Source organism: Crocuta crocuta, unplaced genomic scaffold, assembly GCF_008692635.1.
Source record: "Crocuta crocuta isolate KB4526 unplaced genomic scaffold, BGI_CrCroc_1.0 scaffold31, whole genome shotgun sequence".
Lineage (NCBI taxonomy): Eukaryota > Metazoa > Chordata > Mammalia > Carnivora > Hyaenidae > Crocuta > Crocuta crocuta.
In genome coordinates, this window is record NW_027528362.1 from 11,189,240 (window position 1) to 11,261,328 (window position 72,089).

Sequence of the window (72,089 nt, forward strand, 5' to 3'; positions counted from 1 at the left end):
GCCATTTAAATATTTATTTGTTTTTATTATATTGCTTTTATTTTTTATTTTAATTTTTTTTTTTTTTGAAAGAGAGAGAGAGCATGAGCAGGGTAGAGGCAGAGAGAGAGAATCCCAAGCAGGCCCGGCATGGTCAGCACAGAGCCGAGCCTGACATGGGGTTTGATCTCACAACTGTGGGATCATGACCTGAGCGGAAATCAAGAGTCCGAGGCTTAACTGACTGAGGCACGCAGGCGCCCTCCCAGACATTTTAAGTCGGGCCGAGCTCGCGGTCTGTTTATGTTGGTCGGCGCTGACTTTGGATGTTACTAAGTACCGTTGCCTTTCTCGTGCGCATGCCCAGCTAGTGGTAGCCATTCCCTTCTCCATTGTTCTTCGATATTCCATTGCTTTAAAACACGGTAACTTATTTATGCATTCTGCTGAGAATGATCCTTTGCATTCCACCGTCCCCTACAGTTTTTTGTTTGTTTGTTTTGTCTGCCTGATTACTATGTTCTAGAAACTTGACTTCTGTAACCTTCCAAGGATCCAGTTTTCACGGAGTTTCCCTGTTCCAGCAGTTTCCGTATGCCTGTGGTCCTGCAGTTCTCTCTGGAGCTCATTGGCTTCGCGTACTATGTGGCTAAAAGCAGTTCACCTTTTACCCAGATCCATGGGCTCACAGGCTGCGGTTTCACCGAATGCTTTTCCACTGCCCAGCACGCGTTTCCTGTCATCCACCTGCAGAAGGTGTTTCCTGACTCCCCCCCCCCCACTGCAAGCCANAAAGCCCCCAAATCTCAGTTTAACAGAACAACGGTTGTGTCTTGCTGCCTCACAGTGTTGGCTCGGCAGCGTGATGCCTGCCTCTGAGCTCAGTGGTGTGTCCCCAGAGAATAGGAATGACATGGGTCGTAATGACCCTGACATTCTCTGCTGCAAAGTCCGGGAAATTCCCTGTGGTGCCTTCCGGTTGAATGCCTCTGCCCTTCAACTTTGGAAATGATCATGCTTCGTCTGATAATTTATTGCCCTCTTTTTTTGGGAAGTTGCTGTAAACGGTAGATTGTACCTCCTGAAAAGACAGTCTATGTCACTCATCTTCTGCTCTCATTATTTTTTTCCTTTTTTGTTTCTTGAATGTGTATATGCTTCCCTATTATTCTTTCTTGTCGTTCTTGCTTTTATTTTTTGTTCCTTGAGTTGTACCCCTGGACTTTTTGTCTTTTGTCCTGGATTTCCCCCTTCGTATTAGAGGGGTTCTCAAAATAGCTGCTCTCTCTACTGTTCACGTCAAAGAAAATGGTGACAAAAAGGCTGAATGGAAACTGTGTTTGTTGGTGGGCTTGTTAACTAGACAGACTTCACCCTCTGGTGATTGGAAAAGTACCAGGAGCCTTAAATATGAAAACGGATCGTCTTTATGCTGGGATTCTAAAATCATCTCCTTTTCCCTTATTCTTCCCTCAAAATGTCTTCAGAGAATAACCGTAGCATTTGTTTCATTTATGCTTTTGGTGTTATCCTAACGCACGTGTTCTGTGTGTTGTTTTCAGAGAGAGCCTGTAGACGCCTCCCCCTGATCTGCCTCTTCTCACCCTAAAACCTCTCGTGGGCTCTGTCCAGAAGGTTGGCTGCCGGCTCCAATCCGGAGACCACTCCATAGCCGACTTCATCGTCCAGATCTCCTCTGGCCACGCTCTGCCTTTGGTTACTGTCTCGAATGAATTGTCCTCCAATGGCTTATACCCGTATCTCTTCTGCTTAATGTGCCTGTGGATTTCCTCCCCTTTATTTTCACTTACATCAGATCTGGGAAAAGAGAATGTTCTTAACCTGTCACTTGAACAGACGTTCCGAGTTGTTACACTGAAATTGATCCAACAGAAGGTGCATCTTTTCCTGGAGGCCAAATGGGTGGTGAGATGGAGTAAAGAGTCAGATGGTTGTAGAACATGAGGCAGAATATTGATCTCACTGGGCTATTCAAGAAAAGTCAGGTGTGCAGACAGTTTCCTCCTATTTTTTGGTGTTTTGAGGGCTCCTTACACAGTCTACTTGAACCGAATGCCAGGAACCTACCATATTTTCGTAGAGCTCAGGTATTAGTGTCTTTTTTTTAAAATTTTATTTTTAATGTTTTATTTATTTCTGAGAGAGAGACAGACAGACAGCGTGAGCAGGAGAGGGTCAAAGGAAGAGGGAGACACAGAATCTGAAGCAGGCTCCAGGCTCTGAGCTAGCTGTCAGCACAGAGCCTGATGTGGGGCTCGAACTCACAAACTGTGAGATCGTGACCTGAGCTGAAGTTGGACGCTCAACCGACTGAGCCCCCCAGGTGCCCTTTAGTGTCCTTTTAAGTGTGTGGTTGGCATTGCATTTTATCTGGAGGCTAGTGATAACTGTTCTGTGTGTGTGTGTGTGTGTGTGTGTGTGTGTTCTCAGAGCACTATGAGCCATTAACTTTTGTTATATTGATTGTATGGAAAAATTCTCAACTACTCTCAAATCTCAATACTTAAAATATGATCCACAGTTTGAACCGATGGTGGTTTAATATGAATTGTTGCCGAGTAGCTAATAGATAGAGGTGTTTGCTTAACAAGAGAGCAAATCTTTTGTGTGCATTCTGTACTGAAGAAGATGTTTTGTGATGAGCCCTCTGGCTAGCACTTATTAGATGCCAGAGAGTTGACTAAGGGTTCCCATGTGAGGTCTTGTTTAATCCTCTCAATTATTCTTATAAGGTAAAATGTATGATTCACTCCGATATAGAGATGGCGAGGTTGAGTAGTAGGGGATTTATTTGCCTGGGATTCCAGGGATGGTAAATATTAAACACAGGATTTAAGAAGAGGGAATCTGAGTCAATGTCGACACATGGGAATGCCATGAGCGCGTTTCTCCAGCATCAGTTGCTGGGAACCGTCAGCCTTTCTGCCACGCCCCTTCCATTAAGGGCCACGTTCATGGTCTTAGGCTATGTTTATGCCCCACTTATACCACCAGTTCTGTGGTTTACTTAACACTTGTATTTTGATGCGTTCACTTTTCCATTTGACTTAAATCCATTTATTTTACAAAGAAACCTTATATCGCCAACCCAGAAGGAAAACGGCCATTGTTTGCTGTGTTGTTACCAGGGTGACAGTGGTGTGATTGAAGGAAAGGCACAGATAATCAAAGGACTAGAATTTTATTCGGCCAACGATGGAAAATTAGAGTATGACGTGAAACAGAAGACAATTGAGCATATTCACAAATGGAGATTCGGGCTTCGCCAGGTCTCACAACTTCCCAGTGCTTGTCAGAATTCTCTTACGTGTCAGAAGCTTAGTTTTTCCATTCTGAAGTGTTGGGGTTTTGTTTTTTTTTAAATGCCATCCTGGTTAGAACAAAGGACACCCTTGACTGCTCTGGAGATGCCAATTGCATAAATCTCTGCATGTCGACTACAGGTCACTGATGCACGAAACACCCAATGTGTTCTCAAGTTGCGCTGCGGAGGAATGGCTCTCCGGCAAACCTCAGTTAATGGATTGATCTCGTGGCAGACCTCAGCCTTCTCTAGAAAAGGAGACTAAGATTCTAACGCACCCTAACATCCAACTTAGACTTATTCCTTGACATTATCTAATGATTTTAAAGAGAAGTAAAATTGGAAAAAAACGTTTTCACTTTGTGACGACGTGATATTGAGTGACCCATGTAGGTATCACCTAAATCAGCAGGGACACGCCCTGTCTTTCCTGTCTTGGACTTTGGGAAACTCCACTCAGCTCTTACTGGTCCTAAACTGACCAAACTGTTAGCCAGTACTGTGAGATGCTCTAGCACACTATCCGGTTAACCAGTTGATTTCTCAGCATTTTCATTTCCTAGAAATTTTACGTAAAGTAAATTTGACTTTTTTGGTCATGTACGTTCTATGAGTCTTAACACATATGTATGTTTGTGTAACTACCGCAATCAGGATATGGAACAATTCCATCACCACCGCCCCCAAAGCTCACTCATGCTGCTTCTTTGCAGAGAGATTTTCTCCCCACCCAAGTGACTGGCAACCACGAATCTGTTCTTTCCCTAGAGTTTTCCCTCTACCAGAATGTTGTGTAAATAAAATCATATCAGATGTGACCTCTTGAGATGGATTTCTTTCCCTAAGGTATGCTTTTGAGATTCATCTACCTTTTTGAAGGTATCAGTGGTCCATTCTTTCTCATTCTGGGACTGCACAGATGGACCACAGTCTGTCCATTTATGCACTGATTAGACACCATTCAGGCTGTTTTGTCTTTTGACCACTATGAATAGAAATGCTATAAACATTCTTGTACAGGTTTTGTGTGAACGTAATTTTATTCCTAGGAGTGGTATTGTTGGTCATAGGATGGGTGTATATTTGGTTTTAGAAGAAATTGCTGAAGTGTTTTCCAGAGAGGCCATGTCTTTCTGCATCCCTGGAGAGTGTGAGAATTCCAGGTGCTTCACATCCTCACCAGCGTCTGGTATTGTCAGTTAGTCATTCACTAGGGCATTCATTCGTCGAAAGTTGTAGCAATTCTAACGGGTGTGTCATGGTATCTTGTTATGATTTTAATCAGCATTTACCTAGAGCTAGATATGTTAAACATCTGCACACAGCTTGTATATGCGTTAGTAAAGCACCTATTCAAAATTTTGCTGTTTCTTTGATTGGATTGTTTGCTTTCTTACTGTGAAGTTTAGAGAGTTCTTTAAATATTTGGAATACAAGGCTTTTGTCACATACATAATTTGCAAATATTTTATCTTATCTGTTTGTCTTTTCATTTTTTTTTTAAGTTCATTTATTTATTTTGAGAGACAGAGAGAACGCACATGAGTGGGGGAGAGGGGCAGGGGGAGAGAGAGAGAGAGGGAGAGTCTTAAGCAGGCTCCATGCCCAGTGAGGACCCTGATGCGGGGCTCAATACCACGATTCTGGGATCATGACTTGAGCCAAAATCAAAAGTCGGACGCTCAACTGACTGAGCCACTCAGGCACCCATCCTTTTCGTTTCTTTAACTCTGTGTCTCTCAGAGCAAACTTTTAAAATTTTGATGAAGTCGAATTTATTTTCCTTCCACCAGTTTTGCTTTTGGTGGTGTATTTAAGCATCCCTTGCCCTAACACAAAGTCACAAATCTTTCTGTTTTCTTCCCAAAAGTGAGTTTTATTTTTTCTCTTAATTATACCATCCATTGAATGATTTTTTAATAATGTGTGAGGTCTAATTTGTGGTTGGTTTTTGTTCGTTTGCATATAGATCCCCGACGGGTGAAGAGATCATCTTTCCTCCATTGCTTGTGCCCACAGAACTGCTTGCTCTGTGTTCTGTTTCATGGATATACGTGTGTATATCCACTTTGCTGCCACTGTACTGTCTTCATTACAGAAGCCTCAGAGTACAAGCTAAAATTGGGTAATTTTACCTATTCCAGCTACTTTGCCTTTTATGATACACTGTAGAATCAGCTTGTCTGTATCTACAACCTGACCCAAGAACTCAGATCTTTGTCCTTTCTTTGATCCACAGTGACCTTTCCCTCAATACCAACTCCCTCATTATCCCAAGACGCTAACTGGGGAGTCCACTCCAATTTTTGCCCTGCTTGGGGCAGAGCTATATCTTATATTGAAAAGTTGTCTAATGTTTTTCTAAAAAATATCCCAATGACGATTATCTAGCCAGTTAGTTCTCTTTGAGAAGGAAGACATTCTCCAAGAGCTACTCAGTATTTGACACCCAGGTATTTGAGCATAGCTCTTGATTCTTAAATTGGCTTCTTTTTAAAAAAGGTTTGAAACTATTCATACAAGTCGAGTCCTAAATTTACTGTGGATGTAGTTATCCCAGATATGAATATTAATTTTGGCAATTGTTAGAGAATAATTGCTTAATTAATCAATTTATTAAGTGAGAAATATCAGTATTGTGGGGTTTGTTTTTGTTATTTTGAGGGGTTTTGTTTTGGTGTTTTGTTTGTTTTTGTTATTTTGAGTTTTGTTTTTTTTAATATATATTTTTAATATTTTATTTATTTCTAAGAGAGAGAGAGAGAGACAGTATGATCAAGGGAGGGGTCAGAGAGGGAGATACAGAATCTGAAGCAGGCTCCAGGCTCTGAGCTAGTTGTCAGCACAGAGCCTGACGTGGGGCTCGAACCCACGAACTGTGAGATCATGCCCTGAGCTGAAGTCGGATGCTTAACTGACTGAGCCACCCAGGCGCCCCTGTTTTTTTATTATTTAAAAGTACCTATTAAAGACACACATTTCATGGGTGGATAGATATTTTGACCACGAATTCCATGTTTGTGGGTGTAGGAAATAGTAAGTCAACAACCAATCCAACGTTCCTTAAAGACATGAAATATGTTTCTCAAATTTAGGTTCAATTTTCTGGTTGATACTTTTATGAGGAATAGTTGTCAATGAATTAAGTCCCACTGTGTTTCAGTTTATGGACTTTGGGTATTCGCACATGCATTAAGGGAAAAAAGTAGCGATCGATAACCAAAGTTTGTAAATACACCACATTTGCGCACTCTAAAGTTGGTTTAGGACGAGCCAGAGCTCCACTTTCAGCTAACCACGTTGACGCACTGAAGGCCCTATGGTGTTATGCTCAAGTATTTCTGAGATGCTCCACCTTCTAGAACATCCACATAACATCATCCTACTATTCAAGCTGGGTTAAGTGCTGGGTTTGCTTCCGAGGAAGAAGAACCAGCACAGGAATCACTTAAGAAGCACACGGACTGTATGACATGGATTTCCTCTGAAACCCAAGGGGTGCAAGCCTGGCACCCCAGGGTGGAGTTGCTGGGACGAAGAACAAGTCTCCTTTTACATTGCTTGACTGCGTTGCTTCTACAGTAATTGGTGGGAAGGCAATTTCACTTTCTGTGAGTACAGGGGCTACATAATATGAGTCAGAAACTGGGTATAAAATGCATCCAGTTTTATGTCCTCAAATCACATCCTCCTTTAGAATTTTCTCCCTTAAAATCTTTACCATCTAGGGGAGGCTGGGTGGCTCAGTTAGTTAAGTGTCTGACTTCGGCCTCGGTCATGATCTCAGAATTCCCATGTTCAAGCCACAACAGGCTCTGTGTGGACAGCCTCGGATTCTGTCTGTCTGTCTGTCTGTCTCTCTCTCTCTGCCCTTCCCCTGCTCATGCTCTGTTTCTCTCTCTCTCAAAAATAAATAAACTCTAAAAAAACTTTAAAAAGTTAAAAAAAACCCTATGCCATCTAATTTACAAAGTGTATTTTAAGGGTATCTTAAGTGGACTATTCACTGACTAGAGAACTAGCTTATATTTTAAGAATTTGGAAGATTTTACATCCATTCAGATTTGTAAACCAGTTAAATCGGGTTTTCTCAACTGTGGGACTATTGACATTCTGGATGGTTGGGAGCTGTCCTGCGCACAATAGGATCTCTAGCATCACCCTGGTCTCCTCTCACTAGATGCCAGAGACACCCCACTCCCCACCCCCCATCAGTCATGACCATTCAGAAATGTCCCCAGACCTTGCTAGTTGCCCTTGAGGGATGGTAGCAGAGGTGTCCTCAGCTGAGACTGGGTTAGATAAGAGCAGCACTGTGTCGTAACTTACGTTTCTACAGACTTTGTGACTTCGGTTTGGAAACAAGGTTTGTTAAACCAAAGATGAAAAAAACCATGTGTCAGAAAGATCATGTTAAAATCAGCACATTTATATTAAGTGCTGTGTGGAAATATCCCAATGCTATATCATTTTCCAAGTGTTCCAATCTCTCTTTGCAACATAAATTACATACAACTCATATGTTACCCATACGTGCCAAATTTATTTCTGTGATTTATTTTTGCCATAAAATGTATATTTTTCTGCACAGACGAGTGTATTTTTCTGGCTGGATATTTCTATTTTATGCTGATCTCAAAGGGGTATAATAGGGCAGCTGTTTGTCGAATCATATGAAAACATTCAAGTCATTTTATTTGAGAATCTCACATCTTCATATTCGGTGGTGCAATTTTATGCAATTCACTTATGAAATGATTCTATTCTGATTATTTGGAACTCATTTACACCCCCTTCAGTACCCAGCAGGAAGCCTTTAATCATTAGGATGTGCTATCATTCTGTTTTACTTGGTTCGTCTTCCTACAAGAGACCAGCGACTACTGATCTAACTCTATCTTCCTCTCTATCACGCTGTAGGTGAAGTTCCACTGATTTTTGGTAGACTTTAAATGGAGAATGGAATTGTTTGCTTAGGATAGTAACAGAAAATCTTTTATTCACATTAGCACGAGTTAAGTTTTAAGGGCGTGATCCATGAACAAACCAACAGCAACAAAATAAAAAACGTAGAGAATCATAAATATAGAGAACGGGTGGAGGGTGGGTGCAATGGGTGACGGGGATGGAGAGGTACAATGTTCCGGTTATAAAATAAGTAAGCCATGGAGACAGAAGTACAGCGTAAGGGACACAGTCAGTTATGCTGCAGTAACGCAGTGTGATGAGAGATTGTGGTTACACATCACAGGGAGCATTGCGTAATGTATAGAATTGTAGAACAGCACTTGTGCACCTGAAAGTAATACAATATCGTATGTCAACTATACCTCAATAACAAAAAGGAGTTAACAAACGAAAAGGTAAGAAACAAGATTCAAGGGTGTGATCGAAATATAATGTCATCTTTTGTTCTATGATTGTTTTTGTTTATTTATTTATTTGAGAGAAAGAGAAAGTGTGTGCAAGTGGGGGATGGGCAGAGAGAGAGACAGAGAGAGAGAGAGAGAGAGAGAGAATCCCCAGGAGGCTCCACACTGTCAGCACAGAGCCTGATGTTGGGCTCCATCTCATGAACTGAGAGATCGGGACCTGAGCCAAAATCAAGTCAGATGCTTAACCGACTGAGCCACCAAGGTGCCCCTCTGTGGTCATTTTTTTTATTGGAAAGCAAAGCCTTGTAAATTACATATCTTAACATTCTCACTCTTTTTTTTTTTTAATTTTTAAACATTTATTTATTTTTGAGAAAGAGAGAGACAGAGCATGAGCTAGGGAGGGGCAGAGAGAGAGGGGGACACAGAATCTGAAACAGGCTCCAGGCTCTGAGCTGTCAGCACAGAGCCCAATTGCGGTGCTTGAACCCACGGATCGCAAGATCATGACCTGAGCCAAAGTCGGACGCTTAACCTACTGAGCCACCCCAGCACCCCAACATTCTCACTCTTAAAAATGCCATGTAATTTAAGTAGTATCATATAAATTATATATCTTAACAGTTTTCCCTCTTAGAAAGCCTCAGGTAACTCAGCAGTAAGAAGAAATATTTTCATAATTTCAAAAATGTTCACCATGACAGTGCAATTTAAATGATATTTAGGAATATAAAATTTTAAACACTTTTTTTCTTTAAATTGTTTATGAAAATGGTAAGGGAGAACTCTGCTAAAACATACTATTTAGTGAATTGAAATCCCAGCTAATGATGGTCCTTTCTTCCTTTGGAAATCCTTCTTAAGTGAACTGTAAGTAGCATGTTGACGGTACACTAGCTTTCGTCATCGGAGCATGATCCATCTTTCCTTATCTGGGTGAAGGTGACTTTTACTGCTGTATTTAGACACAGGGACTTGCCAGTGACTGCAAGAAATTATACTTAAAATTATACTTAAAAAGATTTTTTTAAACAAAAACAAATACAAAGCACATGCTCAAATAAAGAATGTGATTGTAAACGCCTCCTTAGCTTAAAAGTCTACCATCAATTTCATTGCTACGTTTTGGTTACAAAGCCCAAGAGAGGAGGCTCTTAGTGGTTGCGAATGAGACACATCCTCAAGAGGCTCCTTGACCTCACAGCCAGTGACCCCGAGAAGGTCAGAACCTCAGGTCAGTGATGAGGAGAAGGGTTGGGGAAGCACTACCCCCAGGGAAGCAGCCTGGGAGTGGGAGGCTTGTGTGTGTGGCGGGGGGCGGGGAAGGCGCCCACTTTCAAATCCTACAATTGTTGGTGGAACGTACGAAGAGATTAGCAGACTTGAACAAGTCTGGGCTAGTCCCCGGGGATGAAATCAAACACATTTACATTATCTGTGATGTAACTGATTACATTAAGGTCTTCCGGTACTGCGAAAAGCACCTGCAAGTAGATTATTCTGTCATTTGCCTTTCTGCACTTGCTGGCCGTGGAGGGGAGAACGTTTACTGCCCTGACCTTGCCCTCTCATATCTGCCTGCCACAAAACTCAGAAATTCCCAGGAAACAGGGAATCTGTCTTGGCAGTCTGCTGGGCACTGGGCACTGCCTCCCGCCTCCTGAGCTCACAGCCAGGTGTACCTGCTCTACACAGCTCCCCTACCCCACCCCCCGCCCCAGACGAATTCAGGAAAATGCTCTGGGGAGATGGTTCTGCAATCAGTGTAGCAAATGGAAGTCACATTTTGACTGTGTTTGGCAGCAGGTTGAGGAGGGAGGTCTGGGATGTGGGTTGGTGAACAGGGGCGGGCATCCCTCCTGCACCCTTAACACCTGCAGACATTACCAATCAATCACCGCTCTAGCCTCAATGAGGGCAGGGTTCCTTGATCACACAGCCCCCAGGGCAGCCAATTCTTTGAGAATTTATCAAGTTGGGACTAGAGGTGAAGCTCTACATCCTCCTGACTTTAATTCTCTCTAGGCCTCTGACTTGACCATGCCTCTAGGTCTTGACTTTTTTGTCCATGAAATAAAAGGAGGCTCATTTTTCAAATCCATCATCATTAGGCTGGCTGGAAAAGGGAAGGTGAAATATATAAAACTGAGGCTTCTTCCAGCTCATAATATAGTCATAAAAACATGCAATATTAGATTGCTTCAGAGGATCCGAGTATTTTAATTGCTTACTGTGACTTTTGTATGGGAAGATCACATTAATCCAGAGTGTTATCGCTCTTGAAACACATTTATAACACTTCTACTTATAAAGCAAAGCTAGATTATTACCCAGAAATTATTTCTTGGTGCTGATCAGGAATTCTGTGAGTTAAGACCAACTAATAATACAGCAATGTCTTTTTTTTCCAGCCATCCTTTCCAAAAATTTTCAAGCCTTGGTAATTAACTCCAGCTTCCGATTACACTGATTTTAGCACTCAGTGTTCACATGAGAGCAATCCGAACAAAATCGACTTAACATATGGAGCTGCAGCTGTTACAGGGAATTGAGCCGAGGAAGACTCTGATGTTGGTCCCCAGGTCCAGGTATGGCCCCCCAGATCCAGGGTTGCAATCCACTTCCCCGTTAGCAATTTGATTATGTAAGCTGCATGCCCTTTAGAAATGGCTAGGCATCTGCAGGGAGGGGCAGAGATGTACTTAGGAGACATGAGGTCATGATGCCCAAAACGACAGCCTGTGGAGACAGCTGTTTTGGTGCAGGGCACTTGTGTAACCTTGTGTGACCTTGGGAAGCTTTGAGACGTCTATGTGCCTTGTTTCCTTCCATACGGGCAGAAAGGAGACTTTCTACCAGCCAGTGTGCTTGTATGGCTAACTGGGGTAGCATACACATGGTTCTCTGAACACTACTTGTCAGCTAACGATGGCCCAACAAATTTTAACTATTAATATGTGAAATCATGAAAACTGTTTCCTCCTTAGAGTTTCCACTTTTTATTTAACTTGAAGATTATCTTACAGAGCGATGAGCTACAAACCAACATATTTGTAGCCGTACATGAATGGATGACAAGAATATTGCGAATTAAATACAAGAATAAATAGTACCTCAAGAATGCCTATGCACATTACCTGACACACCATTTGAGGCATTTAAAAGTATTAAGATACTTAAGTATCCAAGCTGTTCACGATGATGAGAAAGGATGTGGTACACAAGCATAACTATCTGGTTAGCGACATTGATGTAACGTCGGAGTGGATGATGCAGTATGTAGCATGGTGGCCGAAGTCATTCAGCAGACTGATCTTGCTAGAATTTAGCTTCCAGGATTTCCTGGAATGTATGGGGCGAGAGTGATTATTGGAGTACCCAATATCCCATCCAGTTGGTAGATATTCTTTATGTCAGTTTGAGCGCCAGTGATGTCTGAATGCTGGAAGGTGCTACAGCAGCAACCCAATGTATAAGTGCACAGAAATGGCACCAGAATTGGGTGTCTGTACCCAGTTAGCACCTCTCTAAGGATGCTCTCTGTCTGGGTTACCAGAAAAGCTGCCTCTAGTGAAGCTTGATTGCTTCCCCCAGATCTTTCCTTTTTTTTTTTATTTTTTTAAATGTTTATTTATTTTTGAGAGACAAAGACAGGGAGTGTCTGAATGAGGGAGGAGCAGAGAGAGACAGAGACACAGAATCGGAAGCAGGCTCCAGGCCCTGAGCTGTCAGTATAGAGCCCAACGTGGGGCTCGAACTCATGAACCATGAGATCATGCCCTGAGCCGGAAGTTGGCCGCTTAACTGACTGAGCCACCCAGGCACCCCAGAACTTTTGTTTTAAGCACGAACAACTTTGGTGGGCAGATAAGTACTACAAAGCTTTTCTTGGGCAATCGGAATAATGAAAGTGAACTTGAGCAACATAAATTAAATCTAAATTTCTCCATCAGTGTAATTCATTACCGTATGTCCACAAACCAGGATATTAGATTGCAGTTGTTTTCTTCTTCTTTTTAACTTGGATATTAAGACTAAACTAGATCATGCAATAAACTCGTATTTTACCACTGAAAAATTTGGCTTTTTAGAAAAGGTGATTCAATTCAAATTACTTTATATAGGACATTGGCTTTGTTTAAATTAATCTTTTTATGTGTTTTTAACATAATGTAGAGCCGTACATAATAAACCTAATGTGTCAGGATATCATAATCCATCATTGAAAATGAATATAAATATAACATACACTCTTTTAAAAACAGGATAAATAATTCTTTACAGGGTACATCTAAGTGGAAAACAATTTTTGCTGCATTTTGTATTTATGTAAGAGTAACTTCATATAGACTATTAAAATTATTGGAGAATGTTATTTGCAAAAACGAATTAATTTCCTTTGAGCAGAGTGGCATACATATATCATTGAAAGATGTCTGGTTGACAAGATGCTGTGATATCCTGTGTGATGGAAGAATTTACTTATTAAGGTTTAGTTGTTTATTTTGAAAGAGAGAGAGCACAAGTGGGGGAGGGCAAAGAGAGGGAGAGAAAGAATCCCAAGCAGGTTCCACACAGTCAGGTCGGAGCCCATTGCAGGGCTTAAGCCCACAAACTACAAGATCATGACCTTAGGTGAAATCAAAAGTTGGATGCTTAACCACTGAGCCACCCAGGGTGCCCCAAGATAATTTACTTATTAAATGTACACACTATATCTCTCATACACACACATGTGCACACGTGCACACACACACACTCATTCACTGACACACACACACAGACATGCACACATCATGTTACATCCAACCCAATAAAGGATATTGAATAGATGGAGCTAAGTTTTGGAAAATTAGAATAGTCAGTGAACTGAAAAATTAGAATAGATCATTGTTAGCTGGGCTACATGTTTGCACTTGCACATTAGTGAAAAGAAAAATGAGTCAAAATGACTCTTAGAACATCCCGGCAGTGATTGGAAGCTTGGTATTCTGAAAGAGATGAGACACTAATTAAAGAGCCAAAGTGGTAAAATTGCTATTCAAATCGCAAAAATGAAAAAGGAACTCCTTACTAAATGTAAAATAAGGGTAAAATATAGCCCTTCGTATCTCGGTGACTTTTGTCAGGTCTTGAACCACTTTATTCATCTCTAAAGTAGGATAACCCAGCTTTATTCCGAGACAGGCTTCTCTCTCAGGGAAGCTCCTTGACCATGACAGACAGAGAAAACCTCTTCTTTCCATGCCCCCTGTCTGAAGAGTTCTGTGAATGCACTTAAAAATTATTAAAGGATCTTATACCTGATCTATAACCCATCCAACACACACACACACACACACACACACACACACAAACACACTTATGGGATTTTAGGTGTTTTGAAGGAAAGAAAATTTTCTCAGTGTATTTTCTGCATTAAGCAAGTTAACTTCGTATGTCTTTGATATTATTTGGAATTAAATGAAAAGTATTCATTTCTTAGAGATGTTAAATAACATCCTTAATGTCAATGTAGTGAATGATGCTTGACATAATTTGGTGTTCAGTAAAGTGTGATGTTCCAATTTTAGTTTACAAATGGCAACCAAATCCCAGCTCAATAAGATTTCATGGTAGGCTAAGTGCAGCAAGTGAAATTAAAATAGAGGCATTATGGGCATAAAATGTGAACTTCATGAATGTGCAAGAGAAGTGAAACAAAGTCTCAGATCTCGCAGGAGATTCTGGGTATGTTAAGATTTGGGATCACTCTTGGTGCAGAGTAAGTGTAAATTCATATTCTGAACATTATCACCACCCTCATCATCTCTGCCCTTGTCTGGACTATAACAACTCTCAATTTACCAATAAATACCAATGATGAAGTAAAAATCTTTCATCACCACTGGGACCTGAGGCTCAGTGTCAACTCAATGACAGACTATGGGAAGAACCCATTCTAAGGATCAGGTGGGTGTGGAGGGTTGAGGAGAACCTAGCCAGCTCATGGAAGGAAGTTCTTGGTTTCTCTTCTGAAAGCACACAACACCAGAGAAAAGGAAAGACAGTGTTTTCTGTCAATTGCGGCATCTTGCCTGTGATTCTGAGACCTGGCGAGGAAATAATTAAGTGCTTCCCAGGATCAGCAATGGTATGAATGACACTGTCAATGTTAAGAAACAAATGTACATGACATAGAGCCAAGCTGGCAGTGGTGTGGTGCATTCTGGGGAATACCAAACCCCAAAGGAAACAATGCCCAGAATAAGTAAACGGGCAGGAACCTGGTAACAGAGGCAGCTATAAATTTCAGGTTCCTTGTGCTCAGATCTCTTCCCTGCATGGAAGAGGGTGCTGGGGGCTGCGTTGGCTGTGTGGGTGAGGGAGCTAGAACACACAGACAGAGGAAATCAGCCTACTGCATGTTGGACTTGGGAATTGGAGTGGGGTGCTTGCATACCCATCTGCTTTTCTTTTTTTTTTTTAATTTTTTAATGTTTTATTTATTTCTGAGAGAGAGACAGCATGAGCAGGGGAGGGTCAGAGAGAGAGGGAGACACAGAATCTGAAACAAGCTCCAGGCTCTGAGCTGTCAGCACAGAGCCCAATGTGGGGCTTGAACTCACGAACTGCGAGATCATGACCTAAGCCAAAGTCGGACGCTTAACCGACTGAACCACCCCAGCGCCCCCCATCTGCTTTTCAACAGTAAATTTGAGAAGGTTCATCCATGAGTGGTCAAAAAATCAGGACCCAAAACTCACTTTTCATCTCAGTAAGTGTCAAATATTAGTCCTCGTTCAAAGCCAAGTATAGAAATCAAGACACACACACACACACACACAGAAAATAGAATCTATAAAGAAGTAAAGCAAACTATGAAAGAACAGACAAAATAGAATCATAAGTTTGCAATGAACATATAAATATTTTGACCTTTACTCCAGGATGACACTCAGATCCATCCAAGCAATAGGAAGACAACACCAATGACTGAATGGCAACAGTGCAGAAGATGGTAGCACTCTGGACCCACACACCCTCTCCCAAAGGGATTGCTGCTTATCACCACTGAGGGTTTTCAAATAACACAAAATCTCCAAATTTTTATGGGAGCTGACTCAATGTTTTTAATATTGTGTGTGCCAAACAACACATGTCTGTAAGCCACACGTGGCCCAGATACATCCCTATTCGTGCCCCAGAGAAGATTACATTAAATATATGTATCTAAAAATGTTAGAAACACAAGGTTTTCATTCACAGAAAGGTAGTATCTTACCTTCGGACTTTGACAGAACAAGGAGGCAAAACACAAACAAACAAACGAAAGCTGAAGCATGTATACACATGTATACGATTAGGCTGTCATCAGCTAGGCTCATCTGAGAAACGTAAGCTCAGTCCAACATTAGGACATCATAAGTGACATAAAATAAGCCTTTGACAGCAAAAGGGCAGGTAGGAAAATTCAGTATCCCTTCCAGTTACAACATAGTATTCTGTGAGGCTTAACGCATAAGGACTCGTTACTGTAAAGGCTATTTTTAGGTCAGTTAACACCATCCCCCCATCTCGCCCCAACACCTAGATGCCTAACCACCAGATGAAACATTACAAAAGTCTTTTCTATAGAAACTTGGCCCCAAATCCTCACATCATAGCCTTCCAATTTACTCTCCTGCCTCCTTCATAATTACCTAAGATAAGGCTGCTAATTGATAAGACTTGCCCATACAAAGAGAGCTTCTGAGTAGCTTTTACTGTTTCCATCTCAAATATAAGTAAACCACTGGATTACTTAATGAAATCCTGTGAACAAAGGCTCCAAGATTAACTAGAACAGCTGGTCACAGAAGCAATTGATACTCCGGGAAGTAGATGAGAGCCAAAGAGAAAAAAGAAATGTCCACAGAGAGATTCAAGAAGGCAAGTTTCAAAAAGAAGGTTCATCCCATAAAATAAGAAAAAAATGCTGTAAGAAATTGGAAGCCAAACAACACTAGGAAATTAAACTATGATTGAAGAGACTTTAAAATTTTCAGTAACAGTAGTAAGAGTTTGAAATAAAGGAACTATCCTAGAAAGTGGAATAAAAATTAAAAACATGGAAAATATGAGTGAAAGGATAATATGAAAAATCATTCCCAGAAATTGCAATCAATTTGCACTCAATTCCAAGAGTTCCTCTCAAGAAAAGAACAGAAAAAATAGATGGGGAGGTGACAATAATTCTAACACAAACAATTTCCAAGAGCCAGTGATCAAGGAGTCAGAGGTAAAAGATGACCAAAAAATGCTCAATAAAATGAATAAGAAAATAATCACATTAAGTATATCATCACAAGGGGGTGTCTGATTGGCTCAGTCAGTTAAGCTGCCGACTTTGACTCAGGTCATGATGTCACAGCCCATGAACTTGAGCCCTGTGTAGGGTTCTGTGCTGACAGCTCAGAGCCTGGAGCCTGCTTCTGATTCTGTGTCTCCTTCTCTCTCTGCACCTCCCTGCTCTCTCTGTCTCTCAAATAAATAAACATTTTAAAAAAGCATATCATCACAGTAATTGAAAACAACAAGTCTGAAGAGAAGTTTCTAAAATTGTTAGAATAAAAATCACCACAAGGAGATGGGAAACAAAAAACTATCAAATTTTCCCGCTACTAACAATAACACTTCAAAGTAAAAGGGTTAATGTCTTCATAACTGTATATAAGAAAGAATTTTAACTTAGAATTTTGTTTCAGCAAGACTTTCAGTGAAATACATTTTTAGAACAAAGACATTTTCCAATTACAAGGGCTCAAAATTTATTCCTACTCATCTTTACTTTCAAATGTGCTTTTTGGAAATAAGGGGTAGTTCCTCAAATAGCATCAGTAATTGGATACAGGTAGTAGTAATCCCTCTTAGAGTAAGGATGAAGGAACATAAAACAATAGAAGACAGATAGCAGACATAGAGAATATAGAAAGCCAAGGAAAGAAGAGGACTTCAAGAGATGATACAAGGATGAAAAAGTAACTAATCACGAATGATGTAATTACAGTAAGTAGAGGCAGTTCTAGAAAAACAAACAAATGCATACACAGCAACAGAAGATAAAAACTATCTCTCTAGTTAATAGATGATAGATTGATGACTCGATAGAGACATGGATGACTAGATACATGATGGATGGATGGATGGATGGATGGATGGATGGATGGCAGGGTGGATGGACAGATGGATGATGGATGAATAGATAAAGACAAATACAGTGATATAACTCAGAATAAGAGAAGCTAGGGGCACCTGGGTGGCTTAGTTGGTTAAGCGACCGACTTTCGCTTAGGTCATGATCTCGCGGTTCATGGGTTCGGGCCCCGCGTCGGGCTCTGTGCTGACTGCCAGCTCGGAGCCTGGAGCCTATTTCAGAGTCTGTGACTCCCTCTCTCTCTGACCCTCCCCTGCTCATGCTGTCTCTCTCTCTCTCTCTCCTAGAAATAAATAAAAATATATATATATAAAAAGAGAAGCTATTGATTTATAGCAGCACTATTTCCAATAGCCAAGATATGGAAACAGCCCAAATGTCCATGGACTGATGAATGGATAAAGAGGAAGCAGTATACATGCACAAGAGGATATTACTCAGCCATAAAAAGAATGAAATCTTGTCATTTGCAATGATGTGGATGGAGCTAGAGAGCATCCACATTATATGTTTATTATATGCTAAGCAAAATAAGGCAGCCAGAGAAAGACAAATACCGAATATTTCACTCATGTGTGGAATTGAAGACACAAAACAAACAACAGGGGGGAAGAGAGAGAGAGAGAGAAACCGAGAAATAGACTCTTGACGATAGAGAACACATCGATGATTATCAGAGGAGAGGTGGGGTGGGGGAGAGTGGGTGGGTGAAACAGAGGATGGAGATTAAGGAGCGCGCTTGTCATCATGAGCACCTGGTGATTTATGGAAGTGCTGAATCATTATATTGTAAGCCTGAAACTACTATAACACTGTATGTTAACTAACTGGGATAAAACTTCAAAAAAAAAGAGAAGCTATTGAAAAAGAACGAGCATATCAATTGTTTATCCATAGGAATAAGACTGTATACCTGTGAAAACTTCAGTTTTGAATCAGGAAAGAAACTGTTATAAACCTAGAAGAGCAATAAAATCATAAAAGAAGTGTAGCTTCATGGAGGGGCATAGAAAGAAATAAATGTATATTAATTTCATTATCTTTCTACCAGGAAAATCAATCAATACTGTCTGATATTGAAACACAGCTTAATTTTTTTAAATGTTTATTTATTTTTGAGAGAGAGAAAGAGAGAGTATGAATGGGAGAGGGACAAAGGGGTGGGGGAGACACAGAATCGGAAGCAGGATCCAGGATCTGAGCTGTCAGCACAGAGCCGGACACAGGGCTCGAACCCAAGAACTACGAGATCATGACCTGAGCTGAAGTTGGATGCTTATCCAACTGAGCCACCCAGGTGCCCCTGAAACACAGCTTTAAAAAAACAAGAGTAGTGGGGTGCCTGGGAGACCAGTCACTTGAATGTCTGACTTCAAATCAGGTCATGATCTCACTGTTTGTGAGTTCGAGTCCCACATCAGGCTCTCTGCGGTCAGCACAGAGCCCACTTCAGATCCTCTGTCCCCCTCTCTCTGTCCTTCCCCAACTTGCTCACTCTTTCTCTTTCTCTCTCAAAAATAAATAAGAAACATTTAAAACAAAAGCCAAGCACAAGGACTCCAAATATTTAAAAAAAATTTTTTTTGCTTATCCTTAATAGTATAAAATCTACATCTCTTGCACTAAAGGAACGTTTATCTGAAGTTCACAGCTGTCTTTAGTTTAACTTTTCTTCCTTCTGTTAAATTCAACTTATATTAAGTTGTATACCATTAATTTAAAAGCAGCATGTTTATTAGTGAATTTACTAGTAAAAATTTCTGGCTTAATAATTGTTACATTTGTTTTACTTTTTTTTTTAATTTCTGAGAGAGAGAGAGAGAGAGAGACAGCATGAGCAGGGGAGGGTCAGAGAGAAAGGGAGACACAGAGCTCGAAGCAGGCTCCAGGCTCTGAGCTGTCAGCACAGAACCCAACACAGGGCTCAAACCCACGAACCGTGTGATCATGACCTGAGCCAAAGTTGGACGCTTAACCAACTGAGCCACCCAGGTGCCCCAATAATTGTTACATTTGTAATAACACAGCCGAGGGACTATGTGGGAACATCATTTCCAAGTACACAAGGTGATCTACTCATTGAACCCTGTCATTTCACACAGCATATTACTAAAGAAAGTTCAGGCCCGAGTCTTCAGTCACAGAGAATCAAACTACATACCATCAGTGGTAATGTGTTTTGAGTGAAGACAAAATGATTTGTCTTTGGAGGTCTTATATTCTTTGGATGTTACTTTACTCACCTTCCAAAATGATAAAAACTTTGGTCCTTCACATTCTTGTTCGATTTCTATGACATCACCATATTCTTTCCTTAATAGACCAGTTCATTGATGTAACAATGCAAAAAACCTAGTGATTGATTTTAAGGTATTCATAAAGCTTCAGTCATATCCTGAAGGGCCCTGGTTTAAAATGCTGGTTCCTGTGAATCTGGTCAGTTGTCAGTTCAGTAGATCAACGGCAGATCTGACTCTAAAAATATTGTATAGTTAGACTGCTTGCACTTTGACCAAGTTCACCCTACTGTAAACCAGTTAATGCCTTGGGTTCTCGGCCAAACAGAAGTTTAGATCAATTTGGCTTTACATTCAGGGTATGTCGAGACTACATTTATTAATACATCTTTTATGGCGAAGAGTTATAATACTTTTAGAAATTGTCTGTATAAATTTAAATAGATGAGGAGTTGGGTTTTCAGAAATCAAAAATGTTCAGGATGAAATTTGTCTAATTGGTAGACCTTTGTTTATACTTACAAAATATTAGAGATATAAACTGACATCCATTGGAGCCGAGATAAAATTATAGCCATGCATACATTGACACCATTTTAATAAAGTTATTTTTATAGTTTCTTATGACTCCCTCCGACTAGAAAGATACACACACACACACACACACACACATTTGGGTGTTTAGGTGTTTTCTGAAGCTAAGTCATACACATGATTCTATAATTTTAGATAAATGCAGCACCAACAAAAATCCCAAAGTCCTAAAGACAAGGAAGGATTCCATAACTCCTGTCTAATTCTAGACTTCTAGGATTTCATATTGGCCAATAGAATTATCACCAGTTGTAACCTTTACTATCAAATGTAAGACCGAAAAATCTGACTACATAAAACTTTACAACTTGTGTACAGAAAGTGACATCAGAAACAAAGTAAAAGGGGGAGTGGGGTGCCTGGGTGACTCTGTGCTGACAGCTCAGAGCCTGGAGCCGGCTTTGGATTCTGTGTCTCCCTCTCTCTGACCCTCCTCCGCTCACACTCTGTGTGTGTCTCTCCCTCTCAAAAATAAATAAACATTAAAAAAAATTTTTTTAGGGGCACCTGGGTGGCTCAGTGGGTTGAGTGTCCGACTTCGGCTCAGGTCAGAATCTCGTGGTTCATGGGTTCAAGCCCCGCGTCGGGGTCTGTGCTGACAGCTCAGAGCCTGGAGCCTGCTTCAGATTCTGTGTCTCCCTCTCTCTCTACTTATGCTCTTTCTCTCCCTGTCTCAAAAATAAATAAATGTTAAAAAAATTAAAAAAAAAATTTTTTTAAATGAAACAAAGTAAAAGGATAGGGTCTCCATTTATGACCATATGGCCAACCATCAAAGCTAAACCACTACAGAAAAGATGCCGGGTCATACATTCAGACTTTTTATGCATGGCTTCGCCCCAAGTAAATACAAACAATTCTTGGTTTTCAAAATTTCCAAAGCCAGTTTTCCAGAAAGGTAAACCAGTACCATGTCCCTCCTGTTGCTATGGGGCCTGGATTCACACCACCTGTGTGCGTTTCATTTTCGTTTTCTTTCTTTTTCTTTCGTGGTAATATAACTTGAGCTAACTTTATGGAGGTTGATTTGGCAAAAGCAATAAAAATCAAACTATATATGTGTGTTCTCAGCCAAAAATTTCACTTCTAGATTTATCTACTCATACAGGTGCACATAAAAAGACCTACAAGGATGCTTTTGAAGGTAAAACACACAAAAAGAAAACAAATATATGTCCATCGATAAGAGTATGGAACCCTATAAATTAAAGAATTGCCACTTTATACAATAAAAATACTGGGCAGCTAATAAATAGAAGAATGAGTCTGGGGCACTGTCATGAAATATGGCCACTGAGAATTAAATAAATTTAGTGTGAGCTCATTGATGAGTGTGTACATGTTCCCATACAAACAAATAAATATATAACATGCATGCGATTGTTAAAAGTGGTTACTTCTTAGACAAAGGAGATGCCGGGCGCCTGGGTGGCTCTGTCGGTTAAGCCTCTCTGACTTCGGCTCAGGACATGATCTCACGGCTCATGAGCTCAAGGCTCGAGTGGAGCCCTCTCATCTTCTGTCTCTCTCTCTCCCGCCCTGTCCCCTCCCCACCTCTCAAAAATAAATAAACATTAAAGAAGTAGATGCCATTTTGTAATATAATTGCAATGATCATTTTAACAAGTTTAAGAAAATGGAAAATTTTGATTTGGTTTTTTATGTGAACTCAAATTAATCAAGATCAGGGTCAAAAAGCCTGTGCCCCTTGTCCTTCCTTCTGTTTTCTGTTATCTGAGACAGTGACAGAGCCCTGAACAGTAAACCCCATTCAAAGGAAAGATTCTGGGGGAAACGTGTCTGGAGCTTTAAAAAGTGGAAGTTTGGAGTAATATAGTATATATATAGTAGAATGTTGAGCACAGAAATCAACAAAATTCAAACCTTTTTTTTTAAAGTAGGTTTTATGTCCAATGTGGAGCCCAGCGCAGAGCTCAGTGCGGAGCCCGAGCTCACAACCCTGAGATCAAGACCTGAGTGGAGATCAAGTGTGAGACTGAGCCACCCAGGTACCCCCTCAAAGCTTTTTATAAATGTACTGCTATGCTATGGCCTTCAATGCATACACTCACGTCAGCAAGAGATATATGTAGATTTCATTTATTTTCAGGTCATGATGCCGTGTGCATATCTAATGTCTTATCAAGCATCAAGGCAATGGGGAAGACTTTCTACTCCTCAGTCTCCCTGAATCATGCCAACCATACATCTTCTTGCCCCCCATGGGCCCTGCGGGCATGATATAGGGGTGCGGGGTCCTACACACTCACCCTTCAAGGTACGCAGACTTGGTTTCCATCTGAGTCTTACTACCTTCAAGGGTAAGGAGGCATCGAAGCAGCCAAGCCATGGGCCAGGAGACTCTGCTCTCATAACCCATCCCCTCCCCTCGCTCCCAGGTGTTCTGGGACTCCCCGCACCCCACTTTCTGTCTTTCAAGGCTGCCCTCCTGCCCAGACCGCTCCGGAGAAGCCAGGGAATATCTCCAGTAGGTTTAGTTCTCTCAATAGATGAGAAGAGACAGATTGCCTTTGCCCTCATCACAGCCAAAAACCCCGGAGGAGGGATGCATAAGAGAATTACAAAGTCCGGCTACTTGCTCAAAACGAGGAGAAAGATGAAAATTACAGGAAGGACCAAAACAATCCGCTATTTCAATAACTTATTTTGGCCACATAAAGAAAGCAGATTTAAGCAAGTCAAATCTGTACCACAGTGAAAATGCTAACGGCAAGAAAGAATCAGAGAAAACAAAGATTGGCTGTCTCATTTAAAATCAGATTTTAAATAAAGCCATAGCTTCAAGTAAAAAGAGACGGACAAACAAGGCTCTGAAGCCAAGAAAAGGAACTAAGAGAATTGAAAGCCTGCGGTCCAGCAAGGCCTCCTACCCTGAATACAAACATGCTCAGCATGTGGTCCCTGCCCTGGGGGTCACAGAGGAGCAGGGAAGAGCCCAGGGCAGGGGAGGGGGTAGCGAGAGACGTCCTAGCTCCCAGAGTGAGCCCCCTGCCCGCATAGGTCAAGTTCATCACGCCGCCACAGCGCTTTCTTGAGTTCTGCTACAGAGTAGACAGATGTTCCCAGTCACCACCCTCTAAGTCAAGATAATTTTATTATTTTTAAAAACGTTTATTTATTTTTGAGAGAGAGAAAGAGACAGAGTGCCAGCGGAGGAGGGGCAGAGAGAGGGAGACACAGAATCCGAAGCAGCTCCGGGCTCTGAGCCGTCAGCACAGAGCCCGACGGGGGGCTCAGACATAGAATCCTGGAGATGATGGCCTGAGCCAACGTCGGACGCCCAGCCGGCTGAGCCGCCATGCACGGCCAAGTTAATTTTCCAGAGTAATCGCGTTTATCTTTGCATTCCCCCCACACTGTACAGTGTCAGTGGGAAGATACATGATGACTTGCGTATCACCCGTGTCACCACTCGGGTAGGAAAGTCTAAGTGAACAAATATAATTCACACGTGCATTACAGGAGAGGACGAGGGACAACGTCTCTGGTTTCACTGGGGGAGAAACTGAAAATTGGGGCGGGGGGACTGAGAGGCGCAAACGAGACACAGAGAGGTTTTGGTTTTGGATTTGTCCTTCTGTCCCGACGGAGAATTAGGAGCACCTGGGAGGCTGATGGAACGACGTCATGAAAGAGGAACAAGCAGAAGGGGGGCCACAGTCAGGTAAGCCTCGGACTTCGGCTCAGGTCATGATCTCACGGTTCGTGGGTTCGAGCCCCGCGTCGGGCTCTGTGCTGACAGCTCGGAGCCTGGAGCCTGTTTCAGATTCTGTGTCTCCCTCTCTGTCTGCCCCTCCCTTGCTCATGCTCTGTCTCTTTCTCTCTCTCTCTCTCTCTCAGAAATAAACATTAAAAAAAAAAGAAAAAATAGAAAAAGAAGGTGCAGGGACCGATGCCTGCCTGCTGGTGGGGAGGTGACCTCCCAGCCCGTTCATCCTGGGAACAGGGGACAGGCGGCCGAGAGCACCTGCACGGGGCACTGAGAGGCAGGGGCGTGGCGGCTCCCCGTTACGGGGGAGCAGCAGCACCACGTGAGTACAGAGACACCCTGCCAGAAGGTCCTCAGGGACCAACGCCTCCCATTTCCTGGGGTCCTTGGCCCTAAACACTCCTCTCTCGGTCCACTGGCTCCTCTTCTGTAGGAAAGACGCGGTGGAGCGGGCCCCACTTTAAACCATCCTCCGAATGGTAAGCACTCTGGCTCCTGTTAAACTCCAGGCTAATAATCTGAAAACTGAATGAAATGATGATTGTCTAGGAAAAATGAAATATTTCACGTTGACCTCAGAAAATGTACGAAATCTAAAGAGAAGCGACCAAAGCAAAAATTTAGAAAATTAGCAAATAGCTTCCTCTTACAAATAAAGTGATATATTATAAAAGCAACGGCTTGATCCAGGCTGAGACATCTAACTGATAAAATTCTACATTATTCTTGATAAAATGACTTCTGTAAGCTAAGTCAGGTTATAATGCTTTTCTCTACAAATTCATCCAACGGGTCCCTTCTGCCTTATAGATAATCTACAAACTCATTTTATTAGCACACACACACACAAACCCCTTAATGAACCGGCCCTTGCCTGCCTCTTCATTTCCTAGTTTGTACATTTTATTATGCTGCCAGCATGCCGAGTAATTTGTGTGTCTCTAACCTTGACATTGTCTGTCCATTACATTGTAAGTAATTTCTTCTCTAGAATGTCCTTCACTTTCTCATTGTGCTAAATGCTAATTCATTCTTCAAGAGGCAGGTCTGGTGTCCATGTGCACATGAACTCAAATCCAGCCTGTTAATATTTTGTATTCACCTCTATTTTAAATTGTATGCTGTCTTTAGCGATAATTATCACCACTCAGTAGATTGAGCTCTTTGAAGTAATGGTTTTGTTTTAATTATCCCTGTGTGCCCAGAGCAAAGCATAAACCGGGAGCTTCATCGCTATGTGTGAAACAGTAAGTTCGTCGTCATTCTTCGGCTCCTCCACTCTTGGAGTCACCCTTTTTTCCTAGGTGTCCAGGGCTTTCATATGGAACTTAGTGAGAAAACATCCCATGTAAGTCTGCCTTGGCTAATTTATTTGGCTCTTAGAGATCATACATTAATATAATAATAATCAAAATCCTAATGATTAAAATTACACTGTAGCGTGTCTCTGGAATGACATTTTGTGGCTGATAGACTCAAGCCCATAACTCAGGCCATCGACTTAAATCTGTCAGGCCAGCCTTGACCGTGGGGAAAGTCTGCGAGTGATGGAAAAGGCAAAGAGAAAGGGGTGGCTTGGGGCAGGAGGAAGGGCTTATCTGTTTCCGATGTTTATTTTTATTGCTTTATATTTCTGTTTTTTAGTTTAAAGACAGAGAGAGAGAGAAAAGAGAGAGAGCATGAGCAGAGCCGGAGTGGGGAGGGCTGAGAGAGAGAGAGGGAAAGAGAGAGAACATCTCAAACAGGCTCCATGCTCAGTGTGGAGCTGGACATGGGGCTCAATCCCATGACCATGACCTCGATCATGACCTGAGACTAAACCAAGAGTTGAAAGCTCAACCAACTGAACCACCCTCTTTATATTTCTGATGCAAGTATTGCCTTTGTATTCTCTGTTCACATCAGTAAATCCCAGTTTGAAGAGCGTGTTTTTCAGGTGGGAAGACAGCTCCGTGAAGGAGATATTTCCCTCTTAACACCCCCCAACCCCACCTCCATGGTTAGTGAGGGTTACGGCTGCATGCGATTGCTTTATATCAATTGCCTTCTAAGCCTGACGCACTTCCTGTGGTCATATGTATTTTGTCCCCGGGTAAGTAAAGTAACTACACCATCTTGAAGTTAAGTGTTCTGCTATAATCAGTGCCGTTGCCTCGCTCTGAGAGCCTCGCACGGCTCCCGTACATAATCTCCCAGGATAAACGGCTTTCTTGAAATAGTTTGCCCTAGCAAAGACAGAGTCAACATACTCTTTAATCAGAAGATGTTGCAGCCTCATATTTATTAGTCGTTTGTTTTTGCCCCCTTAAACAACCAGGCAAGTGAATCAATTCGACGAGATAAATCAGTTAACCTGACTGTCCTTGATCCACTGGAATTACCACGGGATGGCTTTGGAGTATTTGGTTTTAAGAGAAAGGAATGAAATAAGTTCCATCAACAATTAGGTGTCTTCTCTTTATATGAAATGTAAAAAGACTGTCAGCGTTCTAATGTATGCTTTAAGCCAGTGGACCCAAGGATCTCCTACTCATGCACTAACTTATAATACAACTTTTTAAAAACATTTATTAATTTTCGAGAGACAGAGACAGAGCTGGGGGGTGGGGTGGGGAGGACAGAGAAAGGCAAACACAGAATCTGAAGAGGGTTCCAGGCTCTGAGCTGTCAGCACAGAGCCCAATGTGGAGCTCGAACCCACAACCATGAGATGATGACCTGATCCGAAATCGGACGCTTAACCAACTGAGCCCCCCAGGCACCCCTATAATACAACTTTAAAAAAAAAAACAATGCTATGGCAGTGAATGAAGGTGCAATGACCCATATCTATTCAAGAGTAAGTCTGTCTGAGAGTATAAAATTTGTGGCCCATATTTTATAATTTCATTTATAAAATGTTCTGAATAGGCAAAACTAGAGAGACAGGAAGGATATTAGTGTTTGTCCGGGGCCAAGAGGAGAAGAAAGTCGGGGGTTACTGCTAATTGAAAGGGTGTTTCTTTCTGGGGTGTGAGACTGTTCTGGGATTAGACAGTGGTAATGATTGATTGTGCCGCTCTGAATATACTAAAATCACTGCACTGTACTCATTGAAAGGGTAAATTCTATGACACGTGAATTACATCTCGATAAAAAAATGGCATGAACAGATTATGTCCATGTTGTATTTCAGTTTGCCTCAGTATTGAAAACACAGTAATTCTTTCCTTCAACTATGCTCATTGTCTTAAGGCCAGAAACATTGTTTTATGACTATATTATTCTTATATTAATTATAACGTATTCAGATAGTGTTATAACTTTTAACTACCTTCACCTATTTTTGCCCACCCCTCACCCCCCGGCCCTCCACCTCTGACAACAATCAGTTTATTCTCTGTATCTATGACTTTGGGTTTTTTAGATTCCACCAATAGGTAAAATTATATAGTATCTGTCTTTCTCCAACTTAATTCACTTAGCATAAAGCCTCCTTGGTTTTCATGGCTGAATAACATTCCATGGTATATATGCCACAATTTCTCTACAGACAAGTAAGTTATTGACATAACTTGGCTATTCTCAATAATGCTGCAATGAACATGGAGGTAGAGATATCTCTTTGAGAGAGTGATCTTGTTTCCTTCAGCTATGAACTCAGAAGTGGGATTGTTGGATTATAGTTCTATTTTTTAATTTTTTGAAGAACTTCTGTACTGTTTTCCATAGAGGCTGCACCAGTTTGCATTCCCACCAGCACTACACAAGGATTGGCTTTTGGGGGCACGTGGGGGGCTCAGTTGGTTAAGCCTCCGACTCTTAAGTTCAGCTCATATCATGATCTCCCAGTTCATGAGATCGATCAAGCTTGGCATGGGGTTCTGAGCTGACAGCACGGAGCCTGCTTGGGATTCTCTCTCTCCCTCTCTCTCTGCCCCTCCCCTTCTCGAACTTGCTCTCTCCTTCTCTCAAAGTATAAACTTAAAAAAAAAAAACAAGACCGAAAAAGTATAAGAACAAAACAAGGGTTGCCTTTCTTCCACATCTTTGTCAACCTCTGTTACTTCTTGTCTTTTTAATGATGGTCATTCTAACAGGTATGAGGGGATCTTATTGTGGGTTTTTTTAAGTTTATTCTGAGAGAGAGAGCACACACAAGTGGGAGAGGGGAAGAGAGGGAGAGAGGGAGAATCCCAAGCAGACTCTGCAGTGTCAGCACAGAGCCTGATGCGGGGCTCGATCTCACGAACCGCGAGATTGTGACCTGAGCTGAAATCAGAAGCACACACTCAGCCGACTGAGCCACCCAAGCGCCCCTCTCATTGTGGTTCTCATTTGCATTTCCCTCATTGTTAGTTATGTCGAGCACCTTTTCACGTATCTGCTGGCCCCTTTTCATATCTTCTTTACAAATTATGCATTCTGTCCATTGTTTAATCGAATTATTTGGGTTCTTGTCATTGGGTTGTATACGTTCTTTGTATATTCCAGATGTTAACTCCTTATCAGATACATTATTTGCAAATACTTTCTACCTTTCTGTAGGTTGCCTTTCTATTTTATTAATGGTTTCCTTTGCTGCGTGACTAACGCTTTAATTCCTAGTTTTCCGTAAGGAAATTTGTCCTTGAGTGCATTTGCTAAGATTCTAACCCACAGCTTGCCTGTTCTTCCTGGAGCTAGACCTCTGGTCCTGGCTGGGTGTAGAGCAGAGGCACCGGAGTCTGATAAGACAGCCTGCCTGCGACCCCTTCCACCACTATGCCACCTCACCTCTGAAATCCCTGCAAAGCACCTCTGATTCACTTCCAGAAGGGCTGGTCTCTGAATCTTTTTGCCCACAAGGAACACCACAATGATGCGCCCTTTGGGGCACCCGTTAGGAAACATTGCTGTCCCAACCCGTGCTCTGTATCGTCGTCTTTCTGTGGATGCCTTTGTTCTATTATGAGAAGCTGACTCGTGTTCAGCCTCAATAAGTAAATAGCAGGACATGATGATTGTGCCTCTGTTGAATATTTTTTCTTTGAAATCAGAGAAAACTGTAAGAAAAGAGGAAGAGTAAATCCATACAAGAATGAAAAGAATATTCAAATATTGGCCAAGAGCATCATTTGATATGAACACACAAATAAGTCTAATCTATCCTCGATTAAAGAGGGAGGGTGTATGTTGTAGGATTTTTACTCATCTCAGAAGCTACATCTGGGCCTTTTCTTTAAGAGTTTAGCTAAAATTAATTTCTTCTCCATGCAGAATTTGAATACATTATAAAAATAAAAGAGCAATCGTCTTTCATACAATAAATCGTATTTACATTTCTTTTCTTATCTTTTCTGTTTTTATTTTTTCATCCGAGGAGAAAATAGATGCTATAGATGCTGGGTCCAGGTTTACAAAAAGTTACCAGCTAAAGCCAGGACAGATTATGATAAAATCTGGGTTTTTTTCTCCCTGCAGCTTATAAAGAAGGCTGAACTAAAATATAGTTCACATAAGACGGGGGGTGCAGCCGATCCAGCAAAGGTTTATCAGTCTGTGTATAAAAAGAGGCTGATTATTTTGCTGTAGCTGGACTTTGATGTGTGAATGGTTTACATACACTTTAAAATCTTTGTTTAAATTTAAACGAACAGGAAAACATAAGTATTTTATCTAGCAGTAGGAACGTGCTAGCTTTTAAAGTTTCTTTTTTATCTTTTCCCCTTTATCTTTAAAAAAATATTCTGTAATTAGTATTTCAAATGGCTGGCTTGTGAAAAGTGTTAAATATGAGAATTTAGCCATGTTGGGTGCAAAGCTTTGTAAACGCCTTGAAATCAAGATATTTATCGATACTAGTAACGACAGATTTATTGAATCTTTTATCTTGCCTTGTTAATCTCCAAGGAGACCCAAGATAAAGACTTCATTTTTGGTCTTTCCCACCTGTGTCTGTGAGTACATAGCTGGGGACTCGTACATCACTGGACAGAGGCTACAAGATGTTCACCACACCGTTTAATAAACTGGTTCAAAAATAGTTTGTAAATATGGAAAAAATCCCTACTACAGAATACTTTGAAGACAATGTCTAAGTGATAATTCAACAGAAGAATGTTGATTTGAAAAATGCTAAAAATAAGTGACTGGGATCATTCATTTGGGCTTGGAAGTCTTTTCATTGCATAAAAATAATCACTGTTTCCAGTCTATGTGCAGTGTAAGAAGGCTTGATTTATACCAGAGTCACCTGCTCGTTACGTGAGCAGATGTAAGGCTCACATCATTTACCTGGTGGTAAATCATGCAAAACCAACACAATACAAAGAGGGTCCGGGGAGATTTGTTGGTTGGTTGGTTTGCATATTTATTTTTGTTAAGGCTGAGAGAAATCATTCCAGAGCTGAGGTGGAGACTGAGGGGAGTCTCTTTTCTGGGAGGCAGCCCGGCTTCGGCGGTGAATGGAGCAGTGTGGGGACACATACGCTTTGAAGCAGTGCATGTTGGCCCAGACACTCTTCCAAGACAATGTAAGATTTTGCGGAAAAGACTTTGTCTCATTCGCCACTGCATTCTCAGTGCCTAGAATAGTGTCAGGAAGATCGTGGATGCTCAGAAAATATTTTTGAAATTCATAATTATCTATTTTGAGCAAGTTAAATTTTTTAAAAAATTGAAACTACTTTTGTTTTTATGGTATTTAAAAACATTGGAACAGAATTTCATGGACAAGCACTATCACATTCCCTCTTCTAGAAATGTTGACCAAAGCTTGACTTTCCTCTGAGCTCTTGACTCTTATTTATTTAATAGCTCTTGATGTGGTTTAAAGATCACTGGGGCTCACATAAAACATCAACTGCCTGTGTTTACCCTCATTTGTCTTGAGTTTGGAGCTAATGTTACTAAAAATTGTGTTGTTTTGAGATTTTTTTTCAACTTATTCTTTTTTAAAGATGCTTTTCTTCTCTCTCTCTTTCACTGTAAAAGTAAATAAACTTAAAATAAAATAATTCTATAGAAAGAGAGACAGAGATAAGTATAAATGCTTCAGCTTATTACCCTTGATCTTAGCCCAAAGGCCAAGAAGCGATAAAATGCTTCAGTTTATTACCAATCCAGAAATTCTATAACTAGTACACAAATTCAAGAATTGCTATGCAAAAATTGCTATTTGCATAGCAGCCATGAAGTAATTAGCTTAATTAAGATAAAAAGTACAAACTAAAATCAATTATCAATAAAAAGATACAAAATAGAGATACATGCTCACACGGCATTGGAACACAGACACGCTGGAGCGTTTGGGGGTTTCTTACAAAACTAGTCATACTCTTACCATCATCCAACAATCGTGCTCTTTGGTATTTAATCCAAAGGAGTTGAAAACTTCTATCCACAAAGTACCTACACCCAGAAGTTTACAGTAGCTTTATTCATAATCACCAAAACTTGGAAGCAAGCGAGATGTCCATCAGTAAGTGAATGGACTTAGAAACTGTGGTACATCCAGACAATGGGATATTATTCAGCACTTGAGAGAAATAAAGTATCAAGCCATGAAAAGACACAGAGGAATCCTAAATGTGTATTACTAAGTGAAAGAAGCCAAGTCTGAAAAGACTACATAATATATGATTCCAACTATAGGGCACTTTTGGAAAAGGCAAAACCATGGACCCAGTAAGAAGATGAATGGTTGCTAGAGGTTAACAGGGAGGGAAGGACGAATAGAAGGAGCGCAGAGGACTTTTAGAGCAGTGAAACTACCGGTACGATACTATGATGGTGGATCCATGGCATTAGATGGGGAAGGCTGTGCCGATGTGGGGGCAGAGATCTGTGGAAACCTCTGTACCTTCCACTCAGCTTTGCTGTGAATCTAAAAGTGCTCTGAAAAAAATGAGGTCCACTAAAAAAAAAGTCTATGACCACAAAGCAAGCAATTGCTCGAAACCAAGGAAGAAGCAAATGCCATAGAGACTTGTCTGAAGAACACAAGGAAACCACACATAGGGCGGTGTGGCCAAATCTGGAGTCGACTCTTTAGTAAAGGACACACAAAGCAGAACGGAACAAAAAGAATCTTCAAAGAACATTATTGAGACATCTGACAGATTTGGAATGTACATGGTAGATTAAAGTGTTGTATGAAGATCAAATCTTCCTCATTTGATAACTGTAGTGTGGTTACACAAAAGGAGGGAACACCCTGTTGTTAGGAAACGCGCTTTGAAGCAGTGAAGGATCTAGGAGCACCGTGTTTCCACTCCAGCCTTGAGGAGGTCTGGAAAACAAGTGCAATTTGGGGCGATTGTTAAAAAAAAATTGGCGGACCTGGCTGGAGATGATTTGTAAGTTCTTCATGCGGTCTCCAACGCTTCTAAAAGTCTAAGCCTATTTCAAAATAAAACCAAAATAAAAATTAGGAAAAAGAAAACCCTGGTCTTCACCGCCCATGGTATGGAAAGCACAGGACAGAGCCCTCGCTGGTAGAGCTGAGCTCACGGTTTGCTGGTCAATGTGTGAGTTTTCCCAGCATCACACATCCTCGTGCTCAGAACGAGGCACTGGGAAGCCAGCTCCTGCCATAGGAGTTGTGTTTCGTGTGCTACGGGGATACTGTTCTGCTGACACACATGGAGCCTACACACAGCCTTTCTCTAGCCCTCGTGTGTCACGTGAAATGGATCTGAAAGTCTTTAGTGTTTAGGGAAGGGAGATAGAATAGAGCCCAGCATACGAGGTGTGTGTGAGCGAGTGCTATTTTCTGTATCTTGGCTTATCTGTGCTGGTTAGCTATCACCTTAACCTAGTAAACAACCGGTGATTACCTGATGGCAGCTAACCAGAGAGGAGGACAGAATAACCCGAGAAACTTCATCTTTCTGGGACTCCTGGATGAATTAGCTGCCGCAGATACGTCACAGTGATCTCTCAGAGTCATACATTTTCCTGGAGTCCCCAGCCCCTATGACATTTCTAGCCCAGGTCAGTGTACTTGAAACTGGATGTTGTAGGGTTTGGGCAGAGGCCCTAAGCTCTAAACATGATACAAGAGTAACAGTTGCCGAGAACATCCATATGCGAACAGGAACCCTTAGAGCTTGGGAGGTGTTTCTGGCAGCCCATCCTCCACCTTGTAGATAAAACGGAGATGAAACTGAAGACACCAGAAAGTGAGAAAAATGTTGCGTTCCTGTGTAAGGGGCGGGGCTTACCTCCCCCAACGCCAAATGAGAGGGGCTCCAAGAGCATCTCTGGGGGCTTGGCTGGTGTCCCTGGAGTTGTGAGAGACACGACCCCTGGTATTTGGTTCACACCTAAAAGATCTAAAGGCAAGGGGCTAGAGGCGGAACTGCCGACTGAATGTTTGAGAAACAAAGTCAGGTGGCTGTGCGGACACCAGCTAATACTTCCCCGGTGCGAGGAAATGTCTGAGCTTCAGGGGCAGCCATGAACCTTGCCCGGGGTTGTTGGCTTGCAGTTAACCCAGAGGGATCCCGCTCAGGAGAGGATGCCTGGGGGTGGGAAAAGACCCACAGGAGAGATAGGCTTCAGAAATCCAAGGTGAAGTTACATCTTAAGCCATCGGTGAGAGAGCCTTGTGTCAAACAAATCACATCTGGAAGTCCCCAGCTGGAGATACTCACTAAAGCTCAGAAAGCAAGCTTTGCACACATCCACCACGCCTGCAGGACACCAGCGCCGGGTCAGCCAGGGAGTGTACAATAGCGTCATCCCCTAATCTGCTCCACACCGTGGGCCTCATCCTGGAAAGTCAAGTGTGGGAACCAGGAGATGAAGGAAGAGAGGCTGAAGAAAAAACCCAAGCAGATGCCTTTTGCGCTTTGTGGACTTCCTAGCCCGACGCAGGCAAGGCTGGGGACAGGGAAACATTCAAATGGGATTGCAGCTTGGGATTCTGGTCACACTCTGGCAAGGACAAATCTGAGGCCAACATGAGATGGCGTCTGTGATTCAGAGACTGGGTAAGTCCCCCGAGTTCCCTCTGAGAGGCAGGCACCATGGGAGTGCTGACTGGATGGGCAGTGCTCTGTCTCCACACTTGGAAATCCAGCGTGCTCAGTAAAGTGGGTAAATGCTTAATGTCTTCCCTTGGAGATCCTACAGAAATTTCAATATCAGGGTCCCCAGGCCTGACTTCTTCATTACCCAAATCTTATGTCATCTTTAATGCACACGGTGGTGAACAGACTGGTATCCCCAGCCAGAGGCTGGTGTGTCACCTCCAGCCTGGCAGATCTGGAGAGATCTATCTTGTTTTCTTGCACGTAGCTTGCAGAGCTACGGTCGTTCTACTAAAGAATCAGTTCATGCCAATTCTTGTTCTCAAGTCACCTGTTTTAGTTTAGAAGCAGGTGCCCTTCGTGTGACCTTCCTATCCACCTGTGTCATGTAGATCTTCTCCCGCCCCCTCCCAGAGATACTGATCACTCTAGGACCCCTGCACCTCCCAGGGTCCCCAATACATCGTGTCTCATGACCACTCCGAGACATCACCCATCTTGTTGGCTCCCTCCCTTTCTTTCATTGTATCTTATCCTACACAACTCAATCTAAGCATCACGGGAATCTTTTCCTGATGCTACTTTGTGATTTCTGGACTCCATCTGCCCCTGCCTCCCCCCCACCCCCAGTTATGACTTTCAGTTTGCTTCATTACAGCCCATGTCACACCCTGCCAGGATCAGGGATTTAATTCTTTCCTCACTGCACCTCACGCTCCTATACATCTTGTTTGAGATTGCATTTCCTCACCCAGCAAGATGCTTGACACCAATTATACGTCGGCTAGGTGTTGAATAACTGAATGAAGGAAAGATGGACGGATGGTTTTGTCAACACAGTGTATTATCGTTACTGTTATGATGATGATGATTTATAGCAATAACTTGTGTCAACGATCCTTTCAGTTTGCAGTGTTTTGATATGCATTATCCTATCCTGTTTTTTCTTTCACTGTATGTAAGAAGAAACCAAAAGTAAGAGAGATCGATGAACTTACACAGTTTAAGAAGTATAGTAAAACCTTGGATTGTGAGTAACTTGTTCTGTGAGTGTTCTTTTTTTTTTTTNAGTGTTCTGAAAGATGAACAAACACTTTTAATAAATTTTAACTTGGTAAACAAATGATGCCTTGCAAGATGAGTAATATGTGATGCTGAATGTCCCGTAATCACAACTGGGCCCATGGTTCCTCTCTCTCTCTCTCTCTCTCTCTCTCCAGGATTGTGGGTGATCGTCTCCCATCTTTGGATGCTTGGTCTCAGGCCATGGTGTTTAGCAGAAATCAGTGATTTTCCAGGACATTAGAAGGTGCCAACAGTTGACACTAGTGTACTTTTTGTCACTTCAAAGCACCTATGGACCATCCTTTGCTTTCACATACAAGAGTGAACTTAGGAACACTTTGCTTCGCTCTAGGTCAGGTTGCCTGCAGATAGAGATCCTTTCCTCTGCCGCCTTATTGCCAGTTATGTTAAATACAGTGCATGAGAAGAGTTTATTAATATGGTACCATAGTCAACATCCATGTGAGCATATACAATGGCCCCCATGCAGAAAAAGGTTGAAAAGAAAGGAGGTAAGAAGAAGGAGATGATAATGGTGGAAGTTAAGAAGGAATTCACCAAGAAGTATTAACGAGGTATGCAAGTGGCCGAAATTCCAAGATCTTATAAGAAGTCTACGTCGACCATTTGCACACAACTAAAGAAGAAAGAAGAAATAAGGGGACAAGATGCAGCAAGAGGAGTCACAAAAATATCAACGCAATGGCCACATGTTCTGGAAAACATAGAAAAGTTGCCACTAAGGTTTTCAAAGGTAAGTGCAGGTTAATTTGTTTATTTTTCTTTACATTTTGTTCTTTCCTTATTATTTTGTATTATATTACAGTATTGTAATCATTTTTATATGAATATTTTTGGGCTTGTGGAACGAAATCATCTGAGTTTCCATTATTTCTCTTTGGGAAATTCACTTTGATATACAAGTGCTTTGGTTGACAAACATGTTCCCAGAAGGAATTCTGCTCACAAACCAAGGTTTTACTTTCTTTTTTCCTTTGAAACAATCACAGCTTTACAGAAAAGTTGGATTACTGTGCAAAAAATATTTTTTCCAGAACCACTTGAGAGTAAGGAGCCAAACACTCATTCCATCCAGCCTGAATACTGTAGCGTTCAAGCAAAGAAAGACAAAGCAAAACCCAGCATCAAGATCAAGAAACGGACACCACCTTAAAATCTTCAGGTATATGTCATCTAGGCACTGCCAGTCATATCCACAGTGTCTTTTATATCAAAGGATCAGAAGCAAGCATTGTCACGAGAAGCTGTCACATCTTCTTCAGCCTGGAATGAGTCCTCAGCCTTCTCTCAATTTCATGGCCTCGATGCTTTGGAGGATGATGTAACAGTTCTTTGGTGGGACAGTCCTCCACGTGAATCTGATACTTAGTCATGCTTTGATTCAGGGTGTGGGGCTTTGGCTGGAGAGCTACAGAAGCAACACTGTGTTCTCCACATTCAGGTGGCATAAGATCTTGATCTGTCCACCCTGATGATGTTCACGCTGATTGTGGATTAAGGTGGTGTCTTCCAGGTCTTCCATTGCTAAGCTACTCTTTTCTCCCTTTTATAAGCAACATGTACTTTACAAGCATATATTTTGAAAATATGCAAATAGTCTGTTCTTCATCATACTTTCAAATTATTAACTTGGTTTTGGTTATAGGTCTCCAGGGTCATATGGGCTAAGAGTCCTCATTTTTATTCAACAGATTGCAAATTATTACACTCATTATGTATGTTGATGCTTCGCTCATCCTTGCGCTGACCAGTGCTGTACCTTCAAACTGGTTTCTGGCTCCTTGAGACATTTCTTCCATACTTGGGGCCCTTCTTCTTCTGGCAACACAAGATTTTGTGGGTTCATTAGGTAATGTTTTTGGTCCAACCACGAAGCCAATCATTTCTCCAAAGACCCTTTGTTCTTTGCGGTGAAAAATGGGCACTGAGTCTGCTCATTCTTACAGGAGAGTCACTGCTCTCAGTTTCCCTCCGTGACAGAGCTGGGGTGACACCCACAGATGCACATTTATGTTTATTTCTATACCTAAATAGAAGTATTGAAAACAGTGAGTTCACACCAACGCATCCAACACAATCGCCGTCAAGAGTTTCATTGTAGTGGCTTCCTTTTGTTTGTTTGTTCATTTTGGTAACTCCTCCTCTGATGATACAAAACAAAAAAACTAGTTCTAACCATCCTTAAGATATCTACCTTTTGGGTCACTCTCCCGTAAATTACCAGTTTCCTGTCTCCTCTGCTCTTCTCTTCCCTCTTCAACCTGCTTGGGCTTCAACTGCCAGGCCAGACCGCATCTCCGTGGAAATCACTTCTCCCCCCTGCCGGGGCCCTGACATCCCACGGCGACAGTTCCTTCCCTGAGGAGTCCTACCACGGCACCCCAGCCGGGAGCCCCTCTTGGCCACTGTGGCTGTTCACCCTCTGCTCTCTAAGCAAGAAATGGCCTTGCTTTTAGCCCATACAATGGCACTAGGCTTGAGCTGTTGAACACAGGAAGGGAAGGGAGGAGAAAGAGAGAGTTCTCTAAAAGTGGTTTTAGTGGCAGAAGGAATAAGAAATTCAGGGCTTTCAATTCTAATTTTCTTGCCCTTCAAACAACTCCCCGGTATTTCTATACTTACAGAAGCTAAAAGGCCTCAGTTGGCTTAATCTAGTGAAGCATGAAATAACCATATGCCTTAATGGGTTTAATGGCTAATTTCAGGAACAACAAAATATGACTTGGGCTTTCCTTCAAGGGGTGTTCAAATTGAAGTGCTCACTGAAAGCATTAGTTACTTATTTCCATTTTTTTCTTGATGAGTAATGCTTCAACAAATATTCTTGTAAGAAAAATCTGATAATTTTCCTAAGATAAGTTCCTGGGTTGAAATAAATTATTGGTTCAAAGAATGACTATTTTTGAAGATATATATTCATACATATATTTATGTGTGAATATATATGTATATATATGTATAATTCATTCTTATATATCTATATTGTGCCTAAAATATACCAGGTTTACTATAAAATATGGAAAAAAGCAGAGCAAGTAAAAAAAGAACCAGCCTATAACACAGAAATAATTGTATACCTCTCTATATATCACACATGTTATTCAGAATGCCTAGAACTGTGTCTCGTACAGAGTAAATGCCCAATAAATTTATTGAACAAATAGTGTTTTCACATATGCCACATGATATAAGAGTGTGTGTGTATGTACATACATACATATACACATGGCATTTCACATATACTACATATGAAATATATGTGAATATACATGAAATCTATATTTGAATATTCATATGAAACATATACATTATGCTTTACACACTCTCAATGTTCGCCATACATCTTTGGGTGAACCATATAGACAAACCATATAGACAGAACCATTCTTCTGACTTTATAGACTACGGGAAATTGAACAAGTTCCTGACACTGTCTGAGAAGATCCCAGGGACCCTGGACGATAGAAGTACAGAAGTAGCATAAAGCCAACAAATGAGCCTCAGAGAGTCTGAACTTCTACAAGGGAAAACCAAAGGGCATTTAATGAGATGAGATGCATGTCTGTTCTAAGGATACATTAGATTGGTTGCAATATGTTCTCTACCCATAGATGAAGTCTTGAGAGACAGGAGTGAAGAGAAGTTTGATTACAAAGAAATAACGCTTAAAACTAGGGATGCTTAATAATGGAACTGGTTGCTGCCTGAACCTGAAACACCCCAAACCTCTAGCCTGAAACAGCCCAAGCCAAAGCTTCCGAGGAAATGCCGCACTACTGTCACCTCCGCGAATGAGGAAACTGAATGTCAGTCAGCCAGTAGGGCCCTGCTTCTTAGAATGTTTTTACATAAGGTTCAAAGTATCATTTGGTTAATTTTATAAATGGCAAAATACCGACATTACATGTATACAAACATAAAACAGGCATCTTCAACCAACGTAACTGCCACATAAGATGGGAAATTGGGTTCAGATGTAGACTGATCGTACCACACGTGCACCCATGAGCCAACCCGATGGGCCTATTACTGAAATGTATGTTTACATTTTTGCCATTACTCAAACTGAAAACCGACTCAGTCAAAGGTGAACAGCCATGATGCTTTTCTTACAACAATCAAAAGCAGGGTTTATGATTTAAACCTTGTATACCCTATCTGTGTAAGTGGCTCTCAATACCTCCCTGCTCCTGGAATCACACTCTGATTTCTGCCTCATTTGCCATCCCCTCCTCGACCACTGTTTTGTACGGTTTCTCCAAACAAGGGAACGTCCACATCTGATTTATCAGTAAAACTCTTGTTTCTATTTTGTTTTCATTTAAGGCAGGACAGCCACATGAGATTTAAGAATATAATAGAAGAAAGAGAGTAAATAACAGTGCCAACAGATCCTAGCAAGAATTTAGAGAAGTTAAGAATGTAAGCATCCCGGAAAAAAAAATTAATAAGCATTTATCTCAACCAGGCTGTTTTGTGCTTGGAAATGGGCTATCACTCAACTTGAACTTCTGCCATTGGTAGAGAAGACTGGAATATTTTGAGATGGAATTATGTTGGCTCGAGCCTAAATTGCCACTGAATAAATTGTGAGTGCCTTCAGTTCTCATCTCCATCCTGAAGCTTCGACGGACTACACAATTTGTCAGTGACACATTGCTGGTTCTACTTGACTTTCACGTATAACACACATTTCTTTGCATGGCTCGGAATGCTAGCTGCTCTATGTTTTTGCCAAGTCTCTGCAGTTTTTTTTTCTACCTAGGAGATTTTATTTTGTAAATGCAACAGTGTATTGTTGCAGATGTTGTTCGTTATTGATTTCTGTCTCTCTGGTATTTGAATCATTGATGGAAGTAGAAGCCATGGCTCTAGAAAAAGGTGTCTTTCAGCGCAGACCAGCTCCTGGCTGAAATTCCTATTATAACTGAATGAGATTAAGCCCACATTGAATCTGTATTTAGATAACCTTGTCACTTTCCATTACCTACTTGTAAATACTTATGAATAAGTGAAAGCACCCACTGTCCTTCCCGGATTACGCCAATGTCAGGGAAATGAGCACAGTGCCCACACAGAATTGTGTCATCAACCTACTGCCTTCAGCAGTTAGCCGATTCTATGGAAACAAGATTGATAAACTATTCTTAGATTTTCTATGGGATCAAAATATCATTGAGGCTTCTTTGTTGTTGTATAGGTAGATCAACTTCTCCAATTAATTTGGACTTTGTAAATTAAAAATTTCCATTCTCCCAAATAAAACTGGTTTTCTTACCGCACAGCACAGGTCATTGTGCTCAACATCGCAGTCTCCAGGGGCAAGTGTGGCTCTGCAACAGACATGTAAGCTACAAGAGAGAGGCTAATGCTTGTAGGACAGTCTCAGAGCTAACTACCCAATGGCAGTTCCAATAGCCCATCATGGCACTGCTCAATATAGTCTTTGGATATGCTTTGAAAAACACCCTTTCTGGCAGCACACACGATGGGTGTCCTAATGACTACAATTATCTCTGGATATTGACAGTGACAAGAAATATCCAAAAACTAAATTTACTTTTTAATGTTTATTTATTTTTGAGAGGAGGAGAGGGAAGGGCAGAGACAGAGAGAGGGAGACACAAAATCCAAAGCAGCTACAGGCTCTGAACTGTCAGCACAGAGCCTGACGTGGGGCTCAAACTCACGAACCATGAGATCATGACCTGAGTGGAAGTCGGATGCTCAACTGACTGAGCCACCCAGGTACCCTCCATAAGCTATTTTAAAATAAGGCAGTAGATTTTTTTTTAATGTGCTAGATCAGGGGTCAGCAAACTATAGCCTACCAACCAAATTCCAATATTTTTGTATCGCCCCTAAGCAATGAGTGCTTTGTATATTTGTAAATGGTTGGAAAATATCAAAAGAAGAGGAATATTTCATGAAACGTGATATTTATTTAAAATCCAAATTTCAGTGTCCATAACTGAAGTTTTATTGGCACACAGCTGCGCTCCTTGGCTGGCATCGCCCATGTCTGCTTTCAGGCTGCAAATGCCAGTGGCTCTGGCCAGTGGCTGAATCAGTCTAGATGCAGAACAAACTCTCTGAGATTGTCTCCATCTGGGCTTTGCCAACAGGCATGCCTGATCGTCATTGTTTGTGTCTTCATGATGAGTTGAGCTATGGACTCATGCCAGCTGGGTGGCTAATTAATTAGAGGGGTCCCTTTGTGTTCTGACAACTCAGAAAATGTCATCAGGTGCCATCACCAGTGTGACTGATATGTCCCTTCCTCAGAGGGAACTATACCAGCGGCGAGGAAAGAGTTACTAGTGCTTGTTACCATCAGAAACGATCTTAAAGCTTTTGTTCTTATAACCAAAACACTTTTGAAAACTAATTGGATGGGTAGTATATAAGGTCAAAATCCATATTTGCATCTTTGTTTTAGAAAACAGTTACTTCTAATTCATTTATCTTTCCTCAGAGTTGCAATACGTCATGAACACGTATCTCTCTGGGGCATACAATTTGACAGGTGCTGTCCATGCTAATGCTGCGTTCATCCTATTGAGGCGTTCAACTAGTTTTGGGCATGTTCTCCAACTCACCCAAAACCATGGGCTGGTTTAAGGGTAGGCAGAGATAAGCACGTGTCTGGGCTATGACACACTACGATATTGTGAGTCATAATAGGAACTATAGATTTGGTCACCATCCCCATTTCTGGCACAAAGGTCCTAAAACTCTTGGAATTTCAAGTCCAAGAAGTAACAAAGTGCCTTTTGTTACATTAATGAGGTAGTTTTGGAAAGCACCTAAGGATGGGGGCTGGCTGCTAGTGGAGCCAACCATGAATAGAGAACTTTCCGTCTAGCCTCCTGATTTCTGGGAAGGAGAGGGGGAGTGGAGGTCGAATCACCAACAGTCAATGATTTAATCAATCATGCCTCTGTAATGAAGCTTCCATAAAGAATAGGGTTTGAAGAGCTTCTAGGCTGGTGAAAACCTAGAGATATGGGGAGAATGTTGTACTCTGAGGGCAGTTGCCACATGCCCTGTCCTAAACATCTCTTCCCTCCGGCTGTTCCCGAGCTGTATCCTTTCATAATAAACCAATGACCTGGTGAGTAAAATGTTTGAGTCCTGTGAGCCACTCTAGCAAAGTTACTGAACCCAAGGCAGAGGTCATTGGAACCTCCAATCTATAGCTGGTCTGTCGGAGGCGTAGGTGACAGCCTGGGCTTGCAATGGGCATCTGAAGTGGGGAGTCTTGTGGCTTTGAACCTTTAAGCTACAGAATCTGATCCTATCTCTAGGCAGATAGTGTCAGGATTGAGTTGAATTGTAGGACACCGAGCTGGTAGTACTGAGAATTGCTTGGTGGTTTAATAAATACCTCTCCCTCTCCCCCCTGCCACACACATTGGAATTTGGCCATCAGAACCACCATTAATATGCACTAACCCTGAGAAAGGACATCTGGGGTCTCCCCACCTGAGGTTTGGATACTTGGAGCGCAACATACAGTAACTCATGGGAAAGATTCAAAATAAGACATTCCTATCCAGCAGGAAATTCTGTTGATTACTGATTTCTTGTCACTGTAGATGTTCCTATTTTAATGGATTCCATGTCTTCTATAATTTTCTAAACTTCAGATAAGAGACAGAATAATAGTGAATCATCCCAGAGATACCCCCCCACCACCACACAAATATATGCCTATCTTACCAACCTAGTTCAAAAACAAGCTAGGCAGGATCCACAGCCTCTGCTCAATTTTTCATGGTAGAGAGCTCAAGACCCTGCAAGGAAGTGCATTCCAGTTTTGCCGTCTTTAGTTGTTAGGTCTCCTTCCCACTTCTTTTGCACCCTGTGAGTGCCCTCTCCTGAGCCCCGAAATAACACCGCTAAAGACAATTTATTTTCTCCAGCATACCATGTTAACACATACCAGGTGATTTACTACTACATGAAAGCATGGTGTGAAGTGGTGTTCAAGGTAAAAACCAATCTCCACAAGCTTCTTCATCATATGCGGTACATGTTATGTAAGTAAGAAGACAGACCAAAGCACTGAAATTAGCTCACAATTACTTAGAATGGAAGAGCCAAACACTGACAAATCCAACTGAATTATGATGGACTGATTTCGAGAGAAGTTACTATCAAAAGATTAACACTACTCTGAATTGATTAGGCATCTTTATTTTTGGCTGAGAAAATGAAGACAAACAGCAATTGCTTTGTTATTTCTGAACTGATCCCAACTTGGAAAGCTTTGTAAGCCACCAAAGAAAAGAACCCAATATTTAAATGGAACAAGAAAAGTTAAAAAAAATTCTCATGGGAAATAACAAGGTAATGTTTAGCCTGGGTAATTCGCGTTAATAGATCCAGGGACCAGCAACGCAGACCCCAGTCGATCAGCAGGGGATACACTTAGAATGTCATGAGCAGTGGTGCTGAAAAAGACGTTTATGCAAAATAGTTTGCAATTGGAGAGTAAGCAAATCCAGGGTGACCTCAGCGATAACCAAGAAATCATCATACCCTGAGGTATATACAATCCTTCCATCTGCCAGGCCAATAATTCTAGATCTTTCTAAGTAGACAGAATGAATTCTACGGCATTCAGGGTACCTCAATGGCATAAAGATGTGATCAAGTTTGAGGAATATAAGAACATGAATACCGAAGGAAGAAAACAATTGGCTTAGAAAATATTTTAAAAGAACGGAATCTACCTGAATACTCAAGCCTGTTATTTTATGTGTGCTGGAAAAAATAATGACGATATTTTTTAGGGGGTGTTTTGCCAAGAGCACAGTATTATGTGAATCATTTAATTGCATGCAAATGATAGATCCAGACTCAGAGCATAAGTCATTTGCATTCCAATCTCTATGTGTGAGGTTTCCACTTGAAAATATCGGAAAGATGTAAACAGGAAGGAGGAAAAGGGGTTGATTCCATTTATAGGCAGAATCAGGGTTTAGAGCACAGAAATGGCACATATTGGGGACACATGTGTTTCAAGATAAATGGTTTAAGCATTCTGCCTTATTTCAATTATATAGCAGCTTGCGTCCATTTTCTCTAATATCACTAGGCCCATTGTGCAAGACAGATGGCCTTAGAGCCCAGCAATGCCAATATCCGAAATTCCCTGCCCAACTGTAACAATAATGTCCTTTTAAATTTTAATAACACCTGTCACCCAGGGGACTCATTACATTCGAGTCCAGGGGACTCGAATTTCATTACATGCAAGGTTTCCATTAGGTTGGTTGTCTGTTTTGCTATTCTCTTGCAGGGAAGAAGCACATTGGAGTGTGCAAATTGGCTGACATTATGATTCAAATTAGTTAATTTAAGAAAAAAACATGTATAATAATTGGACTCGCAATTCCCTACACATTGGTTCATCGTGTATCTAATTACTATATTAATTTTTACGGAACTGCACCTTGACAATTAACGTATCTAAAGAGGGTGAACTCTAAATGTACTTTCCTTTCAAACGTAAGCCAAAAGTCGTGTCTTCCTATGCCTGACATTGGACATGAAACTTGTTTCTGTCTGCTCTTTGTGAATTTACAGAGGACTCTGTACGGACTTTGAACTTAACTCTTTCACTGTTTCACAGAAACACAGTCCTGTCTATGGAATATTATGTCCTTGGACTTGAAAGCCAAAGGAAATGGGGTCTCCTGCGTTACTCCAGTGGGAATACTACTCCAGTGGGGATAGCGGGTCCATGGATTCACTGAGCACAAATGTCAGTTATTAGTGCTGAAGGACTCAGAGGACAATCTCTTCTCCACACCCCCCATGCCTCTTATCAGGTGTGCTCTTCCTGTCCTTGTCACCACCTGCTGCCTACCTCACCCTTCTTCCAAAGACCCCAGTGCTTACCCCTTCTTATGTTCAAGATGGCACATAACCGGATAATGAGAATATTACTAACGGTTAGTATTTGTTTTAAGCGGAACAGTCACCTATCCACATTCCATCGATATGGCTAATTTTAAGTCCTCACAGCCTTGAATATTCTTGTATGTGTCTGATGTATCTGGAAGATATATAACCAGCCAGTCGAGTCAATTATTTCATTGAAAGTGTAAAAAGTGACCTTGAGTCTTTCATCATTTTTGTCACTTTTACACATGCAATTTGGGGAGTTGAGTGCTGGTTGGGCCGGGCTGTTGGCAGTCTGGACTGGATTATTTTTTCCTTAACTGTTTCACACTAATGGCAACACAACAATAAAAACAAGTGAAAGGGCAGCTGACATGTGCATGCCATTGCCGGTGACAGGCATAGCAATGAGCGCTATCCTCATTTTAGGGGATTACGAAGTGGGTCCCAACACATCCCCATTTTAGAGGTGAGTAGACAGAGGCCAGAGAACATAAGGATCTTACCCAAGGCGTGGAGGCAGTAGGTGGAGTCAGCGACACTCTTAACTCCTTGCTCCCCCAACCAGGGAAGGAACATTAACCCAGTGCCTGGAATGGCTGCATCATTTGCAGGGCCCAGTGCAAAATGAAAATAAGGGACCCCTTGTTCAAATCTGTGAACCATTTCACAGCAGTGACAGCAGGGCATTAAACCAAGCACCGGGTCCTCCTATGTGTGGCCCCTGGGCAACGAAGTTGGGCCAGCTCTGCTCATAAGCCTCCACTTCCTCAACTAGCAAGGGAGGTACCGACCTGCAGGAAGACAGTCTCCTTTCAGGGAGTCCATCATGGCAGCACTTCCTTGGCTGGTCTCCATTTCTGTCCTCAGGAGAAGAGAAAGGTGCCTGTGTTTCCCAAATCGACCAGTTTCCTTGACTAGTTTTACACATTCAGGTAAAATTTGGCTTCATGATTATATTATACCCTGTATCTCTAGTCGACCCCAAAATTGACTTGGTCAGTTGGTTTCACTGCACATGCATGTGCATATTTTTCTCATATATATTGCCACTGTCCAAATGAATCTGATGCTTCCTGCCTTCCCTAAGTATGAAGAACTTTGTGCCTTTCTACAGACAATGAGACTCGTGAGTGTCCCACGGTCGATCATCTACAGGAGCTAATGCATCATTTATTCCAGAGAGTACCGTGCTTTACCCTTTTTCAGGAACACTAGTGATGGAGAGCTCATTGTTTTATGTTCGTCTTTATCTCTTAATCTTCACCAATCAAGAAACTTCAGATTTATTCCTTCCTCATATCGTATATTTTAAGAAATGCAATGTATAATTTTTCTCATAAAAACAGCGTTTAGTTTATTTATATCAGATAGCAGTGTTTGTGCCTGACATCCACTTCAGATCTCATATCCAAGAACTTAAAAGTGACGATTGCTCCAGATTCTTCCCTTTCTACTTCGTTTCACGAAATCATGAATTCTCCATCTGTCCCCTGAACCAACGCTTCAGGGCACCTCCTCCCAATATAATCCAAACCCTTATTACCCAGCTTAATTGCCCCTTCACATAATAAGCATCACTTGCATTATAAGGACTATGATTTTGTGCTTGAATTTTGTAGATATCTTAATGTGTGTGTTAAATAGTCTTTTAAAGTGCTTTGTATCTTATTTTGCTAAAGTAAAAAAAAATTATTGACTATTTTACCAGCCTTTTCTTCATTTGCTAACGAACTGGTAAGAGTGAGTTCTTCCCCACGTATACTTTTAATCCTCACACCTATGTGAATCTATTCCTCATATTCATTCTGTAACCGATGTTTTACTTACAGAATTACAAATACACTTTAAGATAATGCAAATGCTCAACTTAGAATTAGTTCCACAAAAGAAGGTGTTTGAACAGCAAACAAAACTCCCAAATGATTTTAACCTTGAGTTATTTTCATAATGAAAAGAAACAGGTGAAAACTCATTTCACCTTGAAAATGTAAAGAAAATATTTCTGTGTAATATTGATAGCAGCTAATATTTTTCCAAGCCACAGCACGTCCTTATTATTGGATGGGACAGTCAGCTTTTAACATGGCTTCCAAATGATCCCCAGAACACCCTTCTCTCTTTTTTCTGTCTCTCCCTCTGACACATACATTCTATCACACACACGCACACACTCTTTTTCTCTCACACATACTCTCACACACAATTGTCTCTTATACATACTCTCTCCCACACAGACTCTCACACACACTCACACACATACTCGTTCTCACACACACATTCTCTCACATGCTTACACACATACTCTTTCACACGCACTTTCACACTCTCTCACACACATATACATTCTCTCTCTCAGACCACCGGATCTGGCGGAGGCCAGCTGCCGGGTTGTTAGTACACTCTGGAAGCCCATGAAGAGACTTGCGTGTCAAGAAACAGAGATCTCTGGCCAAAGCTGGTGAGGAACCAAGGCCTCCTCGCAACCATGAGTGAGCCTGGAAGGTGGATCCCTGAGCACCAGACGAGACGTGTGATGGCATCACCTAGGCTGGGAGCTTGACTACAACCTCCTGAGAGACCTCAAGCCACACCCACGTGGTTAAGGGACACTGGGTCTGTGACCTTCAGAAATCATGTGAGATCAAAAACGTTGTTGAAACTGTTAAGATTTAGGAGTAATTTGCAACACAGCAATAGATAACTTATACGCTGGCCCAACATTTTTGTGAACAGAAAACAAAAGGACTAAAATATCCAGATAATTCTATAACACTGAAGAGTTTTCTTTTGTGTTCCCTATTTAGGGGTGTCTGTTTTTATTAGCAGGAGATGGTTTCATCACGAATGAACACATTGATGTAGAAATAATTGTATCTATGGTCCAGACATAATTTTCTTCGTTATCCCCCAAATCCTCTGCCTGGCTTTAAGGTCTTTTTTAATTTGGCCCTGTCTTTCCTGTTTAACTTTATTTCTACCATTTCTCAGTAGGGACTATGGTCTAGCTTCTCTACCAAGAAGAAGTCTTCAGTGATCTCATGTTCTCACTATTTTCTTATTCTCTTCTCTTCTCTTCTCTTCTCTTCTCTTCTCTAGAGAGAAGAGAGACAAAACCTTAAGCAGTTTCCACGCTCAGCATGGAGCCTGATGTAGGGCTCGATCCCATGACCCTGGGATCATGACCTGAGCCGAAATCAAGAGTCAGATGCTCAGTCGAGTGTCCCTGTTGTTCTCACTTCTTCATCCCACCTTATAAGATCCTAACTCTCCTCCAAAATCCTGTTCTGATGCTGCCCTGTTTGCCTTATGGGGAGAGCTCCCTTCGGTGGGCTCAGTTACCTAAGTTTGTACCTATTACAAATCTGGCTAGTTTATATGCTTTTCATTGAGTATGTGTTAGTTATGATGCTTTTTACTATGATGAATTCCTAAAATACAAGGATTCTGCATGCAGCTAGCTCGGCACTGAATACAGTTGATTCGCATAATTAAATTCTGGTGGATTGAAAAATGCAGTATGACCAAACAATAAGGACCTTCTGTATGGTGTTTGCCGCCATTTTGGTAAATGTTCTCTCATTCACTCTCATGACAACCCATTCAGGTGGGACGTGGTTATGAGCTCAATTGCATCCCCCTCTAAAATTCCTCTGTGGACACCTGAGCCCCAGTAGCTCAGAATGTGACTGCATTTGGAGACCAGAACTTTAAAGAAGTCATTAAGGTAAAATGAGGTCATGTGGGCCAGCCCCAATCCAATCTGATTGGTCTGCTTTTGAGAAGAGATGAGGAGGGGGTGGCTGGGTGGCTCAGTGGCTCAGTCAGTTAACTGTCTGACCTCAGCTCAGGTCATGATCTCGTGGTTCATGAGTTTGAGCCCCGCATCAGGCTCTGTGCTGACAGCTGGGAGCTCGAGCCTGCTTTGGATTCTGTGTCTCCCTCTCTCTCTGCTCCTTCCCCACTCAAGCTCTGTCTCTCTCAAAAATAAATAAAGAGTAAAAAGAGAGAGAGAGCAGGATACAGGCACAGAGGGAGCACCATGTGAGCGTAGTGGGAGGAAGGGCGCCATCTACAAGTCAAGGAGAGAGACCTCAGAGGGACACCCCGACCTTAGACTTGGACCCTACAGAAACGTGAGAAAATCAGCTTCTGAACAGGACACTCTGTATAGCGGCCGCCTCGCAGACTACAGCCGGCATTCCACCCAGGTCAGGCAACGAGGTCACTGCCTCCTTCCCGAGCAGGCTAGGACCTGAATCTAAAACCTCTGACTCCACACAGGCCTCCGGCCCTGTAAGCACTCGATACCTAGAAATAGATGTGTATTGAGTGCGTCTGGCTTTTATTTTATGGTCTTGACTTTATGGTAACGGGTTCACCTTGTATGTCTTTTCAAATAGAAGTTTATCAAGTTGGTTAGGGCCAAGGATAAAACCTTAATAACTGCTTGGTTCATAATGAAATGGATGAAGATTTAAAATAAGCAGATTATGAGGTGCATCAGTTATTCTGACGACAATAGAGGTGGGAAAAAAATCCACTGTATTTGTGTTTGATTTTTTTTTTTTCAGGAAAAATATAGGTAACATTATGAACCAAACTTCTACACTCCATTCCTTACTTGTAGCCATACTCCAATGCAGATTTATAAAAAGCAATCTATTTGGAACATTAAAAAAGTGGCGGGGCGCCTGGTTGGCTCAGCTAGTTAAGCTTCTGACTTTAGCTCAGGTCATGATCCCACGATTTGTGAGTTCAAGCCCCATGTTGGGCTCTGTGCTGACAGCTCAGAGCCTGGTGTCTGATTCGGATTCTCTGTCTCCCTTTCTCTCTGACCCTCCCCCACTTGCATTCTATCTCTCAAAATAAAATAAAACATTACAAAAAACAGATTCTCTTGGGGCGCCTGGGTGGCTCAGTCGGTTGAGTGTCTGACTGACTTCAGCTCAGGTCATGATCTCACGGTCCATGGGTTCGAGCCCCGCATCAGGCTCTGTGTTGATAGCTAGCTCAGAGCCTGGAGCCTGCTTCAGATTCTGTGTCTCCCTCTTTCTCGGACCCTCTCCTGCTCACGTTGTCTCTCACTCTCTCAGAAATAAATAAAAACATTAAAAAATATTTTAAAGACCCACAGATTCTCTCTCCTTCTCTCTGCTTCTCTGCTCACATGTGCCCATGCTCTCTGTCTTTTAAAAAGAAAAACATGCATTAAAAAAATGAAAAAAATAGGGGCATCTGGGTGGCTCAGTTGATTGAGTGTCCGACTTCAGCTCAGGTCATTAGCTCACGGTTGTGAGTTCAAGCCCCATGTCGGGCCCTGTGCTGACAGCTAGGAGCCTGGAGTCTGCTTCCAACTCTGTGTCTCCCCTTCTCTCTGCAACCTCCCTACTTGTTTTCTCTCTCTCTCTCTCAAAAATTAGTAAACATTTAAAAATTTAATTAAAAAATGTAAGAACTAAAAGAGAAGGTGGCAAGGTTATCAGAGATGAAATGGCATTATGTCTGGTATTTGCTTCCAGTGTTGAGGGATGTGAGACAAGACTGGGAAAATGCTAATAAAAGTTCAGATTGGATCATAAACACATGAAATTCGTTTTAATATCGTGAATTATTTTAAGTAAGTTTGGCATCTTTTTCTGATGGAAGAAGAAAGAAAAACCTCTCCAAAACCTGCCCGTGGCTTGCTGACTTCAACATTTGGCGAGCGTAATTGCTAATTTCCTGACGAAAGCAAATACAGAGAAATGATTCAGGTCTTGCTCTGAGGCAAGAAGGGAATCTTAGGCTTTTCCGTAGGAGCTGAGTAGAGCTCACCTACTACCCAGTCTGTTTCCTCCACTGTTTCCTCAACAATGCAGCGTTTTTCTTGAAAGGACCTAGAGTCATTCTCAGAGAATTAAACACTCAGCTGCAACTTAAACTTGACTTGAAGGATGATGAGTCGACTGGAAGCAAGACAGGCCAATGAGAAGGCAAATCACTTGGCAAAAGGAAATTTCAGAAGTAATGCGCCTGAATTGGTCTGAGAACGGGGCCCTTGGCAGAGGATGCAGGGAAGCTGAGCAGCACCACGGGGCAGGGGCAGTGCCTTTGACCTTACACCTGGGGGTAGTCATTGCTGCTGGCGGGACACCGTGGAGGCAAAACCATTCGGCTGTGGTTACATGTCTGGGCTGCCATGGAAGTTGATATGAAATCCATCTACAGATGACAGAATCCAAGAGGAGGCTGAGGGAACAAGTTCAGCTTCTGAACTGGAGAGTAGGCTGGAGGCACGAAGACGATAGTGTCATGACTTACGTTGTGCTAGCCTTCTGCCGAGGCTTACCAGCCTGGCCACTTTCCCGTCTCAGCCTGCCCCCCTGGCCTTTTGGACTTGATGTTCTCCCTGCCTGCAGCCATGTTCCCACCCTGGATATATTTTGATTTTCGCCGCCCATCCCCTTTTTTATTATGTTGCCTTTGGTAATCACCTTTTTGTTGACACTTCCTGCAGAAGGTTTACTAACATCACTAATAGTGATGGAGGAGTTTCTCACGTTGAGGACAGAACCGGTAAAACTGGGGTAAAAGAAGAGTGGAACTGAGGCCAATCCATCAAAGACAATACCCACGTAGACTGCCAGAATGAAAAGGGAGGTATGGAGAGACACAGACATAGAGATAGGGACAGGCAGAAGCAGACACAGAGGATTCAACAGAGAGCACACCGTTCGCAGTCAGGAGCTCACTGTTAAATAGCGAAGTAGCCTTGGCGGGGGGCCAACCTCTGATACTTATTCTCAAGTTGCCATGGGGTCTCAGGTCATAGTTAGGATGCATCCCCTTTGTATAGAAGGTCAGAAGTGGGACAGACCACTCCATTCTACTTGACCTACCGTTGAAGAAGAATGATGCCAATATTCTTCTAGGTGAGAAGCCGACAGTTTGCTTCCTAGTGCCAGCTTGCAAAGAATACCATATCTCTCGGTCATTCATGAATTCACTTACATATCAAAATCATATGACACGGGAAGCGTGTGCCAGGCCCTGGGGCTACAACAGTGAACTGGATGCAGCCTGTGTCTTTGAGGAGCTTCCCATGTACTGAGATGCTCAAGAAAATATACCATTTCTCTGCAAAATAATTTATGAAGAAAGCACTCTATGCTGACCTTGAGATGAACTGATGAGAAGAAATCCATGCACCAAAGGCCTTCTCAGTGAAAGTGGTGATCTAAGCTGTAGCCATGCTGAGTAATAAGTGATTCTGAAAGCTGATGAGTTCAATCGTTCCCGTACCTTCACCTCATGAGTTTGCAGTTTGGTGATTTTGGCTGGTCTCAGCTGCCTTGCTCATGACTGGAATCAGATGTCCGTGGCTGATGGAGGATGGTCTTGGCTCCTCTCTGCTCCCCATGTCTTTTGTCTCCCAGTGAGCAGTGGGCCAGCCTGGGCACATGCTCATGGCTGTGACAGAAGTCAGCAGGCCCTGACACACCTATGGCTCAAGGCCATCAGCCAAAGCAAGTCATGTGGCCAAACTGGAGGCACAGCAAGGGGTGGAGAATCCAGCCTTTGAGGTGACCTTGCTAACACGTGGCCCCAAGACACAGTAAACTGGCGCCATTTTGTTCTATCACCAGCATCTAGAGTGAAGAAAGGAATCCAACCATGTTATCAATGAATAGGGTCTTTAAAAGTATCTCAGTGAAGCAAATGCAGCCACAGGGAGCTGGATGGTCATACTTTATTCAGGGCAGCCAGACTAGGATGCATCATTTAAGCCACAACATCTCCCTGGGAGGTTCAGACACTGTTGTTTTATGCTGACTTCCCCTTTGCCACACAGCCCTCCCCAACACGGGGCTCAGCCGCACATCCAGGGAGCAAAAGGTCCCACTGTGCAGTGGAGGGGGAGACAGGGGCATGGGGCAGAAAGGGCCAAGCTCTCAACGCTCCATCACTGACTCTTCCTGCCGCGTCTTCGATCAGGCAGGGGCTGTGCTACGGAATAGATCCCTGCCAACCTGGGGGAATTTCACAGGAGGAGGACCTCTTCTCTGGAGCCCAGGAAAGAACATTGCCATGACAACACTGAGCTAATGGGGGTCCTAGAATGCAGGGGGCCCTTTATTGTCTGTAGATCCCGTAATTAGCTCAAAGGAGACAGAGAATGAGAAGGACTTGCTAAGGTTTGTTCAAAGTAGCAGGCAGGTCCTTTGTTGCTTAGGGAGAGGCTAATCCGATTAATCATCTGTAAAGAGAGAGCAAAGGTAACTAACTGCTGGATTCCCCCTAGAATCAAAACCACATCAGCCAAGGGAACAAACATTTCAAAGAGTTACAATTACTCAGTAGACGTAATTACACGTCTGAGCATCCTGATGTATTTTGGATCTTTGAAATAATTTTGGTTTATTTCACACTTAATTATCCATCATAGATGTGTGTGTGTGTGTGTATAAAACTTAAAATATTTTACATAATGTCTATTTATATCTTATATATGTACATATACACATGTATATTTAAATACACAGACATATTTCATATATATCTATGAAAATTCAATCAAATTAAAAAGTTCTCAAAAATACATCTTTTGATATTTGGATAAAACCAACTGAACTGAATTACCTAAAGGGAAACAGCTCCCTTGCTGCCTCAGTTTCTCCCACTCTCCTTTTAACAGGGAAAAATCCTATTGCCATTATATAACTACTCTAAATATCGCAGGATCATACTACATATCAGCTGTGCACACTTTGGCAAGTGATTTTATCTCTGGAATGTACAAAATGGTAATATTAATCATACTTAGACACAAGGCAGTTGTGGGAATTAAGAATGCGAAAATCTCTTAGCACTGTTCCTGAGGCGTTGCGCTGGACGTAACTGCTGTAGTCACGAATCTCCCACTAACCTTGGTGATTCTGGTGTCGTAATCCCCAACATTTAATTTACATAACATTCGTTAAGTGCCTACCCTATACACCATTCTACCAGTCTGCGTGTGGATATAAAAAGGAAAGTGATATTCACCCTGCTCTGAAGGAACTTACAAGCTGTGGAAGTTGCCTTAAATATATAAAAACAATATGTCATAATGACTTAAATATATACAGACAATATATCATAATGAAATGATACAAGAAAGAAACGAAAGCCGAGGGTTTTTGACAGTGGACACTGACGGCTAGAGAAATAGGCTAGAGAAATCAGGGTGGGCATCTAAGAGGAGGTTGAGCTTTGGGGTTCCTTGCAGGGAAAGGAGGGATTTTGCATAGCGACAAGGCAGAGAGCACTCCCGGCCAAGGAATAACTTGAGAAAACTAGAGAAGTGGGAAAAATCACGTGGCATTTTATCTCAGTCACCCCACTAAAGGTCAGAGAAATGAGCTCCTGGTCATTCGTATCCATGAGCTCCATGTGATTCGTATCATATGATCCACGTGCGTCATATGTGAATTCACAGATATAATTCACGTAGAACTACGCTCAGACGGTTCTGATTGTTTGCAGAGTAACACACACTTTTAGGAGTGCATGTCATCTGCAGTACTATCAAATAGCGTAGTAATGAATGCAAACGCCACTCGTTTATTAATTCGGTGACCATGTCCGCTGCACTACCAGGTACCAGGCACCACAGGAGGGACTCCGAACGCAAAGATGCACACTTTGTTCTCGAGAAGTGTGCAGCAGGGGACGGGGGGAGAAAGACGGGTCAACGGGCCACTCAGAGGTTGCGGGTGGTCCTAGGGAGGCAGCGAGAGGACAGTGAGGAAGACAGACGGGTTTCTGGAAAAGGTGACACGTGGACCCCAGCAGGCAGGATAAAGAGGAATCAGAGAGGCAGGGGAGAAGGGGAGCGGGCTCATTCACAGCGGAGATTAGAATATGCACGAGGCTGGAGGTCTGAGGGTGAAAATTGGAGGTATTCCAAGCTGCTGAAGGCTGCTTAAGTGTAGAACGAGAAAGGGGGCTGGCGAGATGAGAGGCTGAAAAGATAAGCGAGGGACACATAATTAAGGGCCTTCCATGCTAAGGAGCTAGACTTTTATCCTGTAGGGACAGGAAATGAAGGAAGGGTTTCAGATGAGGCAGAATAAAATTTGCATTTAGAAAGGCCACTTTGGCTGCAGCGCGGAGCCTGATTGGTGGGGTCAGCTCTAAAGGTGGGGGTGACAGGGCCTTCAGACCAGGGAAAATGGTGGTGTGACGGGGCAGCCGGCTCTGAGGATGAAGGCAGGAGAGGACTCCACAGTGGTTGAATCTCACTGTAGGGGGAGAAGTCACAGATGTCGCTCAGGTGTTCAACCCGGCATTTGCATCAGTCAGGGGAGTGAACCAAAGCTTCTGTAACAAACAAGTCCAATACGGCAGGGCCTCCACGCCGTCTGGCTTTATTTTATTTAGCACTCAGCGGGCAGTCTGATGAAAGTGAGGAGAGTCTCCATCAAGCAGCATCTTTTTGGGGGCCATGTGAGAAGTCTGTGAGATGATGGGGGAGACCTCAGGGCCAGGCTGGTAAGGAGCCCCACAAAACTGCTGTCCATGGTCCTCTACCAGAACTCGGCCACACCATCCCTCCAGATGCAGGGAGAGCTGGAGAACATGGTCTTAGTATCAGGTTGGACAAGAAACCAGTGTAGCACAGCATTGTCTCTGCCAATGTAACCCTTTTTGGGGCAGAAACACTGGAGGAAGAGCAAAGTTCGATTTTGAACTTACCGAGTTTGACCTACAGAACATGATGGGTCTATAAACGGAGACATGGGAAGTCAAGTCTAAGTGTCAGAGCCCAGAAGACGATCCTGCAGTGATGATGGCTGTTTCGGAATCACCAGTCTGTGCTTCGTAGAGAAAGCAGGTGGACGCATTGCTCCACACACGGAGGGCGGCCAGGAGAGAAAAGTGGCTTCCAAGGGAAGCATAGAGACACAGAGAATGAGACCGTCACCCGAGACCATATGCCCCAGAAGCAGAACCGTGGGTTAAATGATTAAAGGAGACACAGGATGTGTTGTCCCTTAGTATTACAGAGACGTCAGGAAGTTAAAACGGAGAAGTTCATTGGCGACACAAAACGTGTCCATCAATACCCACAGAGAGAGCAGTGTCGGTCAAGTGGAAGAGAAGTTGCTAGAGGTCAGTACATGGGAGACCGGAAGGTAGAGAGAGGACGGAGCCAGTGAGAGTAGATGTATATTTCCAGTAGCTCGGGAAGCAGGAGGGCTAACGAGCGCATTCTGCCATTTTCCTGGCACTTTTTTAAAGGAGGGAGAGATGTTAATCATTATCAATAACGATGAGGAAAGAGGGGAGGGGTTGTAGAGGAAAGATGGAACGCAGAGCAGAGTGGGGTAACTGATGGACTGAGGACGTTGAAGGGCCCAGAGAGGACAGATCCTGAAGGTGAATGGGCCAACTCGGAGAAGACAAAGGCCATCTGATCCTTTGCACGGGGAGGTGCTGGCTGGAGGCCACGATGCGTCAGAAGGTGCACACGTCTGGGGGTAGGGGCGTGGCCCAACCTGCGGGAGTCAATTGCTTTTACGTGGATTAGTTATCGCTTTTGGAAGGGCCAAAGCCCATTCTGTTTGGTTTTGCACAGGGGAGTACGGGACTTAATGAGGAACAATGAGGGTCCTCCATTGCTTTATCAACCACTTACCCAAAGGCAGCGATAGGCTTGTGTGCGTGGCAGACAGGGCTCATGTGGGCTGACGCCCCCACCCACGCCGGTTGTGACATGCCCCTGGGTGGCAAACATTTGGTGGGTGCCTGGTTTATCAGACATGCTTGACTTTTTTTTGTTCTTTTTTGTAAGATTTTATTTTTAAGTAATCTCTGCACCCAACATGGGGTTCAAACTCACAATCCCAAGAGATCATGTGTGTTTGTCATTTTTAAGGTGAAGATTGTGACAAAGGTTATAATTGTAACTTATGCTGTATATGCTTTAAAAATCTGGTAGATTTTTTTTTCACGTTCTCTAAATTTTTTCCGACTTCTGGACTTCTGCTCTCAGGGTAACAATATTGTTAATGCCAAAAATAGCAGGGAAATGAGTCCCCGTGTCTCTACATTGTTAATCTGGGATTTGATTTCATTTAAATGTTTTTTGATTGTGAAAACTCATAGCTCATTGTTACTTTCAAAAAATTTTCTTACCATTAGTAAAGGTAAGCATCTTTCTCTATACTATTGGGCATTTTAATTTCTTTTTTCTTTTTTTAAATGTTTATTTATTTATTTATTTTTTAAATGTTTATTTATTTTTGAGAGAGAGACAAAGACAGAGCATGAGCAGGGGAGGGGCAGAGAGAGAGGGAGACACAGAATCCAAAGCAGGCTGCAGGCTCTGAGCTGTCAGCACAGAGCCCGAAACAGGGCTGGAACCCACAAACTGTGAGATCATGATCTGAGCCAAAGTCAGGCACTTAACTGACTGAGCTGCCCAGGTGCCCCTTTAATTTCTTTTTCTATGTGAATATCCCTTGCTACTTTTGTGTCGGGTAATTTGTTATTTTTTTGTCAATTTTTCACTGTTCTTTTAATTTAAAAAATGCCATTTCCTCTCATACAAATGCTATATGGTTTTTAGGTATACTTTTAAAATTCTCCCCAACCTGTACCGCATATTTCTTGCTAAGTTTAACCTCCCTTCGGGGTGGTGGGGTGAGGGTTTATTTTAAACCTGATGTTTTCCTTTCAATTAAAGATAAAAATAGTAAACGGTGTTTTCGTTTGGGTGTTTTAATGACCAACCTCTTTCTGGCTTGTATTTAATAGTTTTTTAATGTATTTATTGTATTTGTATTTAATAGGGTTTTTTTTCATTTCATTCTGTTGTGTTTAGGTTTAGAATGGTAACACCTGTAAATGATAGCTTTGTCATCTCCTTTTTTAAACTGTTTATTGATTTTTGGAAGACAGAGAGATAGAGTTTGGGGGGGAAGCAGATAGGGGGGAGCCACAGATCCGAAGCAGCCTCCAGGCTTTGAGCACAGAGCCCAAGATGGGGCTCGAACTCATAACCATGAGATCATGACCTAAGCTGAAGCCGGACACTCAATGGGCTGAGCCACCCAGGCACCCCGGTGTTGGAATTTTTCTCGTGTCATGCTTACGTCCACAGCAATGACAAGATAGTGCTGTTTTCATTGTGGTTTATGTTAATATTTTACCGCACACTTGACAATTGCCTTCCAGGGATGAAGCTCTTGGTGTGGGGCTCTTCCTCTTCTCATTTGTGCTGGAGTCTAGTTGCTCTAGGAGGTACCCACATGCCGTGCTCTATGCCGCTGAACCTTCTTCTGACTCCTTCTGTTGCTAGCAGCTTCCCAGAGGAAACAATAATGCTTTCGCTGTGTTTCTCCCTGGCCTTCCAGACCTCCAGTGAGACACTCTTACGCGTGGGCTCAAAAGTCTCAACTCTTCCAGGAAAGTCTTGGAAAAGTCCAAGACTCTCTTGGACAAAGGAGGTAAGACTAGAATGTGTTTGTCGTTCTGCTGGAGTAGCTAAGAGATATCATCACGGTTACCGTCAAAGAATCAACGTTCATCTCTCCTCCTCTGTTTTACTTCTTATTTTAATTTTTAAATTCCCAACTCATTACCTAAAAAAATATATATATATAGATATCTCATTAGTTCTTATCTTCTCCTTTATTTTGTTTTGATATCCTTTTAACTGAAATTCCCAGGAAATGCCTTATTTAATTTAATCTATTCTTTTTTAAAAATTTGTTTTCTCATTGTGTTCATTTAAGGAATTAATTAAATTTTTAAAAAAGCAGACTCCACTCAGGCTCAAAGTCCCCACCGTGAGATCAAGAAGAGTCACATGCTCTATAGTCCCAAGCAGTCAGACATCCCTTTAATCCATTCCTTTTTGATTTAATCCATTCTTATTTAATGACATTAATGGCTTAGGTCAATGAATTTTATCTGAGCACTGCCTTTTACCCACATCTTAAATTTCTGTTACTTAGTGAAACACATGTATTTTCCTCTCCTGAAAATACTACATGTCCATCAAATTTCAGCCAAGTCAAGCCAGAACCAGTAAAAGGGATGAGGGTAAGCATTCCCATCCAATGTCAATGGGAGTGTGAATTCAGACGTTTTTAAAAAATTGGGGGCATGCATAGAATACACAGTGTAAATTTATGTCTTTGCATTCAATAATGACATTCCTAATTTATCTTAAAAAAGATCATTAGAAATACATAAACACCTTTTTATAAGAAGGTGTCAATCTCAGTTCTACTTACAAAATTTGGAAGCTGCAAAAAAATTCCAAACACTGGAACTATAGTTAAATATAAGGTATGGTACGTTATGTGATGGAAAATTCTGCAGCCAGATTTTTTTATTCTAAAAATGTTTACTAAGACATTAACAGCTGCCTTCTTGAAGAATATTTAAAGATATAGGGAAATTCTTTTTCTTTCTACTTTTTAAAAAACGTTTATTTATTTGGGGGGGTGGGCACACACACCGATAAGTGGGGGAAAGAGCAGAGAGAGAATTCCAAGCAGGCTCCAAGCTGTGGGTGCAAAGCCCAAGGTGGGCTCCATCCCATGAACCCATGAAATCATGTCCCGAGCCAAAATCAAGAGTCAGAGTTACGCTTGGGTGGCTCAGTCGGTTAAGTGTCCAACTTTGACGTTAGCTCAGGTCATGATCTCACGGTTCATGGATCCGAGCCCCGCATCAGGTTCTGTGCTGACAGCTCAGAGCCTGGAGCTGCTTCAGATTCTGTCTCCCTCTCTCTCTGCCCCTCCCCCACTCACACTCTCCCTCTCAAAAATAAAGTAAACATTAAAAAATAATTTGAAAATATTGAAAAGTCAGACGCTTGACTGATGGAGCTACCCAGGTGCCCCCAAGATATAGGAAAATTCTTATATTTTAAAATGAAAAAAGAGATCATATTTATTAAGAATAGTATGTCTCCAATTTTATAAGACAATCATTTGACAAATGTGTGTTACATATTTAAAATAATGCTTTATGGGTGTCAAAGATATAAGTACATTATATTTCTAATATTTTTGTCAGTTTCTTCACATTATTCATTCATTACTTTTATAGTAGTAGAGGAAAAACATAAACATTTTTCATAACAAGTGGGAAGTAAATAGGCCCAGTTTAGGAAGCAGCCTGAGCATACAGCTCACTGAATAAAACTATCTGGTAAGCAGCCTGGGGCCGCCTTTCTCCCAGAGCATGAAATCTGTAAATCTTCTGGGTCTCCTGCAAGGATCATCAAATACTTCACATTCAAAATCATTCCTCGGCATGCACATTTAATTGTTAGTTGACATGATATACCAAGTAAATAGATTTTAACTGGAGTACTTACTCCAAGTAAATAGGAGCTACCTGGGCTCATGGCTTATGAGAAAGAAAGCAAATATATATGTTTCAGAACAGGAGAAAAGAAAGCACCAGTTTTTCTTCCTATTAGCTGGGCATGTCTCTAAAATATTCCTGGAGATTAGTTGGGAACCTGAGTGATTGGAAGGGAAGGTAGTCACCACGGGCCAAAGTTCCGTGGGAGATCTTCATCAGATAGAAAATTGAGAGACCAATTGCAGGTTAGCAGTCTTGATTTGTCAAAGCTCAGTCTTAAATTAAAAGAAACATTTTTAATTGAAATTAAAAAAAAAAACCAAACCAGAGGGGCACCTGGTTGCTTGGCTCAGTCAGTTAAGTGTCCGACTCGGGTCATGATCTCATGGTCGGGAGTTCAAGCCACACGTCGGGCTATGTGCTGACAGCTGGGAGCTTGGAGCTGCTTCGGGTTCTGTGTCTCCCTCTTTCTCTGCCCCTCCCCCACTCACACTCTCTCTCGCTCTCAAAAATGAATAAACATTTAAAAAGTTTTAAAAAAAGGACTTAATGTTGAATGAAAGCTGTTCTCATGGATACTATTTGCAACACACACTGAAGAAAAGTCAGGATGTAAGTAGGCGCGGGCGGTGGGGGGGGGGGTTCTGAGATCTCAGAATGAGCCATTCTAAGTGGAGAAAGCAAAAAAAAAAAATGTGGGAGGGTATTTTAAAGTCTGCTTGGATGATGTTGCAGGAGGACCATCTGGGAATTATTGACATTTAAAAACTATTTCTGTGAATTAAAACTAGACTACGTGAATAAAGTTTGTCTTTCTCATCATTGAGACGTAGAAAAAAAATTTCACCATCTAATTCACAAGTGTACCTGTACTGTGTATCTTCTCTATCCACCTACCCAAAGTAGGTCTGTGCCAATGACCTCCAGGAGAAAGGTCTTTCTCACCCAGTCGTAAGAAAAATTTAATATTCTATTTTTTCTCTCTATGACTTCTCTCTGCTACTAACACATTTATTCGGTGAAGGCTGCTGGTCAGCTTCCTAGGACTATGTGTGTACTCATTCCATACCTTCTGTATCTGTTTCGCGGGAGAAGAAATGAATGGTTTTGCCATGCAGTCTGTGACACTGAGAATCTGTTCCGATAATCACATGTGTAACTGGGTTATTATAATCCTTTCAGTGGAAATGTAATTCAATAACACGAAAAACAAAACTGGGCTTTAAAGGATATGATGGGGACAGTATAAAATTTACTTTTGCTACAACAGAAATAGTCAATGTAAGATAAAAGACCTTGCATTTATCTGTAAGGAGGAATTAGAAAGTCCTGGGAGAGAATTGCTTCTTATCCAGGAGCAAACAGCTTCTCTTAGACCAGTGAGAGCCTTAGTGATTTTCAGAATGTGTTTTAAGAGTGACAGTGATGAAGACAGAGAAAGTGTGCGATTGTATCATTCTTACTTTGAAACATGAAGTCTAAACGTCTCTAATAGTCACTTTTGTTTACGTCTCTAATAGTCACTTTTGTTTCTTTTTATGAGGACACTAAAGCTGAACAACGAAATCATTGCTTCTAAAGAAGGCGAAATGCAAGTTCAAATTATTCCTTCTTGGAAGGCTGAACAATGCATCTTCAGAAACACCGCACCTTGAGATATTTTTCTTCAGTGACTCTAGGATTTAGAATAAAATTTAGAATAAAATTCCTGCTGCGTCTCCCAATGTCAGGTAACCCCTGCGAGTCAGTTTGCGGTGTTATCTAAGAGGGTGGACTTGATGTCTGATTACCCGATATGAAGCTGTGTGACTTGGAGCAAGTTATTTCTTTCTGCCAGTTTCGATTATAAGGTGAGAATTAGCAACGGCGGCACCAGCATTAGGATTACACGTGGGCTCGTGTGTGGGTACAGTCGGAACAGTCCTGGTACACACGGCGCGGCCGCTTCTGCGACGGCTCTTACGATATTACCATTGCTGCTATTTCGTTCTTCAGGAAGCTGCCAGTGACCTTGGGAACCGCCTAGACGATGAAGGAGCACGTGCGCTGAGCGACTTCACGGCCTCTCTTCTGCACTCCCTTCCAGAACTTCCATCTCCCTTCTGGTTTCCTTTCTCTCGCCCCAGGAAGTTTCCAGACATGCACCTGCCCACTGGCGTTGCCTCTTCCACCAGGAAGGACCATGGAGGCAAGACTCAGCAGCGAGGGTCCGTTTCCTCCGATGTGTACTTCAAAAAGGGAGAGCTAAGAAAGCAGGACCATTACAGTGAAAATGCACATTTTTGGTCATGGATAGATAGATGGCAATGGAGTCCAGCCTGAATTTGCAGAGGTTAAAGATCATTTCGTAGAGTCCAGGAATCCTGCATGAATCGTGATACTAATTTACATTGTGGCAACAGGCTCTCCGGGCTTTACATGCATTAATTCGTTTGCCCCCTTAACAAACTTACAAGGCAGTTGCCATTATTATGCCCATTTTATGGATATGCAAACTGAAGCTCAGAGTATTTCAGCTCCTTGCACGAGGACACTGACTTTCCATGGCAGAGCTGCAGAACCATGGCGCACACCCACGGCCAGGACCCTGTAGCCCCAGCGAGCATTTACAGACCTGTGCATTTACGCGTTAGCCCAGAACGCGCATCTGCTCGAGGAACCTCAGGGGTATCAGGACAATTAGTGGACCCTTGTGCTACCTCACTTTTCTTCTGAAAGAAGGTAGGAAATCGTGTGCCGTGGCTTTCCTACACCCCACGGTTTATTCGGAATAGAGTCTGTCCTTTCAGTATATTCTGGCTGCTTCCTGACGAGTCGTTTATTTCCAAGTTTAAAAATTAACAGTGGTTTGAAGGGTTTCTCAGAGCATCACGCTTCTGGCAGGCTACGTCCAGACCTTTGCTCTGACAGGCAGAGCAGGATGGAAGACACGCTACGAATGGAAATACACAGGTGTCCAGGTTGAACAAATGCACCAGGGAATGACCACGGAGTGACGGTCCCTGGCCCATCCACCACCTCACCCCAACTTCAGCCGCGGCAGCTGAAAAGTCAGCAATCCCTGCACATCTCCATTCATCCTGGCACCCAGGTTATAAAGAAAGGGGGGCGTCCCCCTACTGGGTGGACTCTAGGCACTACCTCCTGCCAGCTAAGAGTTCGCGAGCCACGAACGCGCGACCCAAAGCTCCCACACGGCTCTGTGTGTTCTGGGCGTCCGGGGTTCCTTTGCCCTGTGTGTTAACCAGTCTGATGATGATACTCAGTGAACGTAACCAGAGCCAAGGTAGTTGTTCTTGAAATCAGACCTTTGGCTTGGTCGTCATTTCAACTTATTTTTGCTCTGAATTGAATACAATTAAGCGATCTGAAACCCCAAAACATACGTTATTACACATTATTGATGATCTTGTAAAAATGATACTCTACTCCGTTGGTTTTCATCATCAAGTAAAACAAACTGCAAATTCCCCAAATGTTTTTTTACCCATAAAGGTAGAGGCATGGGCTCTTTCATTGTGAAATCAGTATCAGAGTCATTGCATCACTGAAGTTTTTTGCAGTTGTTCCACATTAATTTTTTTAATGTTTATTTATTATTTTTGAGAGAGAGTGCAAGCAGAGCAGGGGTGGAGAGAGAATCCAAAACAAGCTCCAGGCTCTGAGCTGTCAGCACAGAGCCTGACGCAGAACTCGGACCCATGAACTGTGAGATCGCGACCCGAGCCAAAGTCAGACGCTCAGCCCACTGAGCCCCCAGGAGGCCCACAATTGTTCCACATTAAAAACGAAATGATCAGGAAGCCATGAGGTGGCTAGGACTGCGTCAATCAGAGAAAAGGGTTAAGACTCCAGCAAGTTAATTATGACTTTAGAAGAGTCATTATATTTTGGGGGAAATATGGGTAAGTCCAACTGTATGAATTCTTTTTTGAAACTTATTTTTTTGTGACTGAGGTCCAAAGTCTATGGCCCTTCCTCGTTCCTGACAAAATGTTTTGAATTGGCTGATTGCACACTAAATAAACGTCTGAAGAAAGAAAGTCACTGTGTGGTCCCCTCCCAACAGCAATATCCATCTCAAGCAACATGGCTGCTTGGAATCATTCACTGCTGGTTTTCTCAGTCCATTTCCTTCACTGAACCATTATCTCGAGTGTGGCCAGGAAGCAAGATTGTGCTCTCCCAGTTTTGAATAATCACAAGTCCAGAGTGGAGACATGGTCTGTCGACAGAGACTTCCAGAACACTTAGGTCTGTTCTGCGGACCCCCCTTCTGATGCGACTGTCACATGTTACCAGCTACTTTGGTCAGTATTGATGGCATACGAACTTTCTGGTCCTCTTCCTGAAGACTCAGTGTGTGGCCTGCACCCTGCAAAACTTGGCTTCAACCTGTCACAAAGGTCACAGAGCTAGAAATTCCTATGGGAACTGGGATTTGGGAAGTTTCACGCAGAGAAATCACACAAGGGCTTGTTAAATGCGTGGCCAAAACGAAGACGCACTACGAGGTTTGGTCTGCACTGTCCGTATAAAACGCTGTGAAGAGAGCAGATTTGTTAGTGTAGCACACTTCAGTTTTAGAAAACCAGAGAGGGCGGCAGTGTGATAAAACGCTGTAGTAGAAAAGACCAATATAATTAACGACAAGAAAAGTACTTTCTAAGTGACTGGGAGGGGAAGAAACTGCTTATCTTACAGGGGCAACGGAGTTCAGTCCTTGTACAAGACTTTCACTTTGGTGTTTGGCTTCCAAACCCTGTGAACCTGTTGAAAATATGGGTTCCGAGAAATCAAGACTAAAAAAAAATAACCAACCCCCCCAAAAAAACGAGGCTCTGAAAATGAGTGCTAATGCTTTTGTAAATCTGCCAAGGCGCTCAATACCACTGCCACAGTTTTGATGCTCAGAAAAACACAGCGGAATTGCTAACATGCGTGCCGCGTAAATGACTATTCACTGCATCAATGCTGGAGCTTATATGTGACTGCTTTCCCGGGCTGACTAATATATCAAGCCTGGTGCTTGTTTTGTGCTCTGAAAAACTTTCCCCATTACCATAGTAACCCCTACACGTTGGTGGAAGCTGATGTCATCCAAGGTATTATTCATTCTCAGTGAATTGATACTCAGCGTGCTAATAAGTTTCAGGGAGATAAAAGGAACTGAGTATACATACTGGTTAAACATTACTTAACCCTTTTACCTCACATGGTCCTCAAAGGCCCGCGGAGGGGATTACTGTGGAAAATTCAAATGCAGCCTGGACTCAGGATGATTTTATAGCAAGGGTCACTGTCAAAGTGCAGCTTACTTGGCTCATTGTGTCAATCTGCTCGGGCTGTCCCCACTGAATACCGCACGCTGGGTGCTGTAAGCAGCAGAAACCTATTTTTTTTACAGTCCCTGTGCTGGAGACTTTGGTTTCTGGTGACACTCTTCATGCCTCAGGGTTAGCTGCTTTCTGGCTGTGTTCTCACGTGATGGAGGAGGTTGTGCTGTCTCTTCCTCTTCTGACAGGACACCAGTGCTGTTGGACTAGACTCCCATCCCGATGCTCTAACTTATCCTTAATTTGCCTCTCGGAAAGCTCTATCTCCAAATACCATCACACTGGGTGTCAGGGCTGGAACAAATGAATTTGGGGGCGGGGGATGGGACACAACTTGGTCCATAGTAATCATCCTTCTTCTTTTATATTCAGGAACAAAATCCTAAACAGCACATTTCTAGTGGATGTACGGTTTTCATCATTTTGTTTGAACAGGGAGATGAGGCTGGGTTAATGGATCATGAAGACCAAAATAGTCTTGACCTGAATCTGAGCCCCAGGTTAGTATCACTGTGAATATACCTCGGCATCTGTATGTTGTAATGCAGTGTATACATCAGCTTACATTAGAAATATTCAAAGTTCAGGGGCGCCTGGGTGGCTCAGTCGGTTAAGCGTCCGACTTTGGCTCAGGTCATGATCTCACGGTTCGTGGGTTCGAGCCCCACGTCGGGCTCTGTGCTGACTGCCAGCTCAGAGCCTGGAGCCTGTTTTGGATTCTGTGTCTGCCTCTCTCTGATCCTCCCCAGCTCACGCTGCCTGTCTCTTTCTCAGAAATAAATAAAACATTTAAAAAAATTAAAAAAAGAAATATTCAAAGTTCATTGCCACTTAGTATAAGAGCAAAAGGAAGGAATTGCTACATTACATTGTCTTTTGCCCATGCATAGATATTCGAATGAGTCTCAACTTTCATTTATGTTTACACTTGGCTTTGTCTTCATGTTGGAAATGTTTGCTGTCGTTGCCCACAGGAAGCCGGACTAAGTTTTCAGTAAGAATGTGCACAAACCCCATCACCAGTATGTTCCAGGTGATGAGGAGCTGACTCAGAGCATGCTGTGGGCAGGGCATGGACAACTTGTAAGACACAACGGTAGTGGCTCCCACTTCACCAAGCCATTCAGTAAGAGTTTAGGCCTTTGGTAGGTGGGCAGTAACTTTCTAGAAATGGAAAGACAATATGTGAGAAATGGAGGCAGTCACTAGTGGTGAATTTCAGGAACAGCAAGTGTTGCCTAGGTCTGAAATAAAGAGCAAGCTAGAGATTGCTATGGTCTGAGTGTTTGTTTCCCACCAAAATTCATCTGTTGAGGACCTAATGCCCGACGTGATGGTATCAAGAGGTGGGGTCTTTGGGTTATAATTATGTGAGGGCTGGACTTTCAGGAATGAGACCAATGTCCTTATAGAAGAGACCCCACAGAGCTGTGTGAGGACATGGTGAGAAGTGTGCCCTCACCCGACCACGCTGGCATCCTGATCTCAGACTTCCAGCCCCCAGAAATAGGAAAGATACATCTCTGTCATTTATAAGTTCCCTAGTCTGAGATAGTTGGTTCTAGAAGCAGGATCAGACTGAGATTGAGACTAACGAGGCCAGAGAGGCTGGAGGAGTTGGTCTACAGGGACTTCATATGCTAAGGTAAGGAGCTGACCTGGATTCTACCCGAAGCCAAACAGGGAAGAGGTTTGTGCAGAAGGATGTGGCCTGACAAAAAATTTCATTTGGTAAAAATAACTCTGATAGAAAATTAAAGGACCCTGGTCCTTCCTCTTCATGGCTGAGCCCCTCACACTATTTAGCTCATATCTCAAATACTGCCCCTTTAGAGATGCTTTCCCTTTGCACACAATCTAAGTTCTTGGCATCGAGCTTGCTGCTAACTGATATTTGATGAGTTGGTTGTTAGTTTCTTTGTTTTGTTTCTTTGGGGGATTCCAGTCTCCCCCTTCTCAAATGAAAGCTCCTCAGGAGAAGGTCCGTGTCTGCATGGCCCATGCTGAGAATGGGGTTTGGCACATACCAGGCAGTCAATAAGTATCTGTTGAATGAAGGAATGAGTAGATATGGACAGGACTGGGGATGGGAAGGCCAAGGAAAACCAATGGCAGTAATCTAAGCAAAGAGTAAGAAAATCCTAAATTAAGCTAGTAGTATGGAGGGTGAAGGAGAATATACAGATTTGAGAAATATTTAAGAGGCAGACTCAACTGGATTTATTGACTAATCAAATATGGACAACGGCTATGAATGTTGGCCTGCAGATGGTGCCTTCTTGGGGATAGAGGGCCACTCGGGGCCAATGGGACAGAAATGGCAGAGGTTGATGACACGATTTCTGTTTGGGACAATCTGCTTGTTTCAAGGGACAGTATCCAGGGAAAATGGCTATCATAGTTGGAGATACTGATCTGACTAGAAAAAGTGAAACAGCACACAGAATAAATTCAACAGAAGGCTAAGAGTGGACCCTGGCAACACTGGCAACCATTGTGTTGAATAGGAAGAGAGAAGCCCATAAATATAAGGAGAAGGCAGAGACGTAGGAGGGGGACTAAGGGAGAGAAAGGTTACCAAGACCCAGGAGGAAGACCCTTTCAGGAAGGAGGAAGGGCTCGCCAGCCACAGGGGCAACAGGGTGTCACACGGGATCAACAGGAAAGTGCCATCCTAGATTTGACAACATACAGATTATTGGTGACCATGGAAAGTGTGGCCTTAATGAAGGAGTGGAGACGGGCCCCATATTTCAATGGCTTGAGGAGTGGACAGAAAATGAGGTGGGAGATACACAGAGCTAGATCATGAAGAGTGAAAGCGGCAGGAGTGTTGGCCAGTGATTCCAGGACAGTTTCCGGCGACAGATTTGAGTGTATGCATAACCAGCGGAGGAGAGAAGTGAAAACTAGAGGAGACACACACTGTCGTGGAGTTCGGTCCCAGAAAAAGCAGGAAGTCTTAGCAGAGAAGCAAGTATTGGTCTTGGAAAGACACGGGAAGGCATGAAGTTCCACACGCAAGAGGCAGCTGTACGACCTCGCCCCCTGGGCTCCCTCTCAATTGCACATAAGTCAAAATTATGTATGGGGGGGGTGAAATTCTGGTTACAGTTAGGAAAGAGTGACAAGGACTGGATCCACCTTCTCACAACTAGCAAATGGGACAAAATACGTGAAACAATAGTTTTCAAGAAACTGCACATCAGACAACGAAGGAGAGTGATCCCTGAGAGACGGGAAAGAGGGGAGCTTGGGAATCCTGCGGTGCAGGCAGAGGATACCGAGGCACGACGCAGAGCTTGGCGGACTCCTCGGCTAGACAAGATGGGGGAAGAGGCAAGGTTGACGAGAAGGGCGAAGTTCCCGTGGGAGATGCTGGAGAAGGTAACACGTGGGGAGGTGTGTTCTGCAAACACGTGGCAGGTGCCCCCTGAGCATAAAAAATAAACAACTGCAGAAGGAAAGATCATTGAACTTGTAGACATAACAATGGAAACTACTGAAAACCAAACATGGAGACAAAAAGGCCCCAGACACTGAGAGCATCGGTGAACTACGATACATCATCACTTGGCCTGATGATATGCAAGTTACTAGGATCTTCACCAGACATTGCCTTCTGTGACTTCTATTCAGGATCATATCAGAGGTTCCAGTCAGGTGAATACAGCAAAAAGGAGAAATGTAAAGTGTCCAGGTTAGAAAGAGGTAAGTTTGATCTTCCTAGGTCTTCCTTTTAAGATTTGGTTGGGGAGAGCAGAGCAGCATTTAATCTAGGGCTAAATACTCTCCAGTCCTGAGATTTTCAGATGACATGATTATCTACATAAACGATCACATGAGAATACTCAATAAATGTTTAAATGTGTGCAGGTCGCTATAATCAATTATACTTCAATAAGGCTGTGGAAAATGTCAGTCGTTGGAATATTTTCCCCTTCGTTAAGGCTTAGGTTTAGATCTTTACCATTATTCCTTGAAAAAAAAAAACTGATTAAGAGAATAGGTCTCTCCCATACTCCCAGAGACGAATGATTAGGTCCCTGGGAATTAAGATTAGGAAACGTTTCTGAAGTTTTAGGCAAGGAGGAGAGGAGTCCTTAACTTTCAAGAACAGGAGCTATTTCGGGACTTAAGAGTAAATGTGAAGAAATATCGATGGGTTATCAATACATTTGTTCATTCAAAAAATAATGAACCCACAACAAATAGCACTAGTCACTGACGTCGCAGAAATGAGCAAGAGACCATGTTTCTCCTTCTGCTGAGCTTCCTTTCTATTTCAGGGGACAGAAATCCAACAAGCAGAAATGAAATACCCCAGGGGAAGACCCTCACCTTGAGAAAATAAAGCAGGGAGGAGGGAAAAGGGTGGGGAGGAGGGCCTGGGAAGGGCTCTCTGGCAAGGTGGCATTTGGAAAGAGACCCAAGGAAGTGAACAGATGAAACACACTCTTACGCGGGAGGCAGATGGAAGAACCTGCAGACTTTGTGGGCCCCAGAGAAGGAGGGGAGGCATTGGAGGTGAGGATAAGGACCATTTGGGACTTTGAAAGGGATGGGAGCCTCTGAGGGATTTCAGGAAAGGGGAAACGAGACCCGACTTGGATTTTAAAAGGAGCATTCCAGCTACTATGTGAAAATGGACTGCAGTGGGGGTGAGGGTAGCAGAGATGGCAATGTGGAGGCCACTCGACCAGCCATGTCATAGACAATGATGGCTTGGACCACATGATGGCACAGGTGATGAGAAACGGGGAGACTCTGCCCGTGGTGTGAAGGGGGAGCCAGCAGAACTTGCTCCTGGACCGCACGTGCAAGAGGGTGAAGGCTCCGGGCTGCCCTTTAGGTGTTAGGCTCAAGCACATGGAGAAAACACAGTTGCCCTGGATTTCGATGGGTAAGACCATAGGACAATATAAAACAGCCTTGAACGAATGGGTCATGGGAGCCGATTTGAGATGCTCGCCACCAAACAACGGTAGACTAGCATCATGGTATTTTCATTCTTATGGGGGAGAACATACTGATTAAACCCAATACCAGATTACCTAAGGCCCTACCTTCACAGCGTAGGAGAACAGTTAAGGACGAACAGAGCAGTCTTGTAGGATTAGCTTCCCGCATATCACCCGTTAAGTCTCCAAATTACCATTCACAGAAAAAAACAAATCCAAACAGCTTGGACCAAACATAAGCATGTATTCATTTTGTGAAATAAATCCTCTAAGTTTGGAGTTTAACAGCCACGTAAGAACTGGTTTTAAAGGGATAATGGGAATGTCATCGCATGCCTGAGATACCGAAAGCATTCTTCCTTACTGTTCCCGCCCGCTCTGCCCTGCGTCCCTCCTAAGAGCTGTGAGTCCCTTAAGCAAGGACCCTTCTTTCAGGCTCTACTTCTTGAGAGCCAGTCCTGAGCTACATAAACACACAGACAGCTTTTCCAGGGGCTTAGAGATCTGATCGCCTAAGAAAGCAAGCAGATGGATGAACAAAGAAGACCACAATCAGGTTAGCCCCGACACCCACAGGTTACGCATATTGGCATGTGTTAGGCACACCATGTCTTTTCCACGTATAACAACGTGGATGTTATGAAATTACACACCAGCTTTGTTATTCTGCGCTTGCATCTCCACTAAATTAACAAGGCTCAGACGCCCCTGTCTGCCATAACACTTTTTCTAAATCTTTGTTTATAAGGGCTGCATAGAATTCTATGGCTTGGGAGATGGAAACAGCAATTGGGGTCACCCTACTTTCTGAGCTGTAGGTAAGATTGGCTCCGAATCCTCATGTAATAGATAGTAGAAAGTTCATTGCCCTCCGCGGGATTTCTGTGAATGATGAAGGGTATCGTTTTCCCACCATTAATCCTGACTCTATGTTCAGGCTTCCATTCAATTATTTTCTCTCTTACAATCTCCTCACTGTCTCTCCTAAGGCCTCCTCGTCTGTACCACAGTGACCCAGATACGAATTCCAGGC